This window comes from Puma concolor, chromosome E4 (genome assembly GCF_028749965.1).
Source record: "Puma concolor isolate L17-30 chromosome E4, mPumCon1.1.hap2, whole genome shotgun sequence".
Classification (NCBI taxonomy): domain Eukaryota; kingdom Metazoa; phylum Chordata; class Mammalia; order Carnivora; family Felidae; genus Puma; species Puma concolor.
In genome coordinates, this window is record NC_141683.1 from 7300368 (window position 1) to 7372456 (window position 72089).

Below are 72089 nucleotides of genomic sequence, written 5' to 3' on the forward strand. Positions count from 1 at the left end.
TAACAGAGGTCCTGAGGAAATAAATGCTAGTTCAAAAAGAGAAAAACAACCTCCCTCTTTGCTGTGTGATGTACCAGCTGCATTCATGGTCCTGCGAGGTCATTGCCCGCCTCCAGCCCAGGCCTTGAATTATGCTCTTGGATTCTGACTTGGATGGTTCTGTCCCAGGGGGCTCCTCAGCCCAGCTCCGTTCTCAGTCCTCCTGACACGAGCAGGCTTGTGTAGGTCTCTGGTGAACACAATTAGTCCCACACAGAAATGTCTGTAATTGTCTGAGCCCCCTTTGTGGCTGCTGGGAGGCCTGGGCTGGAAGAAGGATGGAACTGGAGGGGAAAGTCTGTCTCGTCATGGATTCTGATAGGAGGACACTGAGAGCAGCTAGCCCTGGACCGGAGGACAGAGAGCCTCAGCCATCTCTTCTGCAAAGCAAGATGGATGGTGGCCACTTTCTCTTTCCTTCTGCTTTTTCTCTGACCATTGTTGTGAGAAGTAAGAGAGATGATTCCTTTTCAGAAATACCAAATAAAAGCTGTGCTAATTAACAATAGGTTTACAACCTATCGAAAATATGTACGAACCCTCTTCCACCTCCCCCCACAATGGAGTCCAAAACGCTTCACTTCTTGGTTCTTTTTTCCCTCTCCTTTTCGTGGGCTTATTTTTGTGGGCTTTGCAGTGAGCATGCGCTAGAAAACAAGGGAGGAGGGACTGGAAGTCTCTGGGTCACCACAGGGAATGTACATTTGTTCCACTCAGACTACTTCTTGCCTTAGGTGGGCATAGGGGACTTCCGGGTCAGGCTGTAACCTCTGTAGTGCTCAGCCAATGAGGAACCAGGGGAGGGGCTTGCCTCTATAGTACTCAGCCAATGAGGAACCAGGGGAGGGACTTGCACGCTAGGAGATAAACTCTCTGCTGTAACTGTTCCATCAGATACTCGCTCTTTCAAGAACATTGATTAAAGCCTCCCTTCACTGTGCTCCGAGTCTCAGAGTCCTGCCTTTGAGTAGATCAATGGGCTTATTTCTAACAATTGTCTAGGCTGTTCTATAACCCCTCCCTTCTACTATCCTTCTAATGTCTTGCTCAGTCATAGATCTGCAACAAGACTTTCCAGTGGAATGCATCCTCTTAATTCGTTTAGAATGACCTTAAAACTTGTAAAAAGCTTAAAGTTATACTAAAAATTATAAAACAAAAACCTATGCCCTTGAAGAGGTCAAGCTGTGGAGATGGAATATATACCTGCCATCGAAAGTATTCCAAGTGCAAGCTCGTATCGGGCAGGCACTATCTTCAAATAAAATACTACGTTGTGCTTATATGCATGGTCTTTAAAGTTTTGTTTTTGTTTTTTCTTTATTTTGAGAGTGACAGAGACAGTGTGAGTGGGGAGGGGCAGAGAGAGAGGTAGAGGGAATCTGAATCAGGCTTCTTGCTGACAGCACAGAGCCCAACGTGGGGTCGAACCCACAAAACCGTGAGATTATGACCTGAGCTGAAACCAAGAGTTGGGTGGTCAACGGACTGAGCCACCTGAGCACCCCAATATATGCATGCTCTTTCGTTTTTCACACCATCTGTAGGTGAACTGTGATTTTTAAATAGATCTGGAAATCGAGGTTCAGAGACATTGAGGGACTGACCCAAGGTTGCACGCTGTGAATTAGTGCTGGAACTTGAATGGAAACTTCAGTTATCCACGGAGATCTTCCAGCACCCTGGAGTTACGTACGTGATGGCCGCAGACCCCCGGTGTGACGGGCAGTAATGAGGACATGTGTCCTGGAGGAGGATTTTACACTGGGCTTTGATAGTCACAAAGGTGCATATAACTTTCTCCAAGTGCCTATTACGTGCCTGCTGCTCACTTCACGCATGCTGTCTCTTCGAGTTCTCCTGATGGTGTGGAATTAAATATCTCAACTCTCATTTTGGCAACTAAGAAACTGAAGTTTAAAGAGGAGGAGTAAACGAGGAACATGGTACAGCTGTTAGGGATGGGAGCTCGGACTGCAACCCCGTCTACACTCCACGTGCGGGGCTCCCACAGAGGTGGCAGAGAAGGCAGCCAGGAGTTTCAGGTGAGGGAACTTTCGGGAGCACTAGCCCAGGGGAGGAGAAATGTCATATACAAAAGACAAAAAGAGAAACTGATTAGATGAGACAGAGGCTTCAAAAGAGAGAAGGAGGAAAAGAGGCTGAAGCATTGGGAGAGGAAGTTTAAAGTCCAGTTTGAAGTGTTAGGTTTGATATGCTTGGCTTTGAGAATATGCTGCCGGGTCTCAGGCAGGGTTGTGACGTGGAAAGATGGGGTGCTAACAGATGGTTTTACTCTCTGTGCATGAGGCAGAAGAAAGGAGAGTGATTGGAAACTGGGAAGTGCCTGGGACAGCATTGCTAACCTCTCCTAATTCATGACGATGGCGATGGTTGCATTTTTTTTGGAGATTGGCTATATGCCCAGCGCCGATCTAGGTGCTTTACATATATTTATCTCTTGGATATTCCCAATTACTTTACAAACTATTATTATCATCATCCCCATTTTACAGAGCAGGAGCCTGGGGTTCAGAGAGGCTTAAGTAACTCCCTGAAGGTCAAATAACAGTTAAGCGGCACGGCCAGAATTCCCACGAGGTGTGTGTGACTCCTCAGCCCTGAACTTTACCCTATACCACGCTACTTCTCACCATTGTCCCTATCACTTGGTGACGAGGGCAGAGCTGTCCAGAGAATTCTCATCAGTTCAGGGCACTGGGAAAGAAGATCCAGAAGTGACTGCTGACATAGTCTTGTCTCTGGTGCTGCAGACACTAGATGAAGTTTTAATTTCCCTGCCTGGGCTTTAGAAGTTCTGGGCATCAGATGTTTCAGCCTGAGCTTCCGGATTTAAACAGGCCATCCTGGAAACAATGGATGGTGACTTTCTTCGGCACAGGGCACAGCTGTAGCTTTGTGAAAGCATCAGAAAAGGTGTTAATTGTGCACAATTGACCCCCAGAGGCTCCTCTTTCATAAATACTCTTTTCCTCAAAGAAATGACTAGAGCCCAATGTGTTGCATAATGGCAGAGACTTTAAAATAGATCAAAGGATATATCTCCAACTTTTCCACTCTCTTAACTGCAGGGGAAGGGAATGGAAACCCCAGGGGGTTGAAAGATAGTAGGTCAAGAACAAGACATCTCTTTGAAGTTTCAGGCTTCTGCTAAAAATTTGCAGTAAAGTTTCCATTCCCAGTAAACACATCTGTGTTTTAAAATTAAAATGTATTTAAAACTGGAGAGAGACACCATGATACCCAGCATTCCCTAGCACACCCCCTCTTAATTCTGAAGTCTAGAAAATACATGTAAGGCATCAGACGTGACAATTTGCAACTAGTTCTCTGCGTGGCTGCGAGAGCAGTCCCTTCCAATCCTATGCTTTCTTTGTTGTCAAAGGGAAACAGAAGATCATAACCCCCAGCAGTATCATAAACCAGGACAATTGCACAAATTCACACACTGGCTCTGCAACCAAACAGACCAACAGGGTTCTTGGGACGCCTGAATTCCAATGTAGTTTAGTGGCTAAGGGTGGGTCTTTGCACTTAAAGCAAGGAATCAAATCCCGGCTTTGGTAATAATAGTTGTAGCACCTTGAGTTAATTATTTGGCCACTTAAATCTCAGACTCAGAAAGGTTAAACATATAAATATGTATTCTAGTATTTAGAACAGTGCTGGGCATATTGTAAATGCTCAATAAACAGTAGCTTTAATTGTGGTTAATAATTTTCAGATCACTAGATTTATTTTTTATTATATTGTTAATGTTTATTTATTTTTGAGACAGAGGGAGAGAGAGAGAGAGCACAAGCAGGGAAGGGGCAGAGAAAGAGGGAGATGCAGAATCCGAAGCAGGCTCCAGGCTCTGAGTGTCAGCACAGAGCCAGACGCGGGGCTCGAACTCACCAACTGTGAGATCGTGACCTGAGCCGAAGTTGGATGCTTAGCCGACTGAGCCGCCCAGGCACCCCATCAGCAGATTTATTTTTTAATGAAAATTTTAAATTTTAAAAATGGATAATTAAAAGTATTGCAAATGATGATTGTCTTTTAAAAGGAAAATCACTTTTTAGGTAATAGGAGGCGGGGCCTTTGAGAGGAGATCAGGTCATGAGGACACAACCCTTATGAATGAGATTAATGCCTTTACCCAAGAAGCTCCAGAGAAAGTTCGGACCCCTTCCACCTGTGAGAGCACTGTGAGAAGTCATCAGTTATGAACCAGGAGGAGGGCCTACACCAGAATGTGACCATGCTGACACCTTGATCTTGGACTTCCTAGCTTTCAGAGCTGTGAGAAATAAATTTACAAGTCACCGAGTGTGTAGCCTTTTTTTTTTTTTTTTATAGTTTTCTGAGAAGTTTATTTTGGAGACCCTCAGGAATAGAGAAATCTATGGCCAGTTCAGAATCAAAGAATAATTGTTGATTAGATGGACTCACGCATACTACAGACGTATGTTTTTTGAGTGAATTAACACAGGTTGGTGAGAAAAAGAAACTGCAAGAGTTGTTTGGTGAATTTTTTAAAAAATAAAGATTCTAGGGGCCACTGGGTGGCTTGGTCATCTGACTTTTTTTTTTTAATAAAGTTTAATAAAGTAAGTTTAATAAAGTTTATAAAGTTTAATAAAGTTTAATAAAGAAACTAAGGGAGTTTCTTTATTTCTGAGAGAGAGAGAGCAAGTGAGCATGAGCCGGGGGAGGAGCAGACAGAGGGAGACACAGAATCCAAAGTAGGCTCCAGGCTCTGAGCTGTCAGCACAGAGCCCGATGCAAGGCTCGAACTCGCGAACTGCGAGATCATGACCTGAGCCGAAGTCAGACGCTTAACCAACTGAGCCACCCAGCTGCCCCTTGGTCATCTGACTCTTGATCTCATCTCAGGTCTTGCTCTCAGGGTTATGAATTCAAGCCCCACTGTTAGGCTCCATGCTGGATGTGAAGCCGACTTAAAAAAACAAAAAATTTCTGGAAAGAAACATGGATTCTATTCTGCAGCCCTGGCTATGGGGGGCGGGGGGATAGAATTAGATTTGCGTTTATAACTGCCTTTGCATGTTGAACCATGTGAAACTGTGAGTATTTGGGCATCTTTGACCTAGTAAAAGTCAATATCATATGTTCAACTTTGTACTTCTTATGAAGACATGAGTCACAAGAGTTATTCATTCCAGAACCCTGTAGGTAATAGGTGCTTGCCGAATGAGTGCTCAGGTTACTAAATACAAGTGTTAAGGTAGAACAGGTTTGTTGCATGGACTGGGGTAGACCAAAAAGGCTTACAAGGGGCATGCAGTTAAGAGATGTGGAAAGAAGACAGTTCAAGCAGGGGAAGAACCATGTGGGGATCTGTGCAGGGTTGAAGAGTGGTTCCATTTTCTTATAACTGAGGAATATTTAGCGAAGTCAGTGATATTAGGGAAGGTTGGAGCCATAGTGTGGAGAGACTAGGCTACTCTGTTAAGGAACTGGAAATTTTTCTATCAGCCCTGAGGAGCCATGAAAGTTTCCTAAGGAAGGGAGTTCCATGATCAAAGCAGTATTTTAGGAAAACTCCTTGAGACCTAATATCAGCATATACTGTAGGGAACAGACACTGCAGCTAGATACACTTAGCAAGACAGTGTTTGGGGGAAAAGAACCAAGATTCAGGAGAAGACCTCAGAGACAAGGCAAATTGTTAAGGTCTGAGTGGCCAGACGTAGAAATCGAGAAACAACTTTGTCTTTCCATGTAGGTGGGCTCCTCCCTTTGCTGTGACTGCATGAAGAATTCAGTATAGATGAGAGCGACCAAGAGGGACCTCGGAGAGAATGCTGGATGTGACCCGGACTCTGAAGAGGGTGGGGTTTGGGTGGGTGCAGAAGAATAAAGAGGTTGACCTTTTTGGGGGGTAGGGGTAGCGCGAGCAAAGACGCAGAGACCAGGAGATGATAGAAGGGACGTTCAGCAATTCTGAGGCTGACTGGGTAGGCCTCAGTCCTACACTTCCCTCCCCAACCCCATCCTCTCTCACCCCATTGGATTCTTTTCTCCTTGTCCTAACGATGTGACCATGCCAGATTCCTTATCCCTTTGACGCAAGGAGAAATTAGCTGATAAAGCAGTGGTCAAATGAGGCTAAGGGAGCTCTCCTTGACCCAAATTTTAGAGACATCGTTATCAACTACAATCAACGTATGCCTTTAAGAGAGATGAATCAGACCTGTGGGGTTACAAGCAGCTTCCTGCAGCATGCAGATGTGATCCAATGGGTGGTAACGCAAAGAAAATAATTAATTTCTACAATTCTTTCACAGTCACACCGCAGACACATTTTCAGGGAATTGTCATAAATATTAATCATCAGGAAATTTCCATGAATATTCAGTGCATGGCAGAAAGATCGGCAGACAGTCCTTACGGAGTCTTCCGGAAAGAAGTGTGTCTGCTCTATGGGAGCTCCCTCTCCACAGGGATGGCTAAGAGTAAGGGGTGGTGGGGGAGGTCAAGAGGAAACAATCTTTGCCGTGAGGGCTCCTGGGCTGATTTTCCATCTTTCCTGGTTTTGCATGCGTATAATCCAAGCCAGATGCCTGGCCACCCTCCCTGCTGCATCGAATTGGATGCGGAATTGTGTTTACTTCATTCATGATACTTGATCTCCAATACCTACAGAGTTTGTAGAGCAGATGGCCCTTGAAGATCTTTAGATTCTTCCGGGGAGCCCCTAAAGTCTGGGTGAAGGGAAAAACAACTTTATGAATTGTTTGGATGCTGGGATTCAACGTAGTTTTATATCCTGGAAAACCTACAATAATTTCATTGAGGAGATGCATGCTGGCAATTTAAATTAAAAATTTTAAATTATACTTTCACTCTAAAAATGCTAACATCAGCATTTAGGACATTAGGAAGAAAACTAAGCTATATATAATCCCACTATCCACACTCTTAAAGCCTGTTTTACTCTCTGATTTCTTTCAAAGTTTCCTTAAAGGTATAGATACTTTTTGCATAAATACCATTATAACACACATTCGATTTTGCATTCTGTTTTTTCTTTGCTTCATATTATCTGAGTTGGGAGGTTGATCTTAGGCCTAATCAAATCTCTCTTATTAGAATATATATTCCTCTCCCTTAAAAGAAAGCGCTTCTAAGTTATACATATTTTTGGCTTTTCCCCCCCCGGCTTTATGGATGTATAATTGACAAGTAAAAGTTGTATATATTTCAGATGTGCAGTGTGATGTTTTGATATATGCACATGATTGTGAAATGATTGTCACGGTGAAGCTAGAGAACACATTCTTAGCATATACATATTGTGATGCAAATAAGCATTTTCTCAACATTTCCGTGTCTGCTTCTCACTCACAGAATCTGTTTCAGAGTTGATGCTAATCTTGATCTTGAACTTGTAGAAGAAAATGAATCAACTAAGCGACGAGAAGTACTAGGTTACATAATATGCAGATCGTTCCTTTTATTAGACGGTGATACTGAGGGAGGAGACAGTGAGATTATATATCTTGGGCTAAATTACATATTTGCATTGTAACAGGAATATAAACCAACTGCCAGTCTCTACGATTACTCAGCTAAATCTGTGTTTAAGAAGAACAGAATTTCACAAATCAGCTGTATACTCGTGCCCTTTCCAACACTACCATCTCTGGATTGACAAAACACTCCTCAGGTCTTGGGGTCCTGAGGTTTTATGTTCCTTAGGATTTGGGATACAGCCAAATTGCCCGCGGCTCTTATGCTCTTTGCTAGGCACTGCTGGTCTAACAGGTGCCTGGATTCTGGTGAGCGACTGAGCCTAGAAAGGAGGATCCATAACTTTGCTATCTGTAGTCAAACAGAGGAAAGTGTGGTGGCAGGAACATATCCTGCAGGCAATCCTAACACTCTACGTCGGGGTTACATGGGTCAATTCAGTCTCAGTAAAATTCTGGGGTGCATTTAGCAATCACCCATTAAGTGCTTGCTGTAAGCTTAGCTTTCTATCTCTGAAAAGCTCATACATTAGTGCGGGAGAAAACCATACAAATGAATAATTATAGGTCAACGCATTAAGTGATCTACTAGAAATGTCCCTTGGGAGTGAAATGACCTGGTGGGCATGTAAGGCAACCACCCTGGCAAAGGGGGTGAACTAGATAAAAATGACTCAGACTTGAGCAACCAGGCAGATGGTGTTGCCCAAGCAGCTACAGAACACAAAGGAGGGGAGAAACCGGACTTCCTCAGCACCGGGAACAGTGTGTTTGGCATGGCTGCAGGGCGTTATCAGCGAAAATGTTCATGAGGCAATTAGTTGGATGTGATGCTCAAGAGATAGGTCTGGACTGAAATGATCGATTTGCCAGCAATCAGCAGGTGGATGATAGTTGACATTCTAGAAAGAGGTGAGACTACCAGGATATGCGGTGTAGTGAGTGGCTAAGAAAGAACACTTGGGAGAAACGGAGGAACAGGTGTAGTCTGGTCTCTCAAGGAAAAGTCTGATTTCTCAGTCTAGGAAAGAAGTTGGGATTGTGTTGCTGGACCCTTTCAGTTAGGGGGGCATCTGCTGTGCATGCACGCGTGTGTGTGTGTGTGTGTGTGTGTGCCTATGAGAATTTTATTTCAAATAGCAGAGAAGAGGCTGAATACGACTACATTAAATTTTGTAAATAGTAATCACCATTTAAAATTTCCCCCTGAATGATTGTATTTCCTGTGTCATTTTCCCCTTCTAAATATTACCCGTGCAAGAACCTATCACAGAGCAAACTGTTATTGTTTTCCATGGGGTAAATAAAATGCATCATTTCCTCTGCAATCTCTTGTCTTCAACCACATTGTTTCTGATTCCCCTCATGCGTGTTTACCAACAGCACCCCTGAGGTAAATAAACATGACACTGTGTCGTTCCAAGGTTTTGGTATCTATTTCCATCTCTGCCTGTGAATTTTCCACACTCGTGATTTATATTAGAGAGTGGCCTGGTCACAGTGAACGCCTTGTCCTCTCTGTTGAGCTGGTGCACCGTCTTACTTTGTCAAAATCCTGTCAACACTCAGTTCCATGGTCTTCGTCCATTTGACAAGTATTTCTTGAGTGTCCATTGTGTGCGTGTGTGTGTGTACATGTGTCTGTGCTATACTCTCACACTGACTTACTGGAGTCATGAGCACTTTCAGTGACTATCTGAGGTTCACACTGGTTATTATTATTGACTGTTACAGGTAGTATCCTAATTCCCATCTCAAGACCCTTGCCCCAACATTCTTTCCAATAGATGAGGTCAGCAGCCTAAAAAAAGAATCAGAAATATGACCCTGTGGACTGCCTCCACCGTCCCACACCATCACCAATAACAGCACCACAGCCTAAGCTAACATTTATTAAATACTCATATGGGCCAAGCACTTTGCAAACACTTTACCCACTTTATCCTATTTATATTTCACTTGACATCTAGAGACACAAAGAGCAGGTTTAAATAATTCATGAAAAGTCATACCTACCATTTGTTGCACATCGGGGGTCATGAAATGACATGAGTGTCTTTATGGGCTTTACTGAGCAGTAGTTTGAGGCAGATGAGCTCAGGATGAGGTCACGGAAGTTTCGAGTGGGAAAAACCAGAGGCAACCACAAATATTTGTGTGATGCTGAGGAAGGGGTGATTCTAGAGAGGATACAGTGAGGATAAAGCTCTTAGGCTCACTTTCTTGGAGACCTCGCTATTCCCTGCCCCTATACGTCCCATCCATAGAGTGGGTGTTTGGAGATGGGACCAAAACTCATTTTTAGCTTCTAAAGGCTATTTTTCTGTGGATTGGCTCGCCTGAGGTTGCACAGCTACAAGATGGCATTACAGTGAAATGTTTTCCCTTGACTTTTATTATAAAAATGTCCCACATAGAGCTGGAGATGAAAAGGCAGCAAAATACGTGCAACAAAACAAAATGCCGTGAGGGAAAGAATGAGTAAATAAATGGTTCTCAACTGTCATTACTGTTTCCGGGCTAACGCAGAGGCAAAGCCAAATTATAATAGGAACGCAATGAGCTGCACTTTTGTTTTCAAGGGATATTGATTTCAAATGTTCCTGTTCCCAGTTCTTTGGGCAATTGCTGTTTTTGAGTGTCCCGATTGGCCATCCTTTTTCACCTGGCCCCCAAAAGGCTGAAGGAATCGCCTCACGAATGCTTCCATCAAGCTCGCCGCTGCCCTCATGGTGACAAAGGGGCATATTTAGCTCTTGCTTTAACCTTTCCTTTGATTGAAGGAGGTGCTCAGAAGGCTGAGAGGACAAAAGTAATTGCTTTAGATTTTTCGGCACAGATTGTTACTGCATAGGGGAACGCTGACGGTGTTTATGGGATACAGAATGATCTCAAGCCCCTGGAATTGCTTAATTGACTGCTCTTCTCTGAAATCACCTACAGGGAATCTCTGCCGTTATCACATCTTAAATATTCCTTAAAGAGGCCATGCTCATCAGGAGATCCCCTATACTCACGCTTTCTCAGACGATCGTCCCTATGGCGCCTTTCCCCCTCGTCATACTCTAGTTATACTGTATGTAGGCTTTGACTTTCTTATTTCTGGGAAGGGAGTTTGCAGGGTCTAAATCTGGGGCCTCTACATCACTGGTGTTATATTATTTGGTCTCTGGTGCTGTTAGGTGCTCACTGTGTAACCCTCATGGTGAGCTGAGTTGGACACTGGGTCTAATTGGAGATAGGAAAGAGAATACGTTGCATATTTGTGACTAGCGTGGGCTGGAAGTTACCTTGATATTCTTTTCCAGCTCTTTTCAGGAGACTCTGTGGGCTGTCTTCGGCCTCCTGTCTCCTTGGTTCCAGGCTGTGAACCTTCCACCTGTGCCTGCAGAAGCCTTTTCTAGAGCTTCTGCTCTGTGCCCTGAAGGCAGACCTTCCGGGCAGCATTGTCCAGTTCCCTTGCCCTCTGGCTTCTACTTGCAACAGTGGGAAGTCTCGGTAGGAGATCCAGGGGCAGGAGGAGAGAAGGGTTGGGGTATTTTTCTCCTCACCCACCTCCCCAGTGCCTTAGCTTGACCGGTTTATCCCTTCACGGAAGGCCGAGGGCATTCCCTTGCTCCTCCCACGGAGTTCCAGGGGCCACACCTCCCCCTTGCTCTCTTCCCTAGGAAGGGTATGGCTTTCCACTCTCTGAATTCTGCCACATTTTTATGTGAAGTCCCTTTATTAAACTTTCTTAAAGCACCCCTTTTTGAGGATGCCATCTGCTTCTGCGGAGATCTTGCCTGATAGAGATACATAGAAGAAGTAAGTGTCGGGAAAGATTCCCCCATGGTCTCAATCTCTCTCCTCTAGCCATTCCTTGTTGGCCGAAGGCTTGCCTAGAAAGCACAGTGTTTTCAAGGAGAACGATTATTGTACAGGGACAGGGCCACCTTCGTGGGTAAGCAACCTGGCACTCGGAGGGCCCTGGGTGGCGTTCAATGTTCTGCGGCTGCCATTTTGAAGTTCTTAGTAGGTTTTGAATGAAAGGCCCTGTATTTTCACTTTGCATAGGGCTCTGCAGACTAGGTAGCCTGCCTGGGAATGTAGAATGGGGGCAAGGACAAGCTGTTAGCTATTCTTCTTATGCAAGGGAAAGTGCCATGTTTTCTTTCTTATGCCTCGCCCAAAGCAGAACATACTAGTCTGATTCTAAGGTGGTGACTGGGAACCACTCTTCAGTCTTGGGAAGAGGCACCATGGGGTCAGGTCTTCTCTGCTTCTACCCCTCCCCACCTCAGCCACTCATAGCCTGAGGACCAGGTCTCTCTCTCTCTCTCTCTCTCTCTCTCTCTCTCTCTCTCTCATTTTCTCCTTCCAAATGCCCTTTACATTTATTTCATAGAGCCAGAGCTCTAAGAGAAGAGCCTGGCATTGAGACCTCTCTCTTATACCTTCAATATTCCAAGGCACTCCTATTTCTTGGCCTCCGATCCTTGTGGCCAACTGGAAATCTGGATATGGGCTCAGGAAGAGGAGGAGATCTTTTCAATCTGTCTTTAGGCCTTGGACTTCAGGCTGTTATCACAACTATGATTTGGAGTTTCTGATTTTGCACTGTTGTTTCCTGTGAATTCTAGAATAGCATAGGGAAAAGAATGACTAATTAGCACACAGAACAACACGTGAAAACTCTCCTTTCCTCTCCTCTGCTCCTCATCTCCCCTTGAACATTTTAACATACCTCCCTCCAGGCTGCCCCTCCACTAACATTCATTTGCATACATTTACACACACATTTAAACAATTGAGTTTTTAGCTCTATACTGCACATTTTCTTTTTTTTTTTAATTTTTTTTTAACGTTTATTTATTTTTGAGACAGAGACAGAGCATGAACAGGGGAGGGTCAGAGAGAGAGGGAGACACAGAATCCGAAACAGGCTCCAGGCTCTGAGCTGTCAGCACAGAGCCTGACGCGGGGCTCGAACTCACAGACTGTGAGATCATGACCTGAGCCAAAGTCGGGCGCTTAACCGACTGAGCCACCCAGGCGCCCCTATACTGCACATTTTGTAACTATACCACACTTTCCATTCTTTGAATGTTACACACTTTTGGGGGGAAAATTCCAGGGTGCTACCTGCCAGCATGGTGATTCACTCTTCAGTTGCACCATTGTGTTTTTCAGTCAATTACAAAGCCCACCTTTATGCTTCTATTCTCAAATTGACAACTTCTAACATCTCTATAGTTGATTTTTTTTTAAATCTACTTTATAAATATACCCCTTTAAAGTATACAGTTAATGAGTTTTGAAAAATGTGAAGAGTTGTGTCACCATCCCTGCAAGCATGATCTAGACTGATTCCAGAAAGTGGTCATGACTCCAGAAAGTTCCCTCACACCCTTTGCAGTCAGTCTCCTCTTCCCATCCCTGACCCCTGGCAACCCTGATAATGCTTTTTTCTATCACTACAGTCTGCCTTTTGTAGAATTTTTAATAAGGGCAATCATATAGTATGAAACATTTTGAGACTGTCTTTTTTTCCACTTAGCATAATGCTTTTTCAGATTCATCCCTTTTATTGTGTATCGAAGTGGTTTATTCATTTTATTGTTGACTAGTGTTCCCAAAGCGGATGTACCATGTTTGGTTACCCATTCGCCAACTGATGGTTTTTTGGGTTCTTTCCAGTTTTTGGTGTGAACATTTGTGCCTTGTCAATGGCTGCTTTTGCAGTACAGTGGCCAAGTTGAGTGGTTGTGACAGAGACCATCTGGTTTTCAAATCCAGTAATATATACTATCCAGCCCATTATAGAAAGTTTGCCAACTCGCATATAGAGTATATTTAAAACAGCTGTTTTAATGTCCTTGATTGTTAATTCCATTGACTGTCATTTCAGTTCTTTTTTCTATTGATTAATTTCCTTGTGGTGATATTTTCTTGCTCTTTTCATGCCTGGTAAGTTTTTACTGGACCTGGGGAATTTTATTTCATAACGTGCTGAATTTCATTTGTTTCCTTTATTATACAGAATTGAAAGGCATTATGGCATTTGGTGAAGTTACTTGGGATCCATTGAATCCTTCTGAAGTTACTTTGAATCTCTGTTAAGGCATGCCCAGAGTTCCCTTTGGTCTAGGGAGAATTTAACATCATTATTAAAGCCACAACCTTCTGAGGAGTTAGCCTGATCCTCCTTGTATTATGAAGTCATTTCACTCTGCTTTTGGATATTTTAACAGATCCCAGCCCTGTGTAAGGTGTGGAAATTGTCCAGCCAACTATTTATTCATTGTTCTTTCCTTAACCTTGGGAAGTTTCCTTTCACTCATGTGTAGATCAGTCCTCAGCCAGAGTTGCAAGGGGACTTTTCTAGAGATCCTCGAAGCTTTCTTTCCATGCATCTCTCCTCTTTTGTATATTCATTCCATCACATCTCATTGACTTGGGCTTCATGAACTCTCACCTTTGGCTCTTTGTTTGGGTTTCTGCTTTCTGTGTGGCAACCTGGAAAATCTTCTAGTTTGTGTTCTGTCTTGCAGAGATACGAGGTCTGCTTTGCCTGTTCTCCAGTGTCTTTTTAAATTTTTTTAAGTGTTTATTTATTTTTGAGAGAGAGAGAGACAGAGTGCAAGAGGGAAAGTGGCAGAGACAGGGAGACACAGAATCTGAATCAGGCTCCAGGCTCCAAGCTGTCAGCAGAGCCTGATGTGGGGCTCTAACCCACGAACCATGCGATCGTGATCGGAGCCGAAGTTGATGCTTAGTGGACTGAGCCACCCAGGCACCCCAGTGAAATTCTTTCTTAAAAGCTCCATTCAAATTTGCCTCATTTAGTGGATATCCTCTCTTTTAAGTCATCTGTTATATGTCTTGTGCTGTGTTTCAAAAGACTTTTCTCACTTAATGACCTAGCCTCCTAAATTCCCTCTTTAACTGTCCGTCTATGTAGCCTTTTTCTTTCCTTTTTAAACAACTAATCTCCAATTTCTTTGAAGTTGATTTGTTATGACTATAAAATCCTTGCATATCGTTCTGAAGATGTTTGCATTTTTTTCTAATGATTGCTTCATCTTGTTTTATTTATCCAGCCCCCTTGAGTATTCAGTTCCTTAATTTGGGGAAACTTTTTGCCTTTTTAATGGTTTTAGTTTCTTCACGTGTTTTGTCCAAGTTGATTGCTCATTTTTGTACTTTGTAATTTCTGTTTGATTTGAGGGAGGTGTCATTCCTTCCTGAACAGTATCAGGTGGGTTATTCACAACCAAGAAGGATTCTTTTACTTGACTAAGGGGTTGGGATGACAGCTGGAAGGACAGTAGCAACAAATATCTACCTCACTATCCGATTATCTTCTGTGATGATAATCACGATTCTATCATTTGCCCCCAAGTCATTTGATTTTCTACTTTTTGTTCCCAAAGACCCTATGCTCCTTTCTACCTTCTCAGTATTGTTCGTGATGGTTCTCCCCCATAAGGTGCCATTTTTCTTTCTTTCCACTTGTGAAAATTCTTTTTGTTTCCCCCTGCCTTCAAAATACTGATCAAATCCTGTGTTTCTCCCAGGCTATTTAAACACATGGAAAACAAGAAATATTCTAATGAATGAAACATACCAAGTGTCAGCAATAAGCAAGGCACAATCCTTTGGGGAAATGGCTATTTACAAAAAGCCCAGTGTGTATATGCAAAAGTGAAGCAAGGAAATTTAGTCTTTTTCTCTTCTTTGAAAATTTGTTTTTCCTAAGATACCATCCCATGAAAATGGAAGTGAATGGCTGAATGGTGAGGAGAGGGAGGGGAGGGAGAGGGAGCACACAGCATTAACAGAAATAGTAAAATTGTACAAACGTCAGCAATTTATAATAGACTAGGGTCATACTTTGGGATACTGAGTCCTGGTGGAAGGAATTCACCTCTCTGCAGGAACTAGATTGGTATTTCTGTGTGAAGATCATTGAGGAGCAATTCACTGCCTTGGAATAATTTCTTTCTTACTCCTGCTTCCACAGGAAGGGGCTCTTTGTCCACCACCCAGCCCACCTCAAGGGCCCCCAGGTCCCTGCAGGCTGTTATGTCAATGGTCCCCTTTCCAGAAGAGGACTCAAGTCTTCTTCTCTTCCATTCAGGTGGACCTCACCTCTGAACACGATGGACCTGTTGCTAAGGGCTTTCTTTTTTTTTTTAATGGAAAAAAAAATTAGGGGCGCCTTGGTGGTTTGGTCAGTTAAGTGTCCGACTTTGGCTCAGGTCATGATCTTGCGGTTCATGAGTTTGAGCCCCATGTCAGGCTCTGTGCTGACAGCTCAGAGCCTGGAGCCTGCTTCAGATTCTATGTCTCCCTCTCTCTCTGCCCATCCCCCAGTCATGCTTTGTCTATCTGTCTGTCTCTCTCAAAAATAAATAACCATTAAAACAATTTTTAAATTAAAAAAACTTAATTTATTTTAGAGAGAGAGAGGGAGAGTGTGTGAGTGGGGGATAAGGGTAGAGGGAGAGAGAGAGAGAGAGAGAGAGAGAGAGAGAGAGAGAATGAATCCCAAGCAGGCTCCATGCTCAGCAAGGAGCCTGGCAAGGGGCCCCCCTCCCAAGGGGCCTGGGATTATGACCTGAGCTCAAAGCAAGAGTACGACGTGTTACGCACTGAGCCACCCAGGCACCCTGAGGGTCTTCTGAACAGGATCAGAATCATCACACACAAAAAACCAAAATTGGGTAACTTCCTGCCACTGTTAATGCATAGCCCCAGCACATTCCCATAACTTGGGAAAAAATCTTTAAGCCCTGATTTGTCCACTTCATGTCCAATGAAAAGTTGGTGACCATCGGGGAGTCTTGCAGTTCTTTGGGGTTCGGTGTCACCTTGCTCACCAGCCTCACAGACTGTGAGTCTATGTCCCTTTTGGGGAGGACTATTTATTCATTGTTCTCACATTCTTTGATCCCTTTGAGTCTTCTGTGGTGGAATCTGAGATTCAGGCTTAGGCCAAAGATGAGGCTGTGAAGCTGGTACTTCAACAACATAAGGTGGGATCTCAGTAACTGCAAGAGCTCCACTGGGTGGAAGGATCTTTCTGGTTACAAATGCCCAAGAGAATGTCCTCAGGTCCTCCTCTAGGGTCTGAGCTATGTCCGTAGGTGCTGGGGAAGAACTCTTCTAAACATCCTTAGGAGCAATTTCTTCCAATACTGGCTCGTACTTCTCCTCCTGGATTTTAGACATAGGTTCTTGCTCTGCTTCTGATTCAGGATCAGGCTCTGGTTCAGCAACAGGTTCCTCTGAATGTTCTTCCAAGTCATTGCTGAAAGTCCGATCATAGAAAGTTCCAGAATCATCAGGTGCCACCTCAGGTATCTGCTGTCTTTCTTCAGGTCCTCTACCTCTTCCTCAGATTTCTCCTGAGGCCCAGTGACAAAGCCACAGAAGACCTCTTGGTATCTGAAGATATCACTTTGAGTGCAGAACTTATCTGCATCAGAGCCCTCAGGAGCGAGGACAAATGTCTGCATGAATCTCCTCAGAGCCTGGTTGTTATTAGAAAGCAACCCCATCATCTGGACCACTACACCATCGTTCAGAGTGGTGTGAGCACCAACATGACACATCTTAGTGTGGCAGTTGAAAATTTTATGACATCACTTTCCTATGGATTTCCTTTTGTCCATAGGTGGCATCTGCCGACTTTCCATTTGAATCCAATCCCCCAGGGACATAAGAAGAGTTCTTTCCATAAAATCTGTGCAACATGTCTGGGGCCTGGTTCAGCAGCGTGTAATACAGTCTCACAAATTCCCGCCCCACCAACAGGGGTCTAGGCTTCTCCCTAACCATTGCTTTAGTCAATTCAACCTGCATGGCTGAGTGGGAAAGGAACAAGCTTTGCTCCATAGCATGGCAGAAGGCAAAATCCCCTCACGCACTTGTGTCCATCTCTACTTGTGAAAAGTCTATACAGCCTTCAGGCCTAATACAAGACTCACTTCCTAAAAAAAATAACTCCTGGGGCGCCTGGGTGGCTCAGTAGGTTAAGTATCCGACTTCAGCTCAGGTCATGATCTCATGGTTTGTGAGTTCGAGACCTGTGTCAGGCTCTGTGCTGACAGCTCAGAGCCTGGAGCCTGCTTCGGATTCTGTGTCTCCCGCTCTCTCTGCCTTTCCCCCGCTCACATTCCGTTTCCCTCTCAAAAATAAACATTAAAAAAAAAATAAAAAAATTTCCTAACTACTCCATCTCTTTTGGTTAATAGGACTCTTTTGGTGAATGGGGATTATATTTGTGACATTTCAATGACAATAATTACTGCCATTCTGGGGTCTTCTGTTATGTGCTAAGCCCTGTAGTGAATATGTCATGTATGTGGCATGGCTTAATCCTCATATAATGGGGTGGTTGTTATTTTTCTGTTTTACGGAAGAAAGAACTATATTTTAGAGCAAGATATCATCCAGCCCAGAGATCCCTGGACCAAATCTGGATGCTCACTCAACACTGGTTGCCTCTACCATAGTCCTCTATTTCCTTGTCCCCAACCCCTATGCCTGAGCTACACACGTATGGAATCTGCCAAGACGCTAAACCCGAAGATGCATTTTACTGTCAGCATGGCCATCTCAAGATTTAGAGAAAGTGAAAATAGCTTCCCCCCCCCACCCTTGCAAATAAGATCACAGATTCCTAATTTAAGAGGGCAAACTATTTGAAGTTTCATAACTTTATGGGAAGAGAACTGGTACCGGAATCCCACCTCTGGGTCTGGAGCTCTTGGGCACTTCTCCTCCTTATCAGTATGACTTTCCCCTTTGGCTGGCAAGAATCTCGTTGAGCAAGTGAATGTTCAGAACACATGAGTTTAAAGGAATTTTTCACCTCAGCCAAGATTTCTTAAGACTGAACATCTGAATTTGGAGCTAAGTAAAAAGCACAAGGAGGATAGTTGGCTTAGGTTCATTCCCCGTGAATCAAAAGTGCTATAAAAAAAAAATAGAAGGATAAAGATAAGCACGCTGTGCACGTCAGAGGTAAGACAAGAGGAAGCAAAACCAATATGACATTGTCTAGTTAGTTACCTTGTTCCGCAGGCACCTCCCAGCCCTCCCTTATGGCAAGGGGCTTTGTATGTTGCTCTCTACAAGCCGTACCATAGACCCAATGCCAAACCAGATTCCATTTCTTCCACACCATGTCTTCCCGGTGAACTAAATTCCCAGGTTAACCAGAGGGTGTTGACAACAAATAGAACTATAAAGAAAAAAAATCAGTACACAGAAAATGCTACCAATTACAGTAGTCTTAGTGTTTTCTAATGTACCAGAACACTTTCACGTATCTTCAAATTATTCTTCCCAACTGTTTGATGTAGGAATCATTAATCATATTGGAATATATATATGTAAATACATATATATTGTGTCCAATCTACGATGATGGAATTGAAGCATTTGATGTGACTCACTTTAGGTTACACAGTTAGAAATTAGCAGGATTGGGATTTGAACCCAATTCCAAATTGCACCCTTTCCTCAACACACACACACACACACACACACACACACACACACACACACAAACGCGCTCACGCTGTGTTTCTGTCACTGTTTGATCTAGGACTATCTCTAGGAAAAATAATGAGGTAAAACATTTATTTGATACTTCAACCAATATTTATTAAATTCTAACATGTGTTATGTACTGTCCCAGATGCTTAGAATAAAACAGTGACCAAAAGAAACAAAAATATGTACCTCTTGAAACTTACACTCAAGGGCATAGAGGTAGACAATAAAGATAAATGCAGTTGGTAAGAGAATGATGAAGTAAGATGGGAGACACTACCTGCTATGGGAAAAAAGAGGAAGATCAGAATGAAAGGAGTTCGGATTAAAGAGGATGGCCAAGGTGGGACACTTCAAGGAGACACTAAATGTCTCCTTGATGTGAATGCCAAGGTTAGAAGGATGTGAATATCTAGGGAAATGATCTTCCAGGAACAGGAAACTGCTAGAGCATGGGTGCTAATGTGTGAAAATGACTGATGTGTTTGAAAAGCAGCAAAGTGGCTGGATCAGAGTGAAAACAGTAAATGGTAAGGTCATAGGTATAAGGGACATGAGGTGTCACATAGATCATTATGTTATGAGCACTTTGATATTCTTCTGAGTAAGCTGGAGAACCAGATGAGGGTTTTGAGTGGGGTCTGATTTACATTTAGAGGATTATTTGGGCTTTTCTATTGGGAATACATTTAGGGAAAGAGCGGAAGCAGGGAAACCAGTTAGAATGCTTTTGCTGTGTATTTGTTTCCTGTGGCTGCTGAAACAAAGCACCACAAACTGCCTGGCTTAACAAAACAGATATTTTATTCTCTCACAGTTCTGGAGGCTAGAGGTCTAAAATCAAGGTGTCGGCCAGACCATGTTCTCTTTGTAGCCTTAGGGTAGGATCCTTCCTTTGTCTTCCAGCTCCTGGTAGCTCCAGGTCCTTGGTTCATGGCAACATAACACAGGTCTCTGCCTCTGTCTTCACATGGCTGTCCTTTCTGTGTCTCCATCTTCCCTCTGGGCATGTCTGTCCAGTCCTATTGAATTAAAGTAAGCTCCCTCCCAAATGACTTTTTCTTACCTTGATTATACCTGCCATGGCCCTATTTCCAAAATAGTCACATTTGGAGGTACTGGGGGTTAGGCCTTTAAGGGGGCGAAATTCAACCATTCACATGCAGTAACCTGGGTAAGAAATGGTAGACAGTTAGAATAGGGTGGTGTCAGGAGAACTGGAGGGCAGCGGTTAGATTCTGGATGCATTTTGAAGATAGAGCCAGCAGAAACCGCTGCTAGATCAGATGGGAAGTATACAAGAAAAACCAAAGATGACTCCAAAAAATCTTGCTGAGCAGCTGGAAGAAGAGAGACAGTTGAGGGTGAAACAGGTTTTTGAAGAACGTGAATATTAGAATTTAATTTTTTGATACGTTGAGTTTGGGATATTTATTAGAAAAAAATGAAGAGATGTTGAGTGGGAAGCTGATATATGGGGCTAAACTTCAGGCAGGAGGTCTAGGATGAAGGAAGAAAGGTTTAAATTTGCCAGTCTTCAGCAAGTAGAGGAAATTTAAAGCCCAGTGTGTGATTGAGATCACCCAACAAGTGAGCATTACTAGGTCAGAGCCCTGGGCCACCTCCACATGGAGATGTGGATAGAAGAGGAAGAACCCATGAGAAATGGAGGAGAAGGAGCCAGCGAGGCAAGAGGAAGCCAGGACAGTGGGCATCCCGCTGAGCCCTGTGAAGGGGGGCAGCTAAGGATGGGAGTGATCAGATGTGTTCAAAGCTGCAGGTAGTTCTGGTGAAATGAAGATGGAGAATTGATCGTAGATCTGGAAAGAGAGAATTTTTTCACACCTTTAACCAGAATCCCTATGGAGTGGTGTTGAGGAAAGCCTTTTTAGAATGGGTTCAAGGGAGAATGGAAAGCGAAGCTTTGGAGACAGCAACTGTAGACAATATTTTGGAGGACCCAGTTGGTAAGACATAAGGACAGTGGGGTCAAGGCAGGTTTTCTTCTCCTTGTTTACAGATTGGAAACACAGACACACATTTGGGTGTTGATGGCAATGACCAGGAGAAGTTTCTCTCTCCTCCTTTCTGATTGTTCTCTGCTCTCCTGATGCTGCCACATCCCCTCACCCTCAGGCATCCTTGCTCCCATCGGTATTTCTTAGGCTGGGTGTCCTGGAGTAATGTCCCCTGGTTTGGACAACACCCCCCCCCTTTTTTGTTTCAGTTTCTTTTAAAAAAAATTTTTTTTTCATGTTTATTCATTTATTTATTTTGAGAGAGAGAAAGAGAGTGAGAGCAAGCTGAGGAGGGGCAGGGAGAGAGGGAGAGAGAATCCCAAGCAGGCTCCATGTGGTCAGCACAGAGCCCAATGCGGGGCTCGATCTCATGAACCGTAGGATCATAACCTGAGCCAAAAATCAAGAATTGGATGCTTAACTGACTGAACCACCCAGTCACTCCTGTTTCAGTTTCTTCTGAGCACCCATCTCTAAAATAGCATCATTATATGGGAGCAACCTAAGTGTCCATTGGTGGATTGATGGATAAAGAAGATGTGGTATAGATCTACAACAGAATACTGTTGAGCCATAGAAAGAACGAAATCTTGCCATTTGTGACAACACGAACGGACCTGGAGGGCGTTACGCTAAGTGAAATAAGTCAGGCAGAGAAGAACAACATATGGTTTTACTTACATGTGGAATCTAAAAAACAAATGAACAAATAAACAACAAAAAGAGAAACAGACCCGTAAATACAGAGAAGAAACTGGCAGTTGCTGGAGGGGCGGGAGGGAGGGGAGTAGAAGAAACAGGGGAAGGACATGAAGAGGTGCAAACTTCCAGTTATGCAATAAATTAAGGCATGGGGATGCACGGCACGGCATAGGGAATATAGCCAGTGGTACTTAATAGTTCTGTGTGGTGACAGATGGTGGCTGCACTTGCGGTGAGCGTAGCATAACGCGAAGAATCGTCGAGTTACTCTGTCGTACACCTCAAAGTAACACGGCATTACGTGTCGACTGTACTTAAATTGAAAATGAAATAGAAGGGGAAAAAAGACATAACAAGGACAAAGGGCACCCAGGAACAGAGGACAAAACCTCTCTTTTGTTCAAGTTTATGAAAATAAACTTGAAACCGTGGATGAAATGAAAAATAAAATAAAATAAGGATCGTTGGATGATTTCTCTGCCTCCTTCAAAGCGTTTAGGGAATGACTGGCATCATGAAGGTGACGGGGGTTTTTGCACACTCTGAAACCACACACCCATTCGGTTCATCTTTCAAATATGGCTTTAAACAATCCATCCAAAGCATCTAGTGTCTACGCCAGACAGGAGCTCCCTCCTCCCACCCCCATGGACTCTGCGCTTAGTCAGGCCTTCCTCTGCTCTTATCTAGTCCACATCAGCGAGTTTCTAAATCGCCGCCCTTGGCTCAGACGCCTCCTTCTACCCCATTCCCGTGCTACCGTCAGAATCCCCTTTGCAAGATGCAAAGCTGAGCCAGGCCTTCTCCTGCTTAAAATCTTTTGTTGACCGAAGCTCTTCCAAAGTGCCCATTATCCTCCAGATATGGACTTTTGCATCTCTTTGTTCATACTTTTTCTCTGTTGGGACTGCCTCACCCTTGTTCTTCCGTGCCTGGAACGAGTTTGTCTTCATCCTTCAATGCCAAATTCAAGTAACCCCCTTATCCATGAAGACTTCTCTGACTCCTCCCCCCAACCCCAGGTAGAATCGATTGCTCTTGCCTCTGGACCTCCAAAAGATTTTATAAATTATATTTTAACATATGTTTTTCAAGCATATGCCTGGTTTTCCCTTAGATGATGCCATCTACGAAGGTGGAGACCACGACTGATGCTTTTTTGCTTTCATACCAGCCAGTACACTTTCTGGCACAATAGAGATTTAACAAAATGTGTCACATGGATGCTTCTCATAGCCTGCCTTGGCACTGGACAGCGTACCTACGTCACTGGGCTGGTGGCTGTTGTGGAGACTTCTTTTCTGTTCACTGTAGGCTCCTTCCTTGGAAGGATTGGATAGATGGGGTCCTTCTCTGCTAATAGAGACATGCCCACTATTACCATTCTGTCTTCTTGTGTTGTAACAGCGCTGTGAAAATACATGAAGGTCACTGCTGTCCTTGGGTCCATGGAAAGACCTTTTTCAAAGGTCATAAAGACCAGAGGTAGAATGCCAGTGACTAATGTAAAGGCAAGAAAGATATTTTTGGTGGGGGTAGCCTTCCTGCCCCTCCACAAGTGAGCAGAGACTCAGCCTTCCTGCAATTAAGGAACAGGTTTTCTTTGTCCTTGACACGGTCCACAAATGAGCTTCAGAGCTCAGATAGCAGACACACAGAGCCTCTGCCTGTTAGTGAAGGTGCAATTTCCAAATGCAATTCATAACTTCAGCGATTTTTCACTGCTCGGCCCTTCTTCCATTTCAGATGATGGGGCTGACGGTGCTGGGTGACCTTTAAGCCAACTCTGCTGATTAACAAGAGGCCATAGACCAAGCAACCAAAACGGAAGCACTTCAGATCCCCAGAAGGTCCACTATCCTTGGAAAGTCTAAAATTAGGCTTTATGTTCATTTATTGGAATTATCATAGATCCCTGGTGCCCTCAGTCATTCAGCCATCGTCTGTATAATTCCTGTGACCCAGGGGAAATAAGGCAAAGAGAGAGGTGCATCAGACGGAACAAAAGAGTTTGGGAGGCTGAAGAATAATGTGATCTTTCCATCAAGGCTGCGTTAGGCTGTGGTCCAGTCACAGTTGTTTCAGAGTATTTTTAGCTAGGGAATTTGTAAGCTGTTAGCATCTATTTACCTTTAGAAATGGAAATTTCTTATGCTGCGTTGTCTCTTCTATCTGGAGTCTGCATCACTGAATTCTCTCATGCAAGGAAAGGCAAACATTTATGGTAACAGAGAGCACTGGATGTGAGGCAAGGGGTTGGGGGTTTGAGAACCAATTCTGCCCCTTTCTTTCTTTTCTTTTCTTTCTTTCTTTCTTTCTTTCTTTCTTTCTTTCTTTCTTTCTTTCTTTCAAGTTTATTTATTTTGAGAGAGAGAGTGAGAGACAGAGAGGAAGCATGTACACGTGGAGGAGGGGCAGAGAGAGAGAGGGAGAAAGAGAATCCCAAGCAGCCTCCATGCTGTCAGCGCAAAGCCCGACATGAGGATTGTTCTCATGCCCATGAGATCATGACCTGAGCTGAAATCGAGACCAGGCACCCCCTGCCTCTTTCTTAATGAATGATTTTGAACAAATTACTTAAAGGCTATGAACTTCCATCTCCTCTTCTGGAAGTGTTGACAGCTATGCCTGTCCACTGCAAAACTTAGTGCTTTCCCTGGTTGAGGGCTGTGCTCTGCTGCTCTCAGGATGCGTGGTGAGTAAGAAGGCAGGTCCTTTCCTGGAGGGGTAGCCCCTGTCCACAGGAGGTGGCACAGGCTCGGGCTTTACTGTGCCCATCCAATAAAGAAGTTTGAGTCACTGAGTGGAGAGGCCACTCGGGGGTGGTGGGGTAATCTGTATTTCTAAACACCAATCATTCGCCTCCCAGTTCACTCATGGGTGCTTGAAGGTGGAATGCATCCATCAACGCCAACATCCTATGGTGTTCTCTGTCTTTGGAGGAATCAACATTATTTTGTTTGTGAAGAGATCCTTGTCCTTGAGGATCAGTAAGGAGATGAGACACGGTAGCAGCCATGAAACGGGGCCACAGAGCTGCAGCACAAACAGAATGTGAGTCAAGGGGCAAGCATTAACTGGAAAGCCTTCGTGAAAGAGGCGGATTTTAGGTCAAGTTTGAAAAAAGACGTCATTATAACTCATATGCTATGTGACCTTGGGCAGGTTACCCAACCTTTCTGAGCATTGATTTCTTCATGAAGAAGAAATGCATGAAAAATTCAAGCATTAATACAGTCTGATCAGGGCTATCATGAGATTCAGTGTTGATAGTGTTGATAAAATACTTGATAAAGAGCATGTAATAAAACATGAACAACATCTCCAAGTTAAAGAGCTAATATAAATACAATTAAAAATAAATGTGAAATTAGTAAATAAACACAACTGATGGAAGCTGTTATTATTGGCAACAAACCCCTTTAGTGAAGCGCACTGTGTGGGTGAGAGTCTGCAGGCTGAGCAGGCACTCGGTGCCTTCGCCATCAGTCTATAGAGAATGGAGCCCCAGCTATTGGCTGAAGTTGAGGAACAGGGAAAAATGAAGGCAGACTTAATCTTGTGAGTAGGATAACTCAGCCAGGACCTAACAGAAAGGACCAAGACAAAAGACTACTTTTAGGAACAGGGCTAGTATGGCAGGTGGGAAGATGTGAGCTATGGGTAGCCCTGCCAGCCCGGGTCTGAGAGTCTGCTGCTAGGATTTAGTGGAGGATGGAGAAGTGGGGCAGTGCCGTCTGCCTCACTCTGAGCATCATGGCGCCTCCTTTCTGGTGAGAAGGAAAGGGAGCCCAACCGCAGAGAGAGAGGCCGGGGTCAGGAAGTAGAGTGATAGGAAGACACTGTAGCCGTGGAATGACAAGAGCAAAGGAGCGTCTGGTAGTGAGCCAAGCAAGAAGGAACATGAACCAGTAGGCTTGGTCAGAGTGGAGTGGTGTATCCCGAGGTGGAGGAGTTTGGATTTTATCCCACTGAGTCGTGGAACATTGTAGCTATTGAGCAAAGGCAGAGACCATGAAGAGTCAAGCTTGATGAAGACTATTTCAGTGACTGTGAGATGGATTGATTAGGGATGAAGGGATGATGAACCGACAAGGGACAGCAGGTAGGGAGTTCGGGGAAGATACTGCCATCAGCTATAGATGTGACGATGACAAACAAAGCATTCAGAACCCAGGCCAGAGTTGGGGCAGGGCAGGCCTCTGGAAGTTAGATTTGGATCTCTTCTTTGCCTACCCATGCTTATTCCATTTAGTAACTCTCGTGCAGAACAGAGGCCACCAATAAGTTCTCTTTGGGATCTGCTAACCACATGGAGGTTGCAGAAGTAGTTTGGAAACATCATGAAGAATGCAGGCTTCAGGGGACCTTCTTGTTCCCAGGGGGCACTCATTACCGTGGCCGGGGAGCCCTGAGTGGAGCACGAGCCCCTCCACCTCTAGAACAGGCAGAGCCGGCAAACATGCTTGGGAGAGAAGAGAAAGTTTGGAAGGCAACTGGGATATCCTAAAGGGCTCTTTTTCAGCGGGAGTTAGACGGTAGAGGAGAATAATTGCAAAATGGAAATAAGGATTGTAGCCTCCCTCAGATGAGAGGCATTTTTGGAAACTTCTGAGATGCTGTCAACCCCCACACATCACTATTTGTTTTTCCCGGGATGTGGGGCAGCTGGGAAGAGATTCAATACCTTCCACCCCCTCACTAGATTGAAAAGTTCTGTTGAAGCAGAACATGATGAAATGTCAGCTTCTCAATAAAGGTAGCCCAGGGTAAGAGAAAAGGCAGAAAAATGTGACTTGGCATCTTGGAGTTCTAATCTCCCCTGGATCCCTCAGGAGTACTGGGATTCAGTCACATCACATCAGCCCTCTGAATATTGGCTTTTTAAAAATCTATAAAACCACGTGGGAAGATTTCTTCTCATTTCAAAATGCTATACTTCTGAAATCTATCATATTAGACAAGGGAAAATATAAAGGGTCAATGTTTTCAACATAAAATTGGGTGCATTTGCCTTGTTTTAATGAAAAAAGAGGTTTGAGAATCATTACCAGTTAATTTCATCCATTGAAAGAAAGTAATCTTGCCTATGTCTTTGTTTCTAGACTCTGGGGTAATATTTTTCTGTGACTCATCAGAATGGTAAATGCACCATCAAGATAAGGTGATTTAATTTTTTTCTTGTTTGAAGTTTTTTATTCTCTATTCTTTTGGAGGCTTTATTCTGATTTAAGCTGCTTACAAACTATCTCCACGTATCTTGGTTGAGTCTTAAGTAGCTATAGATTTCCGTTTAATTATTCCCAAACTGATCACTCTTCCTTTTTTTTTTTTTTCAACGTTTATTTATTTTTGGGACAGAGAGAGACAGAGCATGAACGGGGGAGGGGCAGAGAGAGAGGGAGACACAGAATCGGAAACAGGCTCCAGGCTCTGAGCCATCAGCCCAGAGCCCGACGCGGGGTTCGAACTCCCGGACCGCGAGATCGTGACCTGGCTGAAGTCGGACGCTTAACCGACTGCGCCACCCAGGCGCCCCGATCACTCTTCCTTTTAGCCGCTGTGACCTAAGTTCAAGTTATTGGCCTTGTTGTTACCATGGTAATGGTGGATGACCTCACTGAATCCAGAAGCAGGCAATTGCTGCTTCGTACAATAAGTATGTTTTGGAGGTTACTCAAAGAAGATGTGGGCTTTGGGACTAAGCTCTGGAAGATAAATCTGTTTTTCCTACATAACTTCCTCCCGTAAAATAAAATTTATTCAATCTATTGCCATGACATCTTTCTCTAAGCGATATAGGGTACTTTATAGACATGCGGTCTTGATTCTTGCCCTTATTGGAGAGAAGCTGTCCGTGCATATTTTTTTTTTCATTCGGAGAGAAATAAACTCTATTGATTTGAGTGCTTGCTGTATGCCAGAATCTGCACATAGTGCCTTTCGTGGATTATGTCATCTAGTCCTCATAACAGCTCCAGAAAGTGAGTAGTTGTTTAGAAAAAAATTGTTTTTATGTTACAGGGAGACTGAAGTATGGAGATTTTAAGTTATGTGCCAAGGTCACATCTAGTATCTGGTGGTGCTGGGGTTTGAAACTGGGCATTTTGTTTCTACTGACCGGAGCCCGTGTGCTTAACCACTTACTACCGTACTGCCTGCAGGGAAGGGAGACGCCCGGTGCCTGGCCTTCAGCTCAGCTCCTGGCTTCCTCTTGCTGTGTGATAGAGTATGATAATAATGTGGAGCCCTATAATTTGTGTTCCGTGTGTGAACTGGTTTCCCTAATCAGGAAGCACTCCCTATAAGAATCTTTGCAAGACAGAACGTAGCCGGCTGGCAGTCTCCATGGTGTGTGTGTGTATCTCACGGGGCGTTGGAGGAACACGGAAAGAGGAGATGCTGAGGCTCTCTTGGGAACTTGGAGGCCAATCCCGTTTAGAGCAGCCCGCCTGAAGCCTCTCTTTCCCAAGCATTAGACAGGAAGAGTGCGGTCCGGAATGCATTTGTAGCAAGAATGCCGCACTGGGCTTCAGGAAGCCAGAGTCTGGTCCCCAGCTCTGCCGCATTCCCTGTACATAACCAAGGACAAGTCGCGGTTCCTCTATGAGGCTCAGTACAACGGAGGCTGGAATTACTGGTGTGTAGGTTCCTTTACCGCTAACAATCATTTGTCTTTCTAGGCCCCTGCCCCTTTACAGCAGAGGTGATAGGGGATGAATCTTGAGTGAGGAGAAGATCAAAACCCTGGGCCTCTTTTCAAAAAATTTATTTATTTATTTATTTATTTATTTATTTATTTATTTAGAGAGTGTGTGTGTGAGAGAGAGCGAGCGAGCGAGCAAGCACAAGTGGGGGAGGGGCAGGGAGAGGAGGAGAGAATTCTAAGCAGGCTCCACCCTGTCAGTGCAGAGCATGACGTGGGGCTCCAACTCACAAACCATGAGATCGTGACCTGAGTCGAAATCAAGAGTCCGACGCTTAACTGACCGAGCCACCAGGTGCCCCAAGGAACAGACTCTTAACTATGGAGAACAAATTGATGGTTATTAGATGGCAGGTGGGGGGGGAATGGGGGAAAGAGGTGATGGGGATTAAGGTGTGCACTTGATGTGATGAGCACTGGGTGATGCATGGGAGCGTTGAATCACTGTATTGTACACATGAAACTAGCATTGCACTGTATGTTAACTCTACTGGAATTTGAAATGCATTACAATAAAATAAAATAGGCTTAGAGGTTTAGAAAGTGGGAGATTCTGTAGGACAAAACGCCCAGTGATTCAATAAGTAAAGGCAAAGAAAATAAAGAAACAAAGAGGTAATCTCAAAACTAAAAGAGATTTAAGAAGCATTGCAACCAAAAGGAACGTGTGGACATTTTAGATACTGATCTGCATAACCAAACTGTAAAAGAAAATCATAATTCGGGAAACTTGGATAAAAATGAGATATTTGATGACAGTAAGAATTATCTTTCAATGCAGCAATGTGGCAATATAAAAAAAGAAGTCTTTATCTTTTAGAGATACAAATTGTATTAGTTAACTAGTGCTCCGTAGTATTAGTTAACTAGTGCTATGTGGTTAACTAGTGCTATGTAACAAATTACCATGCATTCAGGGGCTTAAAATAACACACACTTATGATCTCACAGTTTCTGTAGGTCACATCTGAACACAGCTTAGTTGGGTTCTCTACAAGGCAATGTCAGGGTGCCCACCAGTTATGGGGGCTCATTTGAGGCTCTGCTGGGGAAGGGTCCATTGCTAAGCTTATGTGATTGTTGGAAGAATTTGGTTCCTCACAAGCTGAGAGTCAGTCTCTTGTGAGCTGTCGGCTGGAGGCCACCTCCAGTTCCTTGCCATATGGACCTTTCTATAGGAAAGCTCATGACATGGTAACTTGCTTCTGCAGAGCCAGCAGAGGAGAGAGTCTTCTAGAAAGATGGATATTCCAGTTTTATGGTACTTAGTCATGTACATTCTGTCACTTTTGCCATGTTTTATTGGTTGGAAGTAAGTCCCATGTCCTGCCCACACTCACGGGAAGGGGGTTACACAAAGGTATGAGCACCAAAGGATGCGAATCATAGGGACCACCTTAGAATCTGTTTGCCACACATACTGAATAAAATATAACATATATATGAAAACAGTATTATTTCTGGTAACAATACTATGTTTGGACTGTGCTCTAAAATGACCCAGTGATAGTAGGAAGTGGGGGGAAATTGATTAAATACATTCAACCATGAATTGTTGAAGCTGGGTAATTGAAATGTGAGGGTTTGCTACACTCTTTTCTTTTGCACGTGTTTTGCTGGTTTTCCTAATAAAACGCAAGAAAGCATCATATACATCACTTAGAAAAAGGAACTGACAACCAGGAAGGCTTGGAAAGAATCTGAGCGCCTCGGCAATCCTTGGTGATGCTGAGAAGGGCTCTGAGTTTCCTGATACACTTAAGACAGACATTCAAGCCAAGTTTTACTACAGCTTTAGAAGACGAGACTTCAGCAAGCTGGAGCACTTAGGGGCAGCCAGAGGTTGACATTGGGGCTGTACAGGCTTAGGGGGATCTATCATAGCCCTGGCCACTCTTGTTACCAGATCTCCTACAAGGTGCCCAATAAAGGGCATAGAAGTGATCCATATAGATCCCCCTGTTCTCTGAGGCTTTGTGCTTCTTCATTTTCTTTCTCTTTTTGCCAATTTCCATGCTGCATGTTGCTTGCATATCACCCTTAGGATCTACCTGACATTAGATCTGTTGTAGAAACTTAGTAGTCACTGATTACTTGTGACAATACCAGAAGGATTGTTTCCACTGCCCCATTAGTGGTAGTTAATCCCCCCTCTATCTCTGACCTTCTTCCTGAAATAAAAAGTGCCAGAGATGAAGGTCAGTGATAAACTCTGCCCGCACCGCCCCCCCCCCTTCCCCCCCGTGCCGATGCTGGAAGAGCGGCGGATAGGATCCAGATGCCCAGGCTAGCCCATAATACTGTCACTAAAACTGCCTTACCTCCTGGCAAAACGTACCGGTAGGGGAGTAAATGTTACAGATACTCCTTAGAAAGTCAAAATTGGGGGAGGGGAGGGAAAGGAGCGTGGCCTTGCTTCATCGCAGAAATCCCTCTCGGGCTGGCAAGCACATAAACAGGGTGGTGAGAGGAAGGGCTGCTGGAGTGTTTGTTGTTCTGAGGCTGCCTGAACTTGTTGGGCTTAATCTCCTTAGCAGGCGAGGAGAGAGAATGCTCTGTCCCAGAGTCTTGAACATCCTGGAGTTGATGTACTTCCGGAAATAAACCGAGTGCTGAGAAATTGATCCAAGCAAGAAGCAGCCAGATGCATTTGCATGGACCAGAATCGCCCGGTGTTTCCCCCACAGAGTTTCATTCCTTAAAGTAAGAACCGGAGAGGCAGTTGATTGGAAGCGAGGAGGCTGGGTTCCCACTTTGAGAAGCAAAGTTGTCAAGAACCCAAGGGATCTGGCAGCGAGTTAAATTCCATTGAGATCTTCAACTTGGGCTTTCAGACTGGTTAATCACATGTGGAAAAATGGAACAGAAAATGGTCTGCAATGGTCTAGAAAGAATTATTGAATGATTTACCAAACATGGTAAATTAAATGTTTCGACCTGAGGATGGGAGAGAATTTGATGAAGATTCCACAGTATCCCCTCTTCTATCATCATCCTTCCCTGCCTCCCCCCCACCCCCTGACTTTTAGGGATGAAATTATGTGCACAACCAAACTAATAGCTGTCACTTGTACGCCAGCTAGAGATCAAGACCTCACATGTTACTTCATTTAATTCCTAGGTAGTATGCCAAAGTAGCAAAGGATAAGTGATTCCCATTTTACACAATAGAACACAGAGATTTGTAGTTTGGGGCGATATCTGAGAACAAGGACTCTGATAGAGTGTTTGTAAGTATTGTCCGAAGGAAGGTCCATGAGTGAGATCACCCAGCTCCTAAGTGGAAGATTCTGAACTTGGCTCCACATCCATCTTCCTGGCTGATATTATTACTTGCCAGTGTCTTTGACTCCATCATCTCCATGCTCAGAGTGGATGGGGACTTAATCAGAAAGGGGCAGGTGTCCCCGCAAACCCTGAGCCACCCCACAGAAATATGTGCGCACACATGAACCAAGCAAATCCAGGTCGCGGACAGTTGAGGTGATGCTCTGATCCATGACTTGATGGGATTCTTTTGTAACTGGATTCAGAGAGGCATCCAGCTGGGGAGAAGATGATTTAGTTGCTTGGTAGTAAAATAGGACAAAATCGACACAAACTCTCAGCGTATAAACACCTTGTCCACCTCCCCAAGCAAAGTCCTTCTTCTTTCTCACACACACCGCATACTGGCCTTCAGTGTCAAGGGCATCAAACGTTTTCCTTTGATCTCCTTGAAAATGATTTAACCAGTAGGGTAGGTGAGAATATATGGGGACAGAGAGGTATCTACAGTAAGCTCTGTTCAGGGGTTCTCATATTCTATGAAGTTCCTGGGCTTGATTCTGTTCTTACAGACCTTGGCAGGGGTGGGGGAGTGTCTGTTTTGACCCAACTGATCTTTTTCTTTGGGTCTCGTTGGGCCCCGTCAGTGGTCCCAGTTTGGTTTCTTCAGGGTCTTGTTCTTTTTCTTATTTATTTATTTTTTTTTAATGTTTATTTTTTACAGAGAGAGAGAGAGAGAGAGAGAGAGAGCGCGCATGAATGGGGAAGGGGCAGAAAGAAAGGGAGACACAATCCAAAGCAGCCTCCAGGGTCTGAGCTGTCAGTACAGAACCAGATGCGAGGCTCAAACCCACAAATCGTGAGATCATGACCTGAGCTGAGGCCAGATGCTCAGCCAACTGAGCCACCCAGGCGCCCCTTCAGGGTCTTGTTCTTAAACTGATGATTAACAAAGATATAAGGTAAGAAGTGATAAGATAAGAGGTTAGTTTTCCCAGAGGTTTGACACACAGAAAGAGAACAAAAGGCCTTAAGACTCCAAGGGTAAGACTCCAGTGGTGAACTAATGAGCATTAGGGTAGATATTTGTGGCAGAAGTCTTACCAGAACTACTTTAGGTCAAACCATCAAAGTGTTTGTTTAATTACAACATCTTTCTCATGACTGAGAGTGATCTTTCGCGTGGTGATTTTTCAGTCCGAGGGAAAGGAAGTCATGCACAAAGCACTGACTTAGGAGTCGAGGCAGCCTGCTCTAGTCCAGCCTCTACTTCTAACTAGCTTTTATCTGAAGTACTAGGAGTTAATTTCCATGACCCTTAGTTTCCTACTTTGCCAAGTCGGCGCATTTCACTACATGTCTTTAACATGAACACGTTCCACATTCTCCAATTCTTACTGTCCGAGACAACGGATGGAAATTGTGGAAACTGGCTCTTTCTTAACTTTGGAACCATCTCTTTTCCACCATGCCTCAGTTTCCTCCTCTGGAAAATGTGTGTGTCAGGCTCCCCTGCCCCTCTTTCTTCTATTGCTGGACCTGTGGAGTGCAGACCCACAAATCACCCTGAGCTGCCTGACGGCTCTGTTTAACATGCATGTCTGGCCATGCCCGCCATCTTAGATGCCCTTCGTAAAAGGGGGAAGAGTCACTGCCTGCATCACTACCGGGCAGAAATGCTATTCCCCTACCACACAGGAATATTTAATAGGCCTCTAAGTGTTCTATTTGATGAAGACCAGTTTATTTCCAGATGATTTTGACTACATAAAACTCCTCTCTAGTCATTAACAAGAGCATGTTCTGCCCTAGAAATCCTTTAATATCTACCTGAAACCATCAGCTTTCAAATACAAGCTTGGACTAGAGCTCTGGCAGGGCTAATAGAAGAGACATGCTTTTGCATAAACAGGAGCTTATATTTGGAAGGAATACATTAACCTTTCCCAATGCAAATGATAGATACTTTCAACAATGTCATGATAGTCTGAGCCCTTAAAGGGGCAAAGAACAAAAATTGCCCCCAACGTATACTCTGTGCACTCCAAGGTGACCTTAAGGCTAAAGAAGAAAAGCTCCATAATGCCATGTCACTGGACCCATTTCACTTCCTCATTTTCATTCATGACGTATCTGTCAGTCCATGATCCTCAAACAAAATTCTTGGGAAATTTTTTGAATTCAAAGACAAGGATTGTGCAAGTCCTAGTTCTGGGAAGATGGTGAGAGCCACTAAATATGCTTATTAAGAAATAAAAGAGGGGGCGCCTGGGTGGCTCAGTTGATTAGGCATCAGACTCTTGATCTTGACTCAGGTCATGATCTCATGGTTTGTGGGATTGAGCCCGCACTGGGTTCTGTGCTGGTGGTACGGAGCCTGTTTGAGATTCTGTCTCTCCTTCTCTCTCTGTCCCTCCCCTGCTCTCTCTCTCTCTCTTAAAAATAAGTAAATAAACAAATAGACAAAAAAGAAATAAAAGAGGACCCACCTATTCTGCAAAATTGGCAATAAAATAGCTTCCAGGCAAATAAGTATAGTTGAATTGAGTATTGAAGAAAATTAGTTCTTGATGTATTCTTCCAAATTATTACTAAGATCCAAATAATCTGATATGAGCATAATTCCCAAATTCTGATGCAGCCAACCATTTCCTGTCAGAGCGGGCAGCACTTACACTCATTCACACATTCCAGAAGGTCCATTCTATTGACTTTTCCTTTATTGACTCTCCTTCTTAACTCTTCCGTCATGAGTTCCTAATAGTAGTGGAAGGTGGAGGATATTGTGGCATCTGATTGCCAGCAGTCTTTTCTTCATTCAAGAGGGACAGGCATATGTAAGGGTGTTTATGTGTTTGGCTCAGGCTGGGGAAGTGTTCCCACTCTCTTGTGGGTGTAAAAAGTACAAAATGGAAACGGATGGCCACCATATCTTGGACATCACTGAACAGAATATAAATAGAAACTGTAGGGCTCAGATAAATTTTTATTATCCTATATGACCATAGATTAGATGAGAGTCTCTCAAAATATGGTCCCTAGGCCAGACCAGCAGCACTGGAACTACCCAGGAACTTATGAAAAATGCTAATTTGCAGTCCCCACCTACCAAATCAGAAAGTCTTAAGGTGGGACCTAGAATCTTTAACAAGCCTGCCAAGTAATCTCATGCATGTGATAGCTTGAGAACCACTGACTTAGACCATATCCCCACTAGAAAGATCCTACCCCAAGAGAGAAGACTCATTATATGGTGGAAAGTTGTGATCCCTAAAGAGAGGCCAGCATTCCAAATTATAATGTCCAAAGGAGTAACATTAGTGACCTTTGGTCAAATTCAGGAGTATGCAGATTCCTAATCAGATTGATCTGAGAAGACATGTGAGGTACTAGATTTCAGCATCTAGCTTCTATGGGTAATGGCATTTGGTTTTGACTGAGGGTCCATGTGGGTTAATTCAGAAAACCAGTTGGTGGCTAAAGGTTTGAGAGCAGGGGAATCCTGCAGGAGCAAAGACTTCAAGACTTAGACATTGGGTTAGGGCCTAGAGAACAGGTTACCAGCCACCTCTTACACTACCCACAAGAATTAATTCAAAATGGATTAAAGACTTAAGTATAGGACGTGAAACTATAAAACTCCTAGAAAAAAGCTCCGTGACATTCATCTTAGCAATGATATTTTGGGATATGATACCTAAAGCAACAAAAGCAAAAATAAACAAGTGGGACTACATCAAACTCGAAAGCTTCTGCACAGAAAAAGAAATGATCAACAAAACGAAGAGGTAACTTATGGAGCAGGAAAAAATATTTGCAAATCCATATCTAATAAGGGGGTAATAACCAACATGCATAAGGAACTCCCCAACAACTCAACCGGAAAGAAACAAAGGATCCAATTAAAAGGTGGGCAAAGAACTTAAATAAAGATTTTTTCCAAAGAAGACGTATAAATGACCAACAGGTACATGAAAAGGTGCTCAACATCACTTATCATTGGGGAAATGCAAATCAAAACCACGATGAGATGTGACCTTGTACTCGTTAGAATGGCTATTAAGAAAAAACAAAAGGTAAATGCTGGTGAGGATGTGGAGAAAAGGAGCCCTTTTCCCACTGTTGGTGGGAGTGGAAATTGGTGCAGCCATCATAGAAAACAGTGTGGAGGGGCGCCTGGGTGGCTCAGTCGGTTGGGTGTCCGACTTCAGCTCAGGTCATGATCTCACAGTCCATGAGTTCGAGCCCCGTGTCAGGCTCTGTGCTGACGGCTCAGAGCCTGGAGCCTGCTTTGGATTCTGGTCTCCTTCTCTCTCTGCCCCTCCCCTGCTCATGCTCTGTCTCTCTCTGTCTGACAAATAAAAAATAAAAACATTAAAAAAAAACAGTGTGGAGGTCCCCCCCAAAATTAAAAATAAGATTACCATATCATCCAGCAATTCTACTTCTGGGTATATATCTGAAGGAAATGAAAACAATATCAGAGAGATCTGCATCTCCATGTTTACTACAGCATTATTTCCAAAGCCAGTCAAGACACGGAAATAGCTTAAGTGTCCATCAGTGGATGAATGGATTAAGAAAATGTGGTAGATAGATAGATAGATAGATAGATAGATAGATAGATAGATAGATATAGATATAGATAAATATATAGATATATCTATATAGAGAGATGGATAGATAGTTATAGATAGTTATATCTATCTATCTCTCTCTCTCTCTCTCTCTATATATATATAGTGTGATATATATATATCACACTATATATATCATACTATATATATATATCACACTATATATATATCATACTATGTGTATATATGGCATATGTGTGATATACAGATAAACATAGTATATAATGTACAGCATGATGACTATAATGAACAATACTGTGTTATTAATTGAAAGCTGTTAAGAGAGTAGATCTTGACAGTTTTTATCACAAGGAAAAAAACGTTTATCACAAGGAAAAAAAGAAAAAGTGGTGGGTGGTAGCTAAACTCATTATGATGATCATTTCACAATATACACATGTATCAAATAATTATGCTGTGTACTTTAAGCTTATACAATATATTTTTTTATTTTTTTGTTTAGAGAGAGAGAGAGAGTGTGTGCACTAGCAGGGAAGAGGGGCAGAGGGAGAGAGAGAGAGGATCGCAAGCAGACTCCAGGCTCAGCACAGAGCCTGACATGGGCTCCATCTCATGACTGAGACCATGACCTGAGCTGAACTCAAGAGTTGGATGCTCAACTGGCTGAGCCACTCAGGCACCCCCTTTTTAAATTTTTTTTTAAATTATACAATATTATATGTCAATTATAATTATGTCTTAATAAAACCAGGGGAAAGGAATTTATAATCTACTAAGGTAGTGGGAGAAATAGACACATATGCAGATGATCATGCAGAAGTTAAACAGTAGGTTCACAAAGCATTGTGGGAAAACATGAAATGGCAGATGCGCTGGGGGCATACCTAACCCAGTGAACACACAGGCTCTAGCAAAGGTGACATAGCTCCCCATTATACTCCTTTCTATTTTTATTATTTTATTTTTATTTTTAAAAGTATTTTTAAGTTCATTTACTTATTATTTTGAGAGAGAGAGAGGGAGAGAATGTGTGAGCAAGTAGGAGAGGGGCAGAGAGAGAAAGGGAGAGAGAGAGAGAATCCCAAGCAGGGTGTGCACTATAAGTGAGATCATGACCTGAGCCAAAGTCAGACGCTTAACCAACGGAGCCACCCAGGTGCCCCTATACCTTTCTATTTTTAAATCCTTCTTTATTGAAGGACTTAGAAACACCATTTATTAAGGAAAATTTGATTTTATCAAGATTTTTTTTTTTTTTTTATTCTCCTGAAGTCTCAACTGGTTGCAGAGGAACTCTACTCTAGAAGTCAGTCAGGGACCCATGAAGACACAACCTCTGCCATCTTGAACACATGGCTTCCAGGACTAACCTGGCACTGACAACTGGGGAAAGAGAGAGTGGAGGGTGGGCCAAGAGACTTTTATGGGCTAGGCCAAATTTCCCTGGCCAGAAATCAGTCATGTGGCCACATCTAAGGGCCGATGAGGCTGGGAGGCTCAGAAATAAAATCTAGCTTTGTGTCCAGAAAGAAAGAAAGAAAGATGGGCTTGGTTTACAGCTAGTCACTTTCCACCACACCAGGATTTCTACCTGTCGGGACAGTGGAATGGAGGGAATCTTATAAGTTATCTAGTTCAGGGCTCCCAAGCCTGGGTGATCATCAGAATCATCTACGGAGACTTTTGGAAATACCAGCTGCTGAATCACACTCCATATCTCTGAGATGGGAGATGGAGGTGTGTAATTTTGAGAAGCTACTTGGGTAATTCTGGAGCTCAGTCAGTTTGGGAACCACTGTTCTATTTCTTCTCACTGGTTTGACTGCTAAGAAAATCAGAGCACAAAGAGGTAATATCCAAGGTCTCTTGGCAGGAAACAGAGGAAGGGGGATGGGAAGTCAGCCTTCTTCCCATGTTATGTCATCTCTGGTTTCTTGGTAAGACTAAGCTATGTTCTACCTGCAAACTTCCAAAGTCTGGGCTCCATACGCCCGAATTCTTATTTTTCTCGCTTTTCACATTGTGCCACCTGGTCCCCTCTTCCTCATCACCGAGGCTCATGCCACACAATGGGAGAGTAGAAATCAGGAGAATCAGATTTTAGCTCTGTTTTTTTCTCTAATTCCTTGAGAGAGATTCTGAAAGCCTCAGTTTCCTTAGTGTAAAATAGTATTATAATAACTGCTCTGCTGAACTTCTAGAATCTATTCAGATAAGTATCAAATCAAATGAAGCTTTTCATACTGGAAAGAATGACACAAATATATGATAAATATAATGCTATAATGCTAGTGGTGGTTAGTGTTATATGTATGTTCTTTCTTAAATCAAGATCCAATAAATCCTTCCTAGGAAATCAGCCTACATCCCTTATGGAACATCTATTATTTTAAAAGACTGCTAACAACTAGGGAGTCTGGAAATAAATAAGAGATACGGCTCTTGCCTAGTAGAATTTCAAAATTAGTTAGTGAGATACACTAAGAACACATACAACATATCCTCCAAAGACCCACATCAACACATAAATACTGAGCAGATACGTAGAATCAGGTGTGACTCACCTGGAAGGGTGTCCAGGGTACGCATCTCCTGTGATGCAACCTTCTTTGGATCATGAATCCCTCTGAGAATCTGGTGAAAGCTTGGGTCTTATCTCCAGAAAACAAACATGTGAGAAGGGTACATATGTATCAAGACTCAAAATTTGTGTAAAAATACCATTTCTGGTTATTGATGGACTCTCTTGAAATCCAACTATAGACTTCCAGGTTAAAAACTTGTGGTTTGAAGAAGGTAACAGACAGTCATTTACAAAAAAAAAAGGGAATCCCTAGAGGGCTTTGTGAGAATCCTGTGGTTGATAGAGTCTGCACTTTCCCTATGATTCACTTTAACCAACACAATATGGTAGAAATAAGGCTGTGCCAGTTCAAGACCTAAGCCTTAAAAAGGCATGATAACATTGACTTTTGTGGTTGAGGGAGCCCTGAGATGCCATATAAAAAGTCTCCCTTGTCAGCAAGGAAACTTGGAGGGACCAAATAGGGAGAGAGAAGGGAGAGATGGCCAGCTCCACCAACATCCCAGCTCTCCATCCATCCTTGCCAAGGCATATGAATGACCCATCTTGGATGTTCCCACCAGTCAAAATGCCAGATGATTACAGTCTCAGCAAGGTTGATGTGCAGCAGAAATGCCCAGGTGCAGATCCAGGGAACCCATAAAATCAAGAGAGATAACAAAACTCTTCTTGTGTTAACAAGCCACTAAATTTGGGGGTGATTTGTTATGCGGCAATAGTTATCAGAAACAAATGACTACAACCAAAGCAGGAACAAGGAACTTATAAAATTGTGTGCAGGAAATAATGTGATGATCCACTGGCCCAGAACAGCCAACACAGAAATCTGTGTGGGAAGTGGGGCAATTTATGCCAGGCTTTGAGAGTTACAGAAAATTATTATGTTCCCAGGCATTTCTTGTGTCTGGAAACAGGATGTGTGTCACATTCTAGTAGGCTCATCTTTGGGGTGAGGTGAAGTAGAGGGTGTCCAAGAGAGGGGCAAGAACAGTGACAGTATGCATTCACCCACACCCAACTGATTCATGTATGAAACATGGGACACCCACCAAAATTCGCTCTAGTCTAGAGAGCGCTTTTCTTTGTGATCCTTGAGAAGGCAGAAAGCATCTGACGTCTGTTTATGTCTCTGTCATTTTCGCTTGTTCGTTCACATAATTATCAGGGAAAGGTCTTGCTTCCAGCTTTTAGAAAATGAGAGAATTACTCTTTGGAGTCATTTACAAAGACATCAGTTGCCCCCCCCCGTTGGGGCCTTTGAAGAGATGGGAAAGAAGGGCAGAGGCTACAGGTCACCTCTGCTTTCACCTTGAACGGAACTTCTGTCAGCTACTTTCAGAGGCCCATGGGACACTCCCGAAACTGGCATTCAGACCGGTCAATCTGGGCACACCGGGGCCAGCAATATTGCCAGTTCGAGGTTGCAAGGGACAGTGCCTGGGATGGCATAAGACGAAGGACAAAGCCAGAGATCCTCGGATGCCACTCCCAACACCCAGCCCTAACCACAGCTTCTGAGAAGCTTCATGGAGTAGTGGCAGAAGTGTCACCCTCAGAGATCCTGGCATTTTGTTCTGGTTCCACTACTGATCCTCAGTGAGGCCTCGGGCAAGTCACTGCTTCCCTCAGGGCTTTAGTCGTCTTATTGGTAAAATTAGCAAGTGGGACCAGACTAGCGTTTCTCAAATTTCGATGTGCAAACAAATCACCTGGAGATCTTGTTAAAATGTAGATTCCGATTCAACAAGTCTGGGGTGGGGACTGAGATTCTGCGTTTCTAACCACTTCCCAGCTCACAGCAGTGCTTTCGTGCTTGGGCTGAACTTTGAATAGCAAAGGACCATTGGATCCCCCTCAAAGGCCATCTTTCAGATGTGTGCTTCTGATTCCATTGGTTCTCTGAACCCTGTATGCATGAGCATCCTCTTTCCTCACTACCTCCTCTAAAATACAAGTATTTCATTGCATAAAGATGCCCACGGTTTTCCCAGTATTGGTCAAGTGTTTGTCAAATATCTGAAGCCAAGCTCTACACTCTGACCACGTGCAAATGTGTGGCTCCTAGCCTGACCCGGACCATGAGTCTGGTGTTCGGTGAGAGGCATAATGTGTGGATCCTCTCCTAGGCAGCCAAGTCACATAGGACTGCAAAAAGAATTCAAATCCAGAAACCACAATGGAAAAAGTGTCCTTCAGCGAATCAACTCAGTAGAGCGACACCTCACACCACAAGTTACCCTCTTACCGACGTGCATGGGAATGACTTTTGACACCCATTTGCTAACACCAGCTTCACGCAGACATATGGGAGGATATTGAAGTAGAAAGCTGCCCTTTCAGATGACAGCAATTATTATTACATTTCCAGGAACTCCTTTCTCTGTTCCCATAGCAACTCAGACCAAATTAGCTTTACTGGCACTGAGCGGGTTTGGTTTGGAGAGGCAGCAGCGAGACCATCCTCAAGTAGGAAGAACCCGGTTGGCTGCAACATTTGCCATTTTACCCCAACCTTCACCCTGCTCACTTTGTATGCAATTTAATAGAATCTGTGGGGATCATGACACTGTTTTCTAGTCCAGGCCACAGAGATTCTGGTTTCATAGATGTCTTTTATTACATAAACATGAGTATGAAGGGTCCTGATTCACAGGCTTGAGTCCCGCTTCCTTAATGCCCCTGTCGGAGTACAGGCTATAAAAGAAGGGAGGTGCTCATCAGGCTTAATAGGGAATGGGTGATGAGCATGCCACCCATAGAGATGGCCACCAGTGCCACGTGGCCCATCCACAACCACAGCCACCAGTGCTTTATGGCCCATCCACACCCACAGCGACCTGCATGTGCCATCCACCCACACCGAGGCTACTTGTGTGGAGGTGGGGCAGAGTGAAGAGAGGGGCAGAGACAAACCAACTGCTCCAGGGTGCTTTGCTGTGGCTTCATAGGCACCGCATTAGATGTACTGGTATAGACAGAACACAAACCTCTCTCCCTTATTCTGTCACTTTATTGAACTCGCTTATTTTTTATTTCATTTTTTTGGGGGGGAGCCTGAAGGGCTTCCTGGTCACTGAGAATCCCTGTTCCTGGTGTAACTATACCTAGGAGGAAAGATGCGGGACTGGGGACGACTCAGAAGCAGAAGTCTGACGACTGTTCCCACTTCAGCTTCACAGCTGAAGAGCTGGTGACCTTTATGGAGTCACTCCCTCTTTTTTGCTCTGCAGAGCGGAAAGCTAAGAATACATCTTGCTAGAATACCTCCTGAGAGGTAGTAACATCGCTGACTGTAAAACAGCAAATATTAGTAATTGAGATGATGGGGTCAGAGTATTCATTCTTTTGGATGCAGAAATGCAGGAAAAGATGCCATACCCCCCTCTTTGTCTCCATCTTTACCTTGACCCTCTTTCCCTACCCAAAACTCCTCCCCCTACTTCCAGCTACACAGCAACAACTCTCAGGTCTACCAACAGAAGCAGACCACTAAGGAGGAAGTGTGGGTGGGCGGGTGAGGGAGGGAAGCAAGAGCATATGGGCCCCAGATTAGGATGCCCTGCTACGTTTAGATGTTTGGCAAATCAATTACTCAAATGCAAATGTGGTTGGGAACATTGAATGGTTTGGGTATGGGGTGTAGAGAGCTTTATTTGGCCTTCTTTGATCACTCATCGAGACAGCCGCTTTCCTGTCTCTTTTATTCCTGGCTTAGCATGGATCTAGGAGGAGCTGTTTAACTCCCACCTCGCCCAAAATCTTAAATGGGTTTGCGCATGCTCTGGAAATGAATTTCACTGTTACCCTGTATTTGGTGGGGGGGGGGGGGGGGGGGACGGGCACAATTTGAAACTAACATGTAAGTTAAACATCCTCCTAAACAGGGACCCAGGGCAGATCAAAAACCAAATGACGTGTTTCACAACGAACTAAAACACTAGAACAACAGGGTTCAGTCGAATCTCCCCTGGGTATCATTCTTTGTGTTTGGATGTACATTGCCTGGCCTCACACAGTGAATAAACCGCTGTCCAGGGCTGCTTTCTCTGGGTCATGGATCCCTTTAAGCATCCGAGGAAAACTTGGGATCCTACCCCCAGAAAAGTGTACACATGAGAAGGGTACTTCTGGGGAGTATCTGCTGTTCTGCTCACAAGTGTGGGGGCTGTGATTTCATTTCCTCATTCCATCCTCCCAGTGGCCCTTCAAGGCTGTGTTCTTTTCTTTGGGCTCAAGAGAGTTCAGGGTACTCAAGAAAAAAACTAGGTCACAAATTGCTTCCATCTCTTAGAAGAAAAGAGTTAAATGACATTGTTGTTCTCTCTGTTCCCCTCATCCGGAGAGAACGGTGCATACGTGTTACTTCAGAAGAGTAATTACGAACATGCGAATATCTACTGTGATTCAACGCCGCTGCACATTAGTCAAAAACCCTTTAGCAGAGCTGAAGCGTGTGGCCTACCTGAAGCCAAAAGCTTCCAGAGATGGAACCTGACTGATAATGAAATTTAATCACTGTCATCCTGTGAGTCAGAGGCGAATAAGCTGGCAGCCTCAGGAGTAAGCCAGGTGCTCACGGCCTGTCTCTGCAAGGAAAAGAGAACTCTTCAGTAGCTGTGGAGTGCAGAGGGACTTCTCCTGCTCCTCTTCCTCCCGTGGATTCTCCAAGGCACCAGCACCACCCCAGGATAATGAGCTTCAAGGAGCCCTCCCTCTGATGTGGCAAATGCAGCACCTGCTAACCCTTGAGATTTTCGTGTATCGCAGTTCCCCGGCCCCCTCCGCAGAACCCTGGTTTGAGAAAAGGTTCCTGTGTGGAGACATGAGGATAAAGAAGGAAACAGGCAGTCTCTACTCCTGGGCCACAGTGCCGACCCTGGCTGCTGAGCAGAGAGCCTGAGACCTTCTAGAGAGCTCGTTCCTGGCCCCTGGCCATAGCTTCCAGTGAGTGTGATTAGCTCTCAACACCCATTTATTCCTGAGCTCGTAAAGGGACCCTGGAAGGTCAGGGAAGTGGGGGAGCCACGCGTAGTGGTGGGATGCATGTGTCTGAGTCTGTGTGTGAGCACCCAGAGCTACGTTACCTGCAAGGCCAGGTTGCCATTCGCGGCAGGGAGAAGGATGTAGCAGACTCAGCAGAGCACGCCTCCATGACACTGGGTTTTGGCGAATCAGGTAGGGAAGAGGTGTATCATGACTGAAGAGTCACCTGGCACGGCTAGCTTTGATTCCAGGGATGCCCAGAGGTTGGAAGGGAGAAAGACGAGCAAGAATTCCAAGCTACTTGGGAACCACACGATCTTTAGACAGCCTCAACGCGACGCCCCAAAGGTGGGAGGGGAGAGAGATTAATCACTTCTGCTGCTTTCACACGAGGCATTTGGGGACAGCCGCGTTCCTGATCCAATACCTTCTAGGTGCCTGAGAGGGTTCCAGAGGGTTTTTCCCAAAATAAAGGAAGTGGTAAACCTGTCACGTCACCTTCCCGTTACTACCACAAGGGCAATCCATTCCAGGGGTAGACGGCAGGGAGTGATGAAGGTAACACCAAGTCTGGGTTTGGACATAACGTACCAAGTGGGACAGACAGGCCCCACACCCCATTCTCCAAAGCCATCCTGCTCTGGAATGCTCTAAACCAGAACGAAATAAAAGTTCTAGTGGAAATCTCCCAGGAGACTGAGTTCAAGACATTTCTTGGCCAGTCGAAGTGCAGCCACAGGCTTTCCTGCAACCAAGTATGAAATAGAAAGTGGAGAATTGGAGCAGAGCCAAAACCCTCCCCACGTGTTCTATCCTACGAACCTAAATATCCCTCCCATGTGCCTCACGCAGCCAGCTACAAACTCTCACCATCCCCCCAAATTCAACTGGTCAGAAGGAATTGGCACATACTTAATATTTCTTTCTCCCCTCTTCTTTTCTCTTGAAGAGTCATGAAGTTGTAGAACTTAAGGGTTGAAATGGGTTGCTGGAAGGAAGAGGGTAGCAACAACGGAGGGTATTGCCCCCCTCCCTGTGGAAAGAAAATGGGTGTCCCTGACTCGAAAAGGCAAGAGGGGGTCATCATTGTCAATTTCCAGATAGGGAGTCAGAGTGTTAGAAAAAAGGTAAGGCCCCTTTGTGGTCCTGGGACCAGTTATAACATTTTCCCCAGCACCCCCCCCCCCACAATCTCTTGTTCACTTTTTCTCCTAAATAGTATTTCCTCCTCTCCAACCTGTATTCTCTCATTCTCTGCCCTGTTTTGTCTAAAATCTGCTCTCAGGTCCTCCCTGCATGGATTATTTCCTTCAGATTAAAGCACGTGCTGTGAAAGGCCACTCCCCCCCCCAGAGGGCTTTGGAATGCAACCTTGTTTCAGTCCTGGGGAGCTTGCTGCCCCAGCAGATCCATATTTGGGCATGGGTACCTCAGTTGGAAATCCTCCCCACCCCACCCAAATCCTTCCCTTTCCAGGCTTCCCGTGAGCAGTACAGCCAAACCAAGAGTCTGCTGTGGGGACTCTTTCTTCAAGAATACTAGTGAGAAGACACAAAGAACTGTGGTGACTTTTTTGACCAGTTGTCTTATGCTGATGGACCATTCTTGGACCTCTGGTAAACATTGTAAGTTCCTTGGCACCTTCCACACAAAAGGAAAATTGCCAACTTGGAGGGTCTACATCTTCCAAAGGCTGGAAATATTCTTTTCAAATTCTCATTGAATGGGGGCACCTGGGTGGCTCCATTGGTTAAGTGTCCAACTGTCGATTTCAGCTCAGGTCATGATCTCACCGTTTGTGAGATCAAACCCACATTGGGCTCTGTGCTGACAGCGTGGAGCCTGCTTGGGATTCTCTCTCTCTCTGCCCCCCACCACTTGCACTCTCTCTCTCAAAATAAATAAATAAACATTTAAAAAAATCTCTTTGCGACACCCGGGTGGCTCAGTCGATTAAGCATCCGACCTCGGCCCAGGTCATGATCTCATGGTTTGTGAGTTCGAGCCCCGTGTCGGGTTCTCTGTTGACAGCTCAGAGCCTGGAGCCTGCTTCGGATTCTGTGTCTCTCTCTCTCTCTGCCCCTGCTCCACTCGCATTCTGTCTCTCTCTTTCTCTCAAAAATAAGAATAAAAATTTTTCGAAAATTCAAAACAAATCTCATCAAATGAGCCCTAGGAATTCATGTCTCTAAAGAGACAAATCTCCCTTGTCCCATCTCTTGTCTGGCAAGGCTGTGCACACTGCCCACCTTTACCATCTTTGGGTCATCTCTCGGTGGACCACTGGAGCCAAGGCAAGTCTACTCTTTCAAGCACTTCACAAGCCTCCCTTCAACTGCGTTGCATCAATGGAAAGTCTATCCGTGAAGTAAGAAAGGTGACTTTCGGAGAAAGTCAAATGCAGTTCACAGGGCCTCTTGCTCACGATGGAGCAGTCAGAGCTAACACCTTGCTCTTCTCAGTACACCCAAGGCATTTTGCACTTCCCTTAACTGTTGTCACAGTCTTTAGCACCCTTGATAGCCATGAGCGCTGGCGTCATTCAAGTGTGCATCCACATTCCCCTCATCCTCATTACCACGCCTTCAAGTATATTCTTAGCCATTCACGTCATGATGCCTTCCCTCCCACCCCATCTTATGTCACGACAGCCACGTGAAACCCCTATCACACCTCAGATGTGCGTCCGTGTTCGTACTTATTGGCCGTGGACCCCACAATGAGAAGACGTCATTTCAGTCCCCAGAGATCCGGTTCTCAGTTCGAGGAGGCCAACATAAAGAAGGGACAATGTGGTGAGTACAAATGGAAGCAGGTCCTCCATCACGTGGCGGCTAGGGGACAGATCAGTTGACTGTGTGTGTGTGTGTGTGTGTGTGCGCGCGCGCAAATGTGGAGACCGTCAGAAGGAGCATGGTAGGGGGAGACAGAGTGGGGCTGTTGGTCAGAGAGATATGGGGTGGGAGTTGAATCTTGAAGGTTGAAAAAGAAGTTGTCAGGCAAGGAAGGAGGAACACGGTGTGCGAAGGAGTTGAAATAGCCTTGTGGATACCACACACACACACACACACACACACACACACACACACAAAACCCACAAAAAAGCACAGCATCGCTAGAGGGTATGTTTGGTGTGGGATGTGGTAGGGTGGCAAACCACGTGCCCCGAAAGGCAAAGGTAGGCAGTGACCAGACGAGGAAGGACTGTGTATGCTGTGTTAAGATTTACATCTGCCCAGAATATTATGGTCTGGGTAGCAGTTGTGAGAGTAATTTAGAAAGAGAAGTTGTACTGACACACTTCAGTGCTGTGACAAGTTTCCTCTGAATCAGTGATTCTCCAGGGATAATCCCTGGGCCAGCAATGTTAGCATCATACGAGAACTTTTGAAAAAGGCAGATTTTGAGAGCCCACCCCAGACTGGCCAAATCCGAAACTCTGGGGGTAGGCACCCTCTGTGGTTCCCAGATGCCCTTGATTTTGAGAACCACTGGTCTAAGTCAGCCGGTCCCTATTAAAGTTTCTAAGGGACAGGCAGATCAGTGAGGCAAGTAGAGAGGTCAGATAGAACACAGACCTGTTTCACTTGCTCAGTGAAAGACTAGATTCTAGAAATCTGCCTTTAAGTCCTTTAAGAATCAGGCAAGAGGGTTTCATGAAGGAAAAGTAATTTGTGTCATGGGTGCAATTCAGACACAGAAGAAGGGGAGCATTTAGTAAATAAAGCCACAGGCCAATAGATAAAGAAGCGTTCCACCAATAAATAAGCCAACATTTTTTTTTTAATTTTTTTTTCAACGTTTTTTTTTTTTTTTGGGACAGAGAGAGAGACAGAGCATGAACGGGGGAGGGGCAGAGAGAGAGGGAGACACAGAATCGGAAACAGGCTCCAGGCTCTGAGCCATCAGCCAGAGCCTGATGCGGGGCTCGAACTCACGGACCGCGAGATCGTGACCTGGTTGAAGTCGGACGCTTAACTGACTGCGCCACCCAGGTGCCCCTAAGCCAACATTTTTAACAAAACTTGATGGCGCCCCTGTAATGAACAATGCCCCTCTCCTTGGTACATGAGAAGCGACGCTAAAATATGCCTTCAAGGAAATAAACCAGTGAACAGTGGCTCAGACTCCTGTAATTCTCTCCTGTTATTCTTACCCAGATGCAGTGGAAAATTTCTGGCTATTACGCTAATCCTTCTTTGGAATAAAATAGAATGGATTTAGGCCATGGAATCTTCGGGTGCCGGTCTCTCGCCCGGGGCTGGGGGAGAGCTGGCGAAGGAGGTTTGGGCCATTGTCCATGTGAGAGTCCTTGCACGTGGGGTTTGCTGGTTAGCAGCTGCTGCTGCAGAGAAAATCATTATTTTATAGAAATGGAAACCTATTTCCTACAGGGATTAATCAAGACAAACGCAATCTAAATCCCATTAAAACACATTTGATCGATTCTCCCCATGAACTGTCCCATCTATCCCCCCTTCCTGAGGCCAGGCCAGTTCATCCCGACTCTTGTGTTCAGCCGTAGGGAGAGCTTATTCTCTTAAAGTCAGGAACTGCCACGCAGCCACGAGGTGATCTTGGTGAGGGCTGGAGTTGACACTGGAGAAGCAGAAGACTGCCTGGGGGATCCCCTGGCCACTGTAGGGGGGCATGAGAGTAATTATAAAAGGGAGTCATTTTTTATTTTGTTTTTAATGCAAGGAGTTCTCTACAATCATTAACCTCATACCATAAATCCTTCTCTTTTTTCTTGGACAAATCTAATTCAAGACATTGTCCAGGTGCTAGAGGTAATATAAAGTTTAAGTAAAGAAGACAGGATGTTGCCCCCTAAAAGATTACCATGCAATACGTGAAGGGAGTTATAAATATGCTAACCATAAATGGAGGTGCAGTGTAGTAAGCACTAAACAGAAGTGGAAAGGAATACTATTGGTGCAGAGAGAAACAGATGCCTTGTAACACTGGGAAAATTTAAGGAGGACTTCCCGGAAGAGGTGGCATTTGAGCCGGTCTGAAATGTTGAGATTGGGGAAAGAAGAACGGAGTATGAGAAGAGAGGAGAAAGGCACCCAATGGAAGGGAATAGCATGAAAAGTCACAAAGTCATGACAAGCTATTGCATGTTCAGGGAAAACGATGGGATCACATGGATGGAAGGAATAGAGGGAATGGGGTGTGAATGGGTGGCTGGATTCAGACTGGGGAAGATCTTGAATGCGATGGGTTTGTAAGCCGGAAGTGTTTGTACTAAAATCTCACAACTGGATCACGAGGATATGGATACATTTTGTATGTTTTTGCACTGCCATCAAGAGCATGGGCTTCAGAACAGTACTCTTTGGTTCTACACAATTCCTTTAATTTATGCTCCCCACGCTAGCCCCAGCATTCCAGGTATCTCTGGAATAAAAGTTATCTGTTCTCTCCCTCAAAGAGCTTAGAAGGAAAAAAGTTTGGGGGTGGGGGCTTCTGTTTATCATTTTCCCTTCCCTCTTGCTATGGGAAGAGCACTGCGTTTGGCTGGCTAATTTGCTTCGGAGAAACAAATTGGTCCCCAGCTGCGGCAAAACAAGAACGTGATTCCTAGAAATGAAACCATTATAACAAGATTTCATTATATGGAGTTTGAGCGGTGTCTGACCTTTCTCCTCATTTCTATGAGCTGAGTCTCCAACCCTCGGGATCCACAGTCTCCACGTGCCATTCCTTCCACATGTGCGTGGTCTGGTTGCTAAGCCACAGGGAGAGCATGACCTAATACGGTTTTCAAAAAGATCAATTATTGTTTATCTACTCTTGTATCTGTGCCCTTTTAAAATGTAATACAAACAAATCTTTCTCCAGCAGATCTGAATGAGGGCCCATCGGTCCCTGTTGACATACCCCAGAGCAGCCGAGAGGAACGTTAGATGGCAGACTGAGGGGTAGTTTGAACCTACTGGAGTTTTTCCACTGTGTGTGGACCTAAGTCTGTATAGATTTGACAGGAAGCCCATGAGATGAGCGTGGGTATAATCAAATATGAATGGGGGTGTAGGTCCTTAGAGATGTTAATATCAGGATATACATGATTTCCTGCTATAAAAAATATATCATTACTTGTTACTAGTGATGATAGTAGTGGTGTGTGTGAGTGTGTGTGTGTGTGTGTGTGTGTGTGTGTGTGTGTGTGTGTGTGTGACAATCGCCAACGAGCGGCTGTATAGTAACCAGACTTGCTTGGAAATTCCATGAATTGAGAAGGCTTTCAGGAATTTCTTGAGAAACAGTACAGAATAAAGAATCTGGATAAAGCATCATGGCTTCTGGGACTTTTCTGAAAAATATGGTTCTCAAACTTGACTGAACGTGAGACATCCGGGAAGTTCTCATGAAGTCCTATGCCCAACGGTACACTGGAGGAACAAGTGTAAATTGGGTACAGCCACTTTTGAAAAACTCCTGGCAGTGTCTACTGAACCAGTGAATAGGTATCTTCTACGTTCCAGCATTTCTATCCCTGGGTATGCACCCGACAGAAATGCACACGTGTTTGCCAAAAGAGACGTGTATGGGAGTGGTCATAGCAGCGTTACCATAATAGGTCAAAACTGAAAACTAACCCAGTACCTGTTGCTATAATACTAAAAAGCAGGGTGAGTGAACAGGGGATACGCAGGGATGTAGATGACTCCCACAAACACAAAGCAGAGTGAAAGACACACAAAACGCATATTGTGCGATTCTATGTAAACAAAAGCAAAAACTGGGGTTTTCTGAAGAGTTCTGCTTCAAGACTGTGGTAGAGAAATCCTGCCTGAGTTTCTAGCCTGTTGGCCTGCCCTGCAGAGTTTGGACTTGACAGGCTCCCCAGTGACGGTAGCCAATTCCTTAAAATAAATTTCCCTCTCTCTCCTCCTCTTTCTATCTCTCCATATATATAGAGAGAGAGCTCAATGGGATTTCAGCCAGGGTTCTTGAGACATAACACACACACACACACACACACACACACGCACACACACACGTAAATGAGCCCTCTTAAGACCAAGGTTCGGAACTGACACATTGTCACTTTTACACAAAACAAGTCACCTAGCCAAGCCCAAGGTCAAAGGCAGGGGAATGCTCTTTGCCCATAGTGAGGACACAACAAGGACATGGATGCAGGGAGGGAAAAGAATAGCGTCCACTAAGGCCATCTCCCATGCCAGGGAAGAATTTCTTTTTTTTTTTTTAATTTTTTTTTCAATGTTTATTTATTTTTGGGACAGAGAGAGACAGAGCATGAACGGGGGAGGGGCAGAGAGAGAGGGAGACACAGAATCGGAAACAGGCTCCAGGCTCTGAGCCATCAGCCCAGAGCCCGACGCGGGGCTCGAACTCACGGACCGCGAGATCGTGACCTGGCTGAAGTCCGACGCTCAACCGACTGCGCCACCCAGGCGCCCCAGGAATTTCTTTTTGAAGAAGCAACGCTTAAATGGAGACCACAGCAACAAGTAGCGGTCGTTACAGAAAAGAAAGGGCATTTCAGGCAGTGGACGTAGGGTAGGCAAAGGCTCGAGGAGAGGAAGAGGGGGGTACGCATCTGGAGACTAGCGGTCACGATGAGAGGTGGGAAGTGATGTAGGAGGCCCCGCAGGGCATCATATCAGAGTAAGAGTTCAGATTTTATCCTAACTATAGACAAAAGCCATGGAAGTGTTGTAAGCACATTAACGATATGATAAATTTGTGTTTTAAAAACGTTTACTGTTATATGGAAATCATATAGCAGGAGATCATGATAGTAATCAGGAAGCAATTGCAATATTCTAGGCAAGAGGTAGAAATTTTTAGACTGATGTGGTGGCAGTGAGGGAGAGAGTATAGAGAAAATATATACGCGGTGGGTAAAATTAATAGGACTTGGTACCCCTTGATGGAGATGTCACTGGCTGATAGAAAAAACATTAGAAGACAACCAAGTTTTGGAGAGATTAATAAATACAACTTTCATCTAACTACTAATAATTACTCGAGGGATAATAAAAATGCCATTTTAATCAAGAATGTCTTTTAGAGGCAACTGGGTGGCTCAGTCGGTTAAGCGTCCAACTTTGGCTCAAATCACGATCTCAGGGTTCGTGAGTTCGAGCCTTGTGTTGGGCTCTGTGCTGACAGCTCAGAGTCTGGAGCCTGCTTCGGATTCTGTGTCTCCCTCTCTCTCTCTCTCTGACCCTTCCCCACTCATACTCTGTCTCTCTCTCTCTCTCTCTCAAAAATAAATAAACATTAGAAATGTAAAAAAAAAACTTAAATTTTAAGAATGCCTTTTATTTACAAGTGTTGAACAAGAGACGGTACAAACATTCTACTAGCTTGAATAAAAGCTCAAGCTTATTTTTCTCCTTTATAAAACTCATTCTGGAAAATTACTTTTTAATATGTATTTTGAGATCAGTTGGTAGGAATGAGCTCATAGTAATTTAATAATTTGTTGAGTATGTATGACGAGCTAGAGTCCTGTGTTATATAAATGTTTCAACCAAATGACTCTATTAAAAGGCCATAAATGTTGGTAGCATGATTGGAAAATACCTTGTGAGATTCTAGGGCAGCAGGCTTCCATATGATCATTAACGCCAGAACCTTAAAGTGAATCGTTCTCGGTGGGGTCTGGGTGGCTCAATCGGTTAAGTGTCTGACTTTGGCTCAGGTCATGATTTCACGGTTCGTGGATTCAAGCCCTGCATCAGGCTCTGTGCTGACAGCTCAGAGCCTGGAGCCTGCTTCGGATTCTGGGTCTCCCTCTCTGCCTCTCCCCTGCTTGTGCTCTCTCCCTCTCTCTCTATCTCAAAAATCAAACAAACAAACAAATAAAAAATTTAAAGTGAATTGTTCTCAGCTGTTTCCATGACAGCTGTTAGAACATTTACAGGAAAATGCTTTAAGGTAGGCATGTGTCATAGAGTATATCCATCATTAAAAAGGCTGGTAAGAAAACAGAAACGTAAAAGGTGCTAAAAGAGAAGAAAAAGAGTTGCATTATGCTTTCTGATTATCTCTGATTGCCTGATTGCATACGCTATCCACGTGCTTACCTTGGAAAATAACCCCCCGGCCCCATGATTTCTTTTCTCCTTGTTTAGGAACTTTAAGAGATGTTACCTATTCAACGGAAATGGAATCATTTTAGTTTTAACCCTGTTAATAATCCGTGTTGTGCCCTGATACATTTTCATAAATATTCAATGCTGAAAACCTTCAAGTAAATTTATGCATTTCCATTTTTAGGAAGTGAACACCCAAGAAAAGTTCCCACACATAAAAACTAAAGGAGGAACAGAAAAATGGGTAGATTGAAGTACGTGTGGGTGGGGGAAACCTTGCCCGGCGATTGAGTGGCAAGCAACCAGCTCTTAATGTTCTCTTTTAAATGCGTTGGAAATCATTTCAGAACAACAGGTACGTCCATATTTAGCTTAGGAGCATAGTTCTATATGCAACTTTCAAAGTATGTAATTTTGAGAGATTGGAAATCCACAGTCTTTCCAACAACATACTGGAACTATAATAAGAATTGCCTTTGGATAGAGTTCCCTCTTGATCTGTCTCTTGACAGTCAACGTGGGACATCTCTCAGATCTCACCTGCCCAGTGGGCAGTCAGCTGACGGCCTCCAGCTGTATTATCTCCTGGATCCTTTGCAGCACTGACACACTATCTCTCAGCTGCGCTAACCAAAGCCTAAGCGTGGCGGAGGAGCTGGGAAATCCTCTGCTGGGTATCTATCTGCTCTGGAGCTCCACGTTGGGCTAGCTGACATCTCAGAGCTGTATTTCCGTCTGGCGTTCTTCCTGCCCGATCTGGTGTCCTTCCCTCTTTATTTTCACAGGTATTGAACCTGCACTGTGATGTGAAGATTTCCTCGTCTAAGTCTCCCTCTCCCCTAGTGTTCAATGGCATTGCCTTCCAATACAGTGTTCTTTTACCTTCTTTCTGACATCTGCTTTCCAGAGGACTTGATCTGGAGCCATCCCGGATCCCTTTGGTGTCCGAATTCCCTCTTTTGTTATTCACTGTCACTGTTCCAGACCTGCCTTAAGTCTGTATTTAGTTGAGTTTGATTCATTTTAAAGACATATGAATGAAAACTATAAATCCCAGGCACAGCACTAGGCCTGCTAGATATACCAAGACGAGTAAGACACCATGTCGACTCCCAGCCCTCCAAGAATTTGGGAGGGGGCAGGAGAGACCATACGAATAAAGGAATGGCTAGCAGGAGAACAAGGGATTTGGGGGCAGTGAAATTTTTCTCTATACAACTGTTATTAACTATAGTTAGTAATAGCAGGTCAATACTGGTTTATTAATGATAGGTGTTACACATTCCAGGAATTATTCTAATATAAGATATAATAGGGGAAACTGTGTGCTGGGGTTGGTGAGGGGGGAAGGAGGTAGGTACATAGAACTGTATGTGCCATCGGCTCAGTCATCTCGTAAATCTAAAACTGTGCCACAAACAATAAAATCTATATTAATTATTAAAAGAAAATAATCCACTGGCCATTTCTACCAACTTGATTGCAGACTTTTTGTCACTTCTCTTGTCCCTGAACTTTTTGCTCTACAGCCTATTCATTTAATCTTAAGAACAGTTTAATGATATACTTTGAATCTCTGTCTTTTAAAAGCCACACCCAAAGATTTTTAGCATTCTTCCTTAAATATTTATTAGAGTATTTTTTTAAACCAAGACTGTTGCCTTCCTAAGAAACATATTGGTGCCCCGTGAAAAAAACATTGCCGCCCTGCTACAGATCTATGTCAATCGTCTCTTCTGACAGGTCAATAAAGTGTGACTGTATCTTGTTTAGGATCAAATGACACTGATTTTATCATCAAATGTGCAAAATGAGGAGATGTGATCACTAGGTTCGGTTTACCTATTTATTTATTTATTTATTTTTTCAACGTTTATTTATTTTTGGGACAGAGAGAGACAGAGCATGAACGGGGGAGGAGCAGAGAGAGAGGGAGACACAGAATCGGAAACAGGCTCCAGGCTCTGAGCCATCAGCCCAGAGCCCGACGCGGGGCTCGAACTCACGGACCGCGAGATCGTGACCTGGCTGAAGTCGGACGCTTAACCGACTGCGCCACCCAGGCGCCCCTCGGTTTACCTATTTAAAGATGTCTTAACTCTTGGGGTGCCTGGGTGGCTCAGTCGGTTGAGACTTCAACTGAGTCCGACTTCAGCTCAGGTCATGATCTCACAGTTCATGAATTCGAGCCTCGTGTTGGGCTCTGTGCTGACAGCTCGGAGCCTGGAGGCTGCTTTGGATTCTGTGTCTCCCTCTCTCTCTCTCTGCCCCTCCCCTGCTCATACTTTCTCTCTCTCTCTCTCTCTCAAAAAATAAATAAAACATTAAAAAAATTTAAAGATGTGTTAACTCTTAAAAATGTTCTGCCCCTCAATTTTTTCTCCCCCACTGGTCACCCTTCTATGTTTTTTCCGTTCTGAAAAATAAATTCACACACGCATACACACACACAGTCACACAGTCCACACACAGACCCACACTCATACATCTCCACAATGATGCTTGACATTTAAAACATATTGATTATTCTTAAGTTAACTATGGGTACTGAGCCTAGAAGACAAGTCTCCCAAACCACGTTTTTACGGAGGATTTAGTGAAATGTTTTGTTGTAGTTTCTTATTTGTAAGCTTATTCAAAATCTGTTCTCTCCGCAGTTTGTCTTTCAAACCATCACATTGGGTATTTAGATCCCTTTTTTTTTTTTTTTGCATTTAGTATTTTGCATTGTCTTAAATTCCAAAATCTTCAAAGCATCTCGAATTCTTGAATTCCTTTGGATGAATATGCTGTTCACCTTGAAACCTTAGATTTACTTCAGCTATAAGTTCGATGTATTGGATGTTCTGGTCATGATAAGCTCGGCCCGAGATATGGACTGTTGGGGTTATGGCGTGCCTGGTTTGCTCAGTCAACACACCAGAATGTCACTTGAAATTTTCAGGCAGGGTCCGGTTGGTTGCCGTATGCAATAATGACAATGCCTGGGATGCTTGTAGACTCGATTTTGCGATGGCAATGGGTAAAAAAATGGCAAATGATGGAAAAGGACCAACCCACCCCGTGGTATGACAACAAAAGACATTCTGGTAAAGTATAACCATATCTGACAAAGTTTAAGTAATACACAGTGGGAAGTGCTTTAAAATCTATTGAGAACTCTCAGCCCACTGGGGACGTGGAAAGCGTTCCTGCCTTGTCACGTTGCTGGTGTGAAGAAATTCCTGTACCATATTTTCCACTGCTCAGAGGCCCTGGGGTACCTGTTTCTTTTAATAAATCTATATACTATCCACTGCAGATAACTATTTATTCCTGTACCTCAAATTTAGCTGAAGTTCCAAATTTGAATAAAATGTCCCGAATCAACTCAGTTTTTGTTATGGACTGAATGTTTGTGCCCCTCCCCGCCTCCCTAAATTACATGTTGAAATCCTAACCTTCAACGTGATGCTAAGTGGGGCTTCTGTGAAGTAATTAGGCTCAGATGATGTCATCAGGGCGGTGCCTTCACGGTGGGATTAGTGTTATTGATTAAGCATTATCTTGGGATGGCTTCTCATGCTGTTTCCGTGTGTCCGAAACTTGACATTTTCCTTTAAGTATAACTGGACTGCTATCTGTCTATTTTGTCCAGCTGCCTTTTTTCTTTTGTTCCCTATGCTTTGGAAGGAATGACTTCTAGATTGACTGGGAGTGGAAAGACTTCCTTGGGTTTCATTTCCTTATAAGTAAAGCAATGTCATAGGTCTCTGATCTCTTGGGCTCGCTTTAATGTTCCTCGATTTTCAATGAGATCATGTGACCGTTCTCTTTGGTCCTGACTCAGTAAGAATTTGGTCCTCACTCCTGTTGCCTCCTGAGGGGCAAGCCCCTGGTGAGCCAGGGTGGAAGCTTTGTGACAGGCGGTGGTTGTATCAATAGTGACACTAAAGCCACCTGTCGCAGCACAGCTGGCCTTGATTTGGCCCTGTGCTGAAGGACAAAGTGATAGGCTGGTCCCTGAGCCTGCAGGGTCCCCGTGTTTGTTTTCCATGAACACCCTGGAGCCCTACCCTTCACCCCTGCACCAGACCTAGTTTTGCCCCAGAAAGGATCCCAGCACTTTGCTCCCATCCTGCTCCTGGGGGAAATGCACTGATTTCCTGCGGGCAGAGACCGCCGATTAACCTTCTGGCAAAAAGACTTTGCAAATCTGACTTTTTAGAAAGAACACCCTCCCTCTTAGTCAATAGTCTACTTGTAAATTAATGTCCTTGCTTTGATTCACTAGAGGTTGGCCACAGTATATCATCACTTGTCCCCCAAATTCCTATGACTCAAGTGCCAAGAAATGTATGCATTTCCTCATGGTAAAGAGGAGGAGTTAAGACACTAAGTGAGTCATCCAAGAGCACAAGGAAGTCGGCATCTGCTGCTCCTTGGGAGCAGCCGGCACCTTGGGAATCCGAGTACATTTATTGAGCTCCTACTAAATGCTCTCATGAACGTCAAACGCTTTGCGGTGGACAGAAAATAAAAGACAGCCTGCGACGGATTGTAGAGTTAAGGATATAATTCCAAAATGTGGCAATCGGCTAGCTAATAATGTGCCACGTGTTAACTAGTTCTGAAAGTTAATGGTACTTAAAAATAAGTTTTTGAAAAGGGAAGTGATTCACTGGTAAAGAAGGCTTCATGGAGGTGGTTCTGTGCCACAGTGGAAAGGGTACAAACCTTGGGATCAGATGATAGAATGATGCTTCTCTATTATTACTGATTAATTCAAGGAGCAAGTTATTTAAAGTCTTTGAGCTCAGATCCTTTTATCTTGAAAGTGTAGCAAATATTTCTACCTCCAAGGTTGTAAAAATTAAATGTGACTTGAATGTAAAGTATGCTCCCTGGGTGTGAATTGAACTTGAGGAGGTAATATCAGAGGCAGGCTGGAAGGACAGACTGATGGGGAGGAAGAGACTGCCCTGTAACTGGTCCCATGTGAGCAATTATTAGTGATTTCACATTTGTCTAAATTAGCGTCTCCCTAAATATGGTCCATGGACCACCAGCCTCAGAACCACCTGAGAGTGCCTGTTAAAAATAGACACAGATGCAAACCCAGACCCGTGGAATCTGCATTTTTAATAAGCACTGCAGGTGATGCTAATATAAGTTATCCGGATACACCCGAAGTGAATGGCTACTAGAAAGGGCTGGTGAGCCAATCCCTGCTTTAGCAGAAAGTGAATCAATGGATCTACAGTATTTGCACAGGGTCTTAGGCAATTCCTGATGAATCAAAAAGTTGTACTTAACCTCCTCTTTTTTCCTTTTAGTGTTTATCTTTGAGACAGAGAGAGACACGGCACAAGTGGAGGAGGGGCAGAGAGAATCTGATAGGTTCCAGGCTCTGAACTGTCAGCATAGGGCCTGATGCGGTGCTTGAACTCATGAACTGTGAGATCACTACCTGAACCAAAGTCGGATGCTTAACCGACAGAGCCACCGAGGCGCCCCGTACTTAACTTCCTGTTATCCTACCTCATGTTCTTTTGAATATAACCCTAGAGCTTTCAATGTTACGTGCCTCTGGCAGAAGTAATTATGCCCAACTTTGACCCTCTTCCTCCCCTCTGTCCACCTTGTTATCTAGCCTAAACTCTGGGGAATCACCTTTGATTTCTTTTTCTTCACACTCCTTACAGAGTCTCCCTGCTGATTCATGGTCACAATTTCATGAATGTTCTTTCTTTTCAGTGGCAATTCAATCTCATTCTTTTTTCTTGGTTTCCACTGTCATTGCCCTCGTTCGCATCGGAGGTGCTAAAGTATACTTTAAAAAAAAATCTAAGCTATATTATTATTTCTTCATTTGCCACAATATTTTAGATAACTATATTTGGAAAAACCACAGGCCCTGCGCTGTGTCACAATATGTCCATCATATCATGTCATTCTCATGCTTAAAACTCATCACTACAGCATTGGCGTTCCTGTCCCTCATGTAGGAGGCCCTCCCTCTCTGTTCCTCACCCCCCTGGCCCCCAGTTCCTCATCCTTGTGCTCAAATCCAGTCCTATCTAACCCTGAACCCCATCAGCCATGCTGTTTCCTACTTCCACGTCTTTACCTAAATGCTTCCTCCTCCCCCGCATCTATTCCGAGGATTCCCCCCTCATTATTCAAGGATCAGTTCAAATGTCTCCATCCCTGTGAAGAATTTCCTGTCTCGGCTTCTTCCCCTCCACTATTAAATACTTTTTGTCATGAATTCAATAAATATTTACTGAACACCCGTATGGCAAACATTATTGGGCGGGGGGTGGCTAGGGATGCACAAGTACCCACAACAGATACAAATCCCTTTATTGAAGTTTATATTCTATGGGGAGTGCGGTGGGGCAGGTGCTGAGAAGAAGCAAAATGTAACGGGTTGTATGGTGGTAAGGGCTCCATGGGACAGGGGAATAGAGTGCTGGGATAGGGTCGTCAGGAATGGCCCCACCGAAAGTTGACATTTGAGCAAAGACCCAGTGGAGGCAAGGGAATGAACCATACAGATACCTTTGGGAAAAGGGGATTGCAGGGAACAGCAAGGTCTCACAAGCACAGGAAAGAGAGACGTGACTAAGCAGGAGATGCAGCCATGAGGTCGAGATCTTTCCAGATCTTGGAGGACTCTGTAGCCGCTGAAAAACTTGGGCTTCCACTCTAAGTGATATCTGAAGGCTTTGGACAATGTTGCAGAAAGGAGTGACCCGATCTGACTTAGCATTTTAATAGAATTGCTCTTGCCACAATTTGGACAGTAGGCCACGGCTCGGGATGGAAGACAGAAAAGCAGAAGTACGACGATAGCTCCGTTTGCGCACATGTGTGCACACACGTGTGTGCGTATAGGACGTAAAAACGGACTCGCACATTGTAGGCGTACAGTGAATGGAGGACGGAAGTAAGAGAGAGGGGAGGAGAGCAAGGAGGAAGACAGGGAGGAAAGAAAGGAGGACAAGTGGAATAAAATGGAATGGAAAAGAGCAAAATGGAAGGAAACTGACGAATTACAGTCTGGTGGTCAAGAGCCTGTGCTCAGCAGCCAGAGTAGCTGGGAGTTAAATCATGATGTGGTTATCATGGTTATCATGTGGTAATAGCTGTGTGATTGCAGTACATTACTTAACTCCCCTGTGCCTTTGTTTTCTCGCCTGTGAAATGAGGAAAATGATAGTATTTCCTTCATAGGAGGGTTGCGAGGGTGAAAAGAACCAAACATGCAAAGCACTTAGATTAGTGCCGAGACTCAGTGCCTAAGTCTCAACTACTTTTAACTCTTATAATCTGTTCTTAAAGATTTGATCTCAGAGACAGCAGGGTTTAGTGGGAAGAATGTGGAATTTTCAATCAAATGAACTTGGTGTTGAATCTCCTCTTTGACATTTACTAGTTTAGGAATAATTCTTATCCTTCCTGATTTTTTTTTTCTTAATGATTGTAAAAGTGGGGGGGGGGGCAATAATTAAGAACCAACCACTAAAGTTTGATGTGAATAGAAAATGAGGTAAAGTGTATGAAAATGCCCAACAGAGCCTGGCATGATGTGCTGCTTCATATCCTGAGACCTATCAGTATTTCTTTGCTTATCCACTATTCAATTCTGATATTGAAGAACACAGTGAAAATTGCGGTAACGAATTTCCTTGTCTTGTCCGCTTACAGCAATGGTATTGATAGATATATTATTTTCCTACCTCAACAAGGAGGAATAAATGTGATAGTGTATTTTCTCATTTATATTCTCAGAGGTGCCTCTGTGCTTAACAATTTGTGGCAGGGGAATTCACGATGTAGCCACAAGGAAAGATTAATTTAAGGCTATTTATCATTCTTGTTGCTGCTTCCATTGTCTAAAAAGCCAGTCTCCAAACTACTCAAAAAGCTGAAGCCTAGACATTTCCCCAGTGCTTACAAAACTTGGCTTCCCATCAGTGTCGGAAGAGCTCTAGAACTTTCCAGGCAAGCGATCACTCTTGAATGGGAAGAAGGCAGACGTTGGGCTGGCTTGGATGGGATTGGGGCATGGAAGGAGTGGAAAATGGAAATGAGCAAGAAGGGCAACGCTGAAGGGCACTGGAGGTCACGGAGAAGTAGTTTGGGGGAGGGGACATGCGGGTGGGGAAGGGGACTCAGTGGAAGGAACCTTCTAGACCTCACATCTAGAGCTACTGCAGGATTCCTCACCGCATCTCCAAGCTCCACATCTCTGCTCCCAGCTTTTCTACCACCTGCTAGCCACCAGGTGTGTAGGCTGCTGCCTCCGGCATCCTGGTGCTTTGGGCGAAGATTCAGGCAGGGTGTGGAGTGATGAGTAGTTTAAACAGAATACTGATACAATCTGAAAATAAAGAGATGCCACGTTCTGGTTCTGGTTCTGGTTCTGCAAGAAGCTAACACTGGGCATGGGGCAAGTGGATTCACCTCCGTGAAGTGGATTCACCTCCGTTGAATCCGGGGTGGATTCAACCCCGTTTCCTTCTCTCTAGAACGAAAAGGTTGGAACCAAGGATGTTTAGCGTTCCCTCCTGATTGGAGGGTCCTTGTTTCTATTGTGCTTCTCATATCTGTCCTCCAAACGACCTTCTGGATTTAAGACTTGTGGCAGTTCCAATCTAATGGAGTGTGTTCCTTGTCTGGGGCCCCAAGCCTCCAAACTGGCTCCAACCTCCTCTGGGAGGGAAAGAGTCCTATTTATACAAGGCTGTCATTTCAGAAGCTTATTCAGGGTCAGATTCCAACTGTCTTAAAACAAACAGAGGAAAAAAAACAAACAAAAAAACTCCCCCGAGGATCAAATTACTATTTGTTTTCAACTATCGGTTGGAATGAAATCCACAAAATCTTACTTCTTATTTGTACCCAACTTAAGGTGGTGTGAGCACGATGTCTTAAAATAGGCCTTTCAGATATTGGATATTTAAACAAAGAATAGCATTTTTTTCTCTCCTTTTCTTTTCTCCCAATAGAAATGTAGTTTGGGTTCCTTTTGACATCATGCAAATGAAGTTTTGAAACTATTTATTTCCTAAAAGCTGCCTCGGCTCTGAGATGACCCTTTAGAAGCTGGGACCAGGGTAAGGAAGTCTGAGCGTCCAAGGTGAAGAGTGTAATGAGAAATGTTTTGCAACCTTAATTGTGGCATCTGCTAAGTCAGGCTGCAGGTTATAGAGATTCTGTGCACAGTGTGGTCATTGCTCTGTTACTTTTTCTGCACCCTTGGGGCTCACATCCTCCCTCTTTGCTTATGGGCATTCCCTGCCTCCTGTCTCCCTTTCCCCCATCCATTGTCTCTACCATCCCAAGTCACCTGCCTAAACCTGTGGCCCCCTTAGTGAGTAGAAAGTCCTTAGAGAATGATTAGGCAAGCATCACACACGCCCTGTGCTCAAATCCCGATGGTAATGCCACTAAATAACAAAGCCCAGAGTCCTTACCGTAATGTGTAGGGTCCTACATGGTCAAGCACAAAGCTATCTTTCCATGTTGTCTTGTGGTTTCCCTCCAAGAGCCTTCACTCCCAAAGGTACAGAAAATTCTCAAGACCGAAACCTTCCACACGCCATCTTACATGTTCACGTTTTCCTTACCAGAGTCTGGAATACTTTTCTCCACCTGTATCTAGTTTACCCCTTCTTCAAAGCTTAGCTCAAATCCTTCTTTTTCCAGAAGGCCTTCTTGATGGCCACAGACAAAACAATTATTCCTTGTTCTTCATTTCCAAAGCACTTTGCTCTCATTTCAATGTGTCTTAGAATTTCTTTTACCCATTTTTTCTTTATTCAAAGTCAGTAAACTCCACCCAACAAGGGCGAGACTATGCTTCGAGCATTTCCACAACCCAGAGGATTTAGCACAATGTCTAGATCTTAGTGGAAAGACGAAAGATATTTATTGAAATTTAAGGCTGTGCCTTAATTCTAACTTACCCCATCACATCACCCCCACATCGAAAATCACAAGAAGGAGAAGGAATACCAAATGCAGATTAGCACTGTTCCTCTCGGGAGAGCTTGGAACAGACTGAGCAGATTTCTGCGGAGGGGGCGCTAAGGGCCCCATCACTAGGGTGGGGCCATCAGGGCAATGGGTGGTCTTAGTAGGTGGTCTCAAAGGTGGGGGGGCGGCGGGAAAGACAAGGCAGGTGTTGATGGAGCATCTTGGCATGGTAAGGTTCAGAGCGATATCTTGAGGGGGGTTTGTACTGTGTGAGCTTCCTAAAAGGAATACCAGTCACACAGTGAACCTTCGCAGGCAGCCAGTGACAGCCCATCATCTTTGCCAACCATGGCAGCTAAGAAGAGATTAGAGAAAAAAGTCAAACCTCAACCAAGTTTGGAGTTGAGAGAAATCCTAGAAAAAACCCTGAGTTTGTAAAGGAAAAGCAAGTCAGAGGCTTACAAACCAGGCTGAACCCATACCGTTGGGAAGTAGGGGCCGATTTGGTGGTCATACTCACAGCTCACATTGGCCATGCTGGCCACCATATGCTTAAATCACCGAGTGGGCAGAGCTTCACGTGATAGGCCTCAGTGGTTCGAGCTAGAAGCTAACGGGAGGAGGGACTGGTAACAGTGATCAGCTCTGGCTCTTTCCAAGGCAAATTATAAGCTTCCATTTCAACCTATCAAGTTGTTTTTTTTTTTATATTTATTTTTGAGAGAGAGAGAGAGCGAGAGAACGTGAGCAGAGGAAAGACAGAGAGGGAAAGAGAGAATTCTAAGCAGGCACCCTGCCGTCAGCGCACAGCCTGACATGGGGCTTGAACTCTCAAACTGTGAAATCATGACCTGAGCCAAAACCAAGAGTCGGATGCTTAACCGACTGAGCCTCCCAGGTGCCCCCAACCTATCAGGTTTTAAATGGTCTTCTGGAACCTGTCTCTAACCACTGTGGTAATGATAGAAACCTGTCCATTAAAAAACAAAATAAAAACCTAGGGAGCTCTCAAGGATGGTGTTAAACTTTCGACAGAACTTTCTGCTTCTGACTCCTCATCGTTCCGGCAAATAGGTTTCTTAGCTCACTTGGTGCCACGGCACAGAAAAAGAAGGAAGTAAAAGCATTGCTTTTCTGTGAGTTTTGGGCCCATATTGTGTCTGCTTATTCCTAAGCCTTTTGCTTTTTCTCTTGTTGCAAATGACCTGACGTTTCCTGTCGTGACGTTTCCTGTCATGTAGCTGCTTTGCTTAGCTGAAAGGAGGATTGTGGACTTACGTCCTGGTTCCACCCAGAATCTGTGGACCTGCATAAACGTCATAATCGCCCAAGACTCACTTTCCTTATCTGACACATGTGGGCACTATTCGACTCGCAAGGTTGCCGTGAAGATTAAAAAACCAAATAAAGGGGTCACTTGCTGTCATTGTGACTCTTGGCGACAAAGTCTCTCTGCAGTCCTGCTTTTAAGTTACTTATGCAAATAAGCACTTGACTGTAGGACCCTTTTAAAATAACACCATTTAATTCTTTGTGCAACTGATGTCTCACGCTCAAATTTTATATAATATAATTATCATCTTGCCAGCTTCCGGGGCCCACTTTCCACAACAGTGAAATGCAATTACAAAGCCTAGGAGGTTTCCAGAAGGTGGAAACCAGTCCTCAGAATTATTTCCTAATTCTGAATTTTAGTAATTTCCCTTGACCAGTCAATGACTTTAAAAAATAATTTTCTGCACGCCGAAAGGAATACATGCTCATAACAGGCAACGTAGAAATACAGTAAAGTAAAAAAGGATGCAACGAAAATATCTCACATTAATTTTTTGGCATTTTACTGTTTTACTAGTTTTTGCTATTTCACTATTGTTTTTTACATTCTTATATCCGGCTTTCCTCATTTCTGTCACAATTTTTCTATAGTACGACAGTCAATGGGTGCAAATATTGTATCACAAGATTACATCATCACTTAAGGAATCATTACTTTGCACATTTGGAGCAATTTTTCATCTTTATAAATGAAATCTGATGTTAACTGAGGGAATTCAAGTAAGAGTTTCTTAACTTTGTCCCCCTGTTTTCACACCCTGTGGAAGTGAAAAACCCTAGTGTCGGACAAATTTCCAGGGAGATCGCGTTCTCAGAGCCGGCCAGCTTTGGCTCTCTGCTCTTACACCAAGTTAGTTTAGTTTCTGGGTGGCTTTGTCCCCCTCTCCCTGCTGTCCACCCCAAGCTTCAATTCTGGCACAGAGCACAGAGACGAGACAAACCCCTTCGCACCGTTCCAGGTGTGATAGCAGATCTAACGGAGGCTATGCTGTATCTCCTTCAGTGTTCTTCCAGAGACGGAGTTCAGATTGGGACCGATTTCAAATCCACTTGGCTGCCGGATTGTATTTCTCTGAACACAACACCACGGGGAGATTAAGTGGCCACATGAGGCCTGGGTCCCTCTGAATTACATGTAAGATGACCTCCTATGAGTCATGGCCAAACGCCATGCACATTTTTGAGTCTATGGAAACATATTGACAGGTTCCCTTCCAGAAATGTAATTTTCATTTAGACTCCCACCAGCAGGGTGTGGGAATGACCATCTCACAGCCAGTGACCTTTCAAGAAGCTGAAACCCCAAGTGCTTGTGTTTCTACACTCAGCCCTGCGGACAGTCCCCAGCTGTCACAAACAGGACCCATATCATTTAGCCTTATACACCCACTGCACTATGGGCAGCTCCCCATTCGAGAACAAATCACAGGGCATAAGGATGGCTTGTGTATGTGTCTGGCTTCTTCTTTGAACTGCTCCTGTCAAGGTCAAGGCCAAGCCTTTCTAGTGACTGGTCCCAGGCAGACGATCTGTGCACTTGTTGCCAGATGTAGAGACCAGGCTGATGAGTGAATCAGCTGCATCTGAACCCGCAGGTGTCTCCAGTTGACGAGGGCTCTTTCGTGGCTTGCTTGTCCTTTGCCTGATGAGTCCAAGTTGGCATACCCCCTGACCACCTGTGATGCTTGGGCCTCAGTTTCCTGGCTTTCTACCATGCCCTCCTGCCTACACATGCTGTTCCTCTGTGGAAAGTGTCCTCCTTCCCATTTTCCACCTGACAATCCCCTTCCCATCCCTCAAAGCTCAGTTCAGAGTTTCTCATTGTGTTACCTGCCCTAACATCCCCCAGGAAGAATTAGCCTCTCCGAAAGGTCACTGTCTCTATGGCTCCTGGAGTACTGGAATTATCCATCTAGTTGCCTTTCTCTTCGCATAGATCAGTGTTTTTCAAATTACAGGTCACAACCCATTAGTGTCTTGAAATACTGTCAGTTGAGGCATTCAACGTGTAAAAGACCCGCAATCAACATAGAATGGAATAGAATAGGAATATAGTCGCATGGAGGAGAGCAGACAGAACATACCCAAGTGCATTGCATATTTACTATAGATTAGGTGTTGTTGGGGGAGATCTGAGTGTATTGAGAGTGCATTCTCCTCTGTGTGGTATACGGGGTTGTGATATAAAACGTATTTCTTACTTTGGGTTGTGGTTGAGCTGCTGAAAACCTACCCTTCTAACGGTGAGTTTTGAGGGTAGGGACTCTGTCTTATTTATTTTTGTATTCCCAGATCCTTGACTAGAACCTGGTTTTGGCAACAGTTGAGCAATCCAAAATGTTCACGTACAATGGATGAATGCACAGGTGAATGAATATACATAATCGCCTTTAAACCACGAGGAAGTTTCTCCATTAAGAGCAAGATATCAATGAGGTAAAGCCTTATGGCTATATTCGATGAGGCTTTAGTGACTAAAATGCCAGCTAACGATCTAGTCCCTTTAGTAAAACGTCTGTCTCCAAACACGCAACCGATGGTTATCAGCAACGCTCTGGAATAACTGACCACTTCATTAAAAAAAGAAAAAATTTTTTTACACATTTATTTATTTTTGAGAGACAGAGAGAAAGAGCACCAGTCGGGGAGGGATAGAGACAGAGGGAGACACAGGATCGGAAACAGGCTCCAGGCTCTGAGCTGTCAGCACAGAGCTGGACGCAGGGCTTGAACTCACAAACCGCGAGATCATGACCTGAGCCAACGTCAGACGCCCAACCGACTGAGCCACCCAGGCGTCCCCCACTTTGTTTTTTAAAGTTCAAGCCTTCCTACTGGTCTTTTGAAAATCCATTCAAATGATACGTGGGAATCTTCAGCCCTGGAACTGGAAGGCAATTCACTTAAGCAAAGTGGTTCCGACCCTGCTTGGTTCAAATCCTGGTTTTGCTAGGAGTCTCTGAGTCTGTGTTAGTTCACATGGAAAATGAAGGACGGAGTATCTACACCAGCAGCCCCAGATGCTTACTTTAATAGTGGCCACCATGAATGTGCATCAGCTGCGGGCTGTTAGGGTCATTCACTCAGCGTTAGCGATCCCCGTGTGTTAACTATCGATACATCGCTGTAGTTATTTTTGGCAGAAACTTCTGATTGTCTGCCCGATAGCAGTTCTTTCCTTTGTCCTTATGAACAGAATTGAACTTTTATTTGGGGCAGCTGTGTGACCAGCTGAAATGTTATACCCTCGGTGTCTTTGGAAAGTATGTCATCTATCAGCGGAAATTCAGGAACGCTCTTCAAAGGAGGATATTCTTCAAGCCTTGCCGTGTCCCCTTTCCCTCTACCCTCTCTCATTCTTCCTGGGATTTAGATATGGCAGCTGTGGCTGAAGCCACTGGCATGGGACAACTCGAGGCAACGCTGAGTATACAGGCAATTTGCTAAAGACAGCAGATCAGAACCGCAGAAGAAACTTGATTCAGCTTTGGACTACCATCTCCAGAGTCCTCTTACATGAGAACAAATGTTAACTCTATCTTCCTTCGGCTGCTGTTGAATTCACGTGGTTCCAGAGAGATGGAACTACTATCTTCCTTTTACAGATGAGGAAGCGCAGCTCGGGGACTGTGGTGAACAAGGACAGCGGACGCGCAGATCCGAGCCAGGTTCAAAGGTTTCTGCCCGGAAAGTAACGTACGTGCCTTAGGATGCACATGCAGCCCATTTTCTTAGTCGACAGCTATCACTGAAAATATGGGGAAAACCATTTTTTTTCCTATTATAACCAGCGCAGCTGAATTACAAAATAGAATTAAAAATTCATAGGGATATTAAGAAAATAGGACGCTTCAAATCCTGTTTATCAGGAGGTCCATGTTCTTTGACCACTGATATTGGGGATTCTTCAGAAGCAAAATTTGAAAAACAAAGGATTTTATCCTGTTACCTCCTGGGAAACACAGGTGGTCTTCTGGTCCCCCAAGTTCCTTGCAAAGCAGCCGCCTCTGGTGGTGGGTGGGGCAATCCCCATGGGTAACTTGCTGCTGAATCATTAGCCATGATTCACTTAAACCGTGCATCTAGCATCATCCACTCTCTTTTCTCCCTTCTGGAGGATCTGTCCCCTCCTGTCCACTTGCTCTTACTTGCAATAGAAGTACCCTGACCTCAGCCTTGGAAATGCAGTTTCTGAAAAGCCTGTGTTTTATTAGATAGCGAGAGCTGATGTTATCATCATGAGTAAGAGAAAACACCCCGAGCCTCATCACTTACGATGCTGCCTGTTCAGGAATCTTCTCAGCCCCGCGTCCCCTCCCGGACAGCAGGAAGGCTGTCACAGCCTGCCATTGGAGACTTCACAGTTTCTCCTCGGGGGCAGTGTGGCGTAGGAGACGGAGCCTGGCTGTCCTGTTATTGACTGTGCCACCTGAAAGGAAATGACTTTTTAAAACCAATCTTACCAAATACACGTATGTATGAACGTACGTGTGTGTGTGTGTGTGTGTGTGTGTGTGTGCAAGCATATACGTAAAATATTATTTTAAAAGTATTATAAAAGTAGTACACGCTCCTTGTACAAAAATGTGAAACATAAAAGCAACTCTTTCCCTGAGGGCTATTTGTACTTACTAGAAACATACACACCCAGGTCTTTTTATTATTCATGAATTCACAAACATGTATAAATGCATACATGAGGGCTTCAGTGGGGAGTCTGTTACACACAGGACTCTGCCATTGTCTAGTTATTGAACAATACATCTTAAGCATCTTTGAAATCCATGCAGATAATTTGCCTTTCCCTTTTAACAACTTCATGGTGTCTCCTTGTGTGGATATACCATAAATTACAAACTTATTTAACCATTGATGGAAGCTTGGATTTTTTTTCAGTTTGTTTTAAATTAACAAAGATATTTGCCAAATACTCGACGAAGTCAACTTGTCTTTGGCAAAGAGGTAAAGAAAACGACAGACAACCCCAAATGAGGGTATAACATGTGGGCAAAAAAGAAAGGATAGTATGTCCAATATACATTTTTTTACAAGTTACTAAGCCTCTCTAAAGGCTGGGAAGTCCTTTTTACCCATCAAATTGGTAAAAAATAGTTTAAGTATATAATTAACAGTATTGCCAAAGTGTGGGGGAAACATTACTCTCGTTCATGAGGAGTATTAATTTTGTGCAATGTTTTTCGAGGGCAATTTGGCAGAATCTATCAAAATTCTATTATTTTTTTTATTTTTTAATGTTTATTTTTGAGAGAGAGAGACAGAGCATGAGCGGGGAGGGGCAGAGAGAGAGGGAGACACAGAATCCGAAGCAAACTCCAGGCCCCGAGCTGTCAGCACAGAGCCCGACGCGGGGCTCAAACCCATGAACCGCGAGATCATGACCTGAGCCGAAGTCGGACACTCAACCCCCTGAGCCACCCAGGTGCCCCGAGCAAAATTTTAAATGACCACAGTTTTTGACTCCGAATTCTACTCTTAGGGGCTCTTGCTCAGGTGAGCAGAAATGTATATACAACAATGCATATTGGGGTTTATGATCGGGAGAGTTGTCTAAGAAATCTGAATTGTCATGGTCACATCTGTAAGAGGGGGATAATAATACCACTAATAATGCTTACAAGGCCGGCTGTTGTGAGGGTTAGAGACAGTGCACTTAAATGTCCTGGGAGGTGCCTGAGTACAGCCAGTGCTCAGTTAAATGGAAGCTGTTAGAGTCTCCGGAAATCCAATCTGTTCTCATCTCAGTTGGAGACAAAGGCTGCGTGGCTCCATCACCATCAGGCTACTGGGGACTCACGTCGTGTGAAGCCCCTCCCATCCTTGCCTCATAAACGGTCCGCTTGTTTTTGTCTACCAGTAAGGATATTGCAGATTCTACAGCTAAGTATTTCAGAGTGGAAGTTTAGCAGTAGGGTTCTTGGTTTCAGGATGCTTCCATATCAAATAGTTGCATGCAGTACGAGAGGCTTTCGACTCCCCCCCACCCCCACCCCCGTGTCGAGGACTACTTGGAGACAGATAGTTTCTGAGCAGGGACCGTGGCCAGGAACTGGGCACAGTGCTTATGAACATGAGCTGAAACTTCCCAACAGTCCCCGCAGGTAAAGAAGATGAGGAAGCCGCCTCTGACAGGTGACAAGGTTTGGAGAGGTCATGCACACAAACACCAGTTGAAGAGCTGAGATTCTGACTCAGATTTGTCTGACTCTAGAGCCAACAGTAGAATTTTCCTTGTGACTCAATAGATGTGAAATGTGGCAGCAAAAGAAAAAGAGGTAAAAAAGAAAAAAAATCACATCTCCCGAACTGACATGCCCCATATGGGAAGCAGCATGGAACCCCAAAGCAGCCCCAAGGCCAAGGCTATAACCCTGGTCCTGCCACCTGCCCACTGGGGGACCAGGGGAGGTCACTTAACCCTAGTGAACCTTCACTACCTATGTCACAATTTGTTGGGAATAGAAATGAGTCAAGTCTTAATGGGATGGTGGGAAAAACCAAAACCAAACCCAAATAACAAAAAACAACCCTCCAGAAGGAAACTAGATCAGATTCTTACTTCATTAGTTACCTGCCAAATTCTTTGAAAAGAAATCACATCCAGTCTTCTATCAGTTTCCCAGAGGGTTTTCCCGTAGGACTGGAGTTCCCAGGTGTGTTAACTCTTGGCCCGAAGAGTTAAAAAAAATCCTGGCCAAAATATACATGTAAACAGTTTCCTTATTTCTCTTCAAACAGACCTCTTGCGCTACTATTCTATGTGGAAAATTGGCAAGAGAGGGTATAATACGGAGCCTCTCCAAATCTTACTTGGTTCTTTAGATGTCTTTTTCATGGAACACCTCAAGGGATCATGTTATGTAGAACACAGGCTACAAAATGCCATTATAAAGTATCCTAGGAAGATTTTGCTTTAAATTGCGGCAACTCAAATACTCCTTCTAAAAGTTTCATAAGGGAGCGGTGATGTTTTTGATGATTCCAAGCTACTAGCTACTTGTGCATGAAATGCACCAAGGACAGCGTGGTTTATGTCCTGGGGGGAGGAAGAGACTCTCTTGAAGGATGAGTAGCTATTTGCCAAGTGGACGAAGTGGGACCATCTCTTGTATTTATTTGAGACAATTTAGTGTGTAACAGTGTCGGTATCAGAGACGTTCCACAGCACCAATCAGTGGAAACTTTATGGCGGATTCAGTCTGAAAAACACGTCCTGGATTCTAACCCCGGGGAAGGACAGAAACCGCGAGAACGCAGTTACTGTCTTAAAGCGGTCGAGAAGGTAGGGATGAGAGCGATATAAACATTAACAAAGAAAACACTTTATATATGCTATTAATAGAAGTACAAGGTGTTCTATAGAAGCACAGAGGAAAGAGAGTTTAACTTTGATGTGGTTTTGAGGGAGGCAGGGGAAGAATCCAGGGACGGTTACTTCCTGTGGTGGAGTTGGTGAAACGGAATTATTTCTGTCTCTCCAGGCTGCCGGGGGATGTGGGACAGGCAGAGTGGAATGGATGAAGGCTGAGTGAGGGTAATCATGCTTTATTACCCTTCCGATGACACATCTGGACCCCTTTACTTTCTTTTGCCACGACTTCACGGACAGGATGAACGGGGGAAAAAAATTACAGGAAGGAGAAAGGCGTTTTCATCCGTATTTGGAATTTAAGATCAGTAACAAGGAAGCGGTGCTCTCGAGTCTCTGTGTCAGTGTACGGGTAGGAGGGAAAAAGGTTCTGTCAGACCT

The 72089-nt window shown here is 44.2% G+C and overlaps 1 pseudogene; it reads right to left on the minus strand.

Moving 5' to 3' along the window:
- Nucleotides 1–16688: 16688 nt before the first annotated feature.
- Nucleotides 16689–17438, minus strand: LOC112864764 (ras GTPase-activating protein-binding protein 1 pseudogene; annotated as a pseudogene).
- Nucleotides 17439–72089: the final 54651 nt, after the last annotated feature.